Here is a 71,696-nt window from a genome sequence, read left to right on the forward strand (position 1 = left end):
AATGCAGGATACCTGGGTTCAATCCCTGGGTTGGGAAGATACCCTGGAGGAGGGCATGGCAACCCACTCCAATATTCTTGCCTGGAGAATCTCCATGGACAGAGGAGCCTGGTGGGCTACAGTGCGTGGGGTCACAAAGAGTTGGATGTAACTGAATGACTCAGCAACTAAGCACAGCTATTTTTATTTATTATTTTACCTGTGGGTGCCCCCTGCCTCACAGCACACTCCAGCCATGAAGGGCTACTCACCATTCCTGGAATACTTCCAGCTCAATCCAGTCTCAAGTCACTGCCCCCATGAAACTGAAGGTCTGATGACATCTGGAGATGGGCATGGAACAATCATATAACACAAATACATGTAAAAACTGGTCCTAGTGCTGTGAGAGGGCCACAGTGACCCAGGAGCCTGGGACCAGGGGACTTGACACATCAGAGAGCCCAGTGAATGAATTCTTGAACAAATTACTCCAGAACTGAGATCTGATGGATGGGCAGGAGTTAACTCAGTGGGAAAAAAAAGCTGGACGAAGCAATGGCTTGTGCAAATACCCCCAGGCAGTGTAAGCTAGGCCAAGTGGAGAGAGGAGCAGAGGAGTAAGCAGATGGATCTTGCAAGTGCTGTATATCAAGGTAAAGAATTTGAATTTTACTCTGAGCATATTGCAAAACTCTTGTAAGGTCTTAAGCATGAGATTAACTGAGGAAATTTGCAATTTGAGAAGAGAACTCTAGACACAGCATCAATACTTGTAAATAATTTCTCCCAATCTTATAGCAGCCATGAAATTTAGACAGGCCAGGAAGAATTGTGAAGGAGACCCCACAACTATCAATGAGAGAGAGGACATGACTTGGACTAGTGACAAGGGAAATCAGAAACACTGAACAATTTGCCAGTGTGTTAAAATTTGTGTGTGGCTAAGCACAGTTGTATTCCTCTGTTACTCTAAAGTCCTAGGTGTTACTATACCAAAGTAAAGAACCCAGGAAGACCTGTCATCCTGAGTCTGTTTATCAGATTAGTGGGTGAACCAAGCAATATGACAGGTGCAAGTCTGTCTAGTTTTGACAGCATCCTGAGGTAAGGAGGATCAAAACATTAGGGGTTTGGTGGGCTTCCCTTGTGGCTCAGATGGTAAAGAATCTGCCTGCAATGCAGAGACCCAAGTTCAACCCTTGGGTTGGGATGATCCCCTGGAGAAGGGAATGGCATCCCACTCGAATATTCTTGCTTGGAGAATTCCATGGACAGAGTAGCCTGGCAGGCTACGGTCAGTGGGGTCACAAAAAGTCAGACATGACTGAGCGACTCACACACACACACACACAATTATATTGTCTTCTCTTGCTTACTATCAATGTAAAAAATATTTACAACCTAAAAGTTGAGAGTTACGTTTCATTTGGCAGAATTTTTAGGACAGGCAGCATCTCAAGTAGCCCTGAGAGAACTGCTCTGAGGAGGCGAAGGCAGGAACCAAGTTATGTAGAAGTTCTGCAACAAAGGGCAGGTAATGTGAACATCAAAAGATTGTTAATTAAAGGGAGATGCAAGAGTGGTGGCTCACTGGAATCATTCCTTTGACATGCGCCTCACCTGTCTGGGGTCAGTATCCTATGTTTTCACATCCTAAATTTCCTCAGGGCTCACCGTAGGTCTGATGGCTACTAGGTGGCAGGTATTCTTTCCTTCCTGAGTTCCCTCAGGGCTCACCATCAGCGGTGACTGCAATCACTTAAGACTGTGATATCGTTGTTTACTGACATGGCAGGAAATACTTCATTTCTCATTACTTTTGCATAAGGGCAGAAAAGGGGGCCCATTGCACATAAGAGCACTCAGTACAGAGTAAGACTGCCTAGATTCAAATGCCTATTCCTACCACTTCGCTTACCAGCTCTGTGGAACATTCCAGAAGCTCTCCATGCGTCTCTTTCCTCATCTTTAAAATAAGCATGATAAAAATAGCAACCACTGCCGGAGTTTTCGGAAACCAACAAACACTCTTTCTGCCCCTCCTGCGTTCAGAACTGAGAAATAAAAGCAGGTGTCAGACAGGTAGAGATCAAAGTGTCAGCTTTATTACTGACAAAGCTGGAGTGGAGGATGTGGCTGGGGTGACAACACTTCACCCAGTCACTGACATAGTGAGCAACCACAGACAGCAGACACACCCTCTCTGGGAGCAGAGATCCTTCTCGGAAAGTTGGCAATTGGTGGGGTCTGACAAGTTCTGCTCCTGCCCTGGCGGAGTGTGGGCAAGGGGCACGGCACCTGTTCTTCCACAGTCAACTCTGCTGGAGAAAAGAGGAATACCCCCCTCCCCTCCCCATGAAAATGTGACAAAGGGAAAAAAGTAATTCCCTAAACACCCTCTCATTGATTGCTATGGAGCCTAGAGAAAAACTGGTACGGTATCTATAATGTAGAATATAGACTCCATGAAGGTCTCTCCCCTGGTGCCAGTTGTCGTGGGTGATAGAAACCAGCCAGGTAGTCAAGGCTGACCAACAGATGGAAGTTGTGGTTCCGAAACTGCAGGAAGCAAGGGAGTTTCTTAAAAGGGGATTTCTCTCTCTCCTTGTTCCCTATACTCAGGAAACCTTGAGAGTTCCCTGAAGGGAAATGCTGACCAGGGTAGGAACTGGCAAGTCTTCTAACCAGGGGGATAAAAAACCCCAAAGCTGTATCTCTGGTGATACACTAACCCAATGTTTCAGGGTGAGTTTTTGGCGGGGAAAGGGGAAGAAGCTGTAGTATGCTTTTCAAAGCAGTGTCTCTCTCAGTCCTAACAATTAAGCAATTAAGACTCACCAGCAGGGAAGTCGTTGGGAGCAAACAGGAACCACCAGGGGAAAGCCCTGTCCGATCACTGAACAATAGCAACTCCATTTAAGGTGAGGGCACTGAGAAGACAGGAAATAACATGCGGTGCTGACTCCAGCTCTCAGTGCAGTCTATTTGGGAGGCCCCTGCTCTCCACCTGACCGGCCTCAGCCAATCTCAGGTCGTCTACCTGATGGATAAAGGTGGCTGGCTATACGGACACCTAGGGAGAAGCCCAGGGGAGCAGGAAGTTGTCCGTCTGTGAGCCTAGTGGTTCTCTTCCCTGTACTGAGTCATCTTTCGGTGGGGCACCAGGGGACCACACCTGTCTGAACTTCTGAGGCATATGGAAAACCCCAGCAGCCAGGATTCTTGAGAGCTTTTACCTTGGGTAATCCCTTTTACGAAGACCTTTCCCCTTTGGCCTTTCCAGCTGCAACATTTTTAGATCCCCTTCTTTCTCAAGGGGTAATCCATACAGAGCAAGGGGGCCCCCAGGCTCACTAATTCAGTATGGCTGCATAATCCCCACAAAGCTTTTCTGTGAATATAGAGCCCTAAATATATTGCTAATTTAACAATAGCTAATATTGCATGCTCACTTATTGTGTCTAGGTACTATATTGATTTTCACAACAGCAGGAAGTACTGTTGTTATCCACACTGACAGATGAGAAAATGTGGGCTTAGACAAGTAATATGCTCATGGTCCCTAAGTATCTATTATATGACAACATTTAGGACAGAGAAAGGAAACCACTTTATCTTCCACAATCTGTTTTCATGGAGTCAGAGAACACAAAATATGGAAAAGATTTCGGAGATACCTGGGAGCAACCCAGGTATCTAAACCCCAAGAGGGTTTAGAGTGTACTTGCCCACGTCCCGCATTAAAAATCACACAGGAGCCCCTAATCCCCCACGTCTTGTACCTCTCCTATAACACATCCTCCTCCTCCCCTCCCAGAAGAAACACTGTTTCGACTTTTCCTTAATCATTCTTTTGCTTTTCAATTCTCCATACAAATTATTCCCATTTTCTTCTCTTCCTGTTACCATTTTTACTGAAATAACAACGGAAAGAGGGAAAACAAAGGAAGCAGGGAGGAGGGGGTAGGAGAGGAGGAGAAAGGAGAGTGAGAGGAGGAGGGAGGAGGAGAGAGAGAACCATCTATCAACTCAGGAGAAGCTGGATAACTCAATTTGCTAGAGCCCTAGGTTGGGCTTCAAAATGTCTGAAAGCAAGCCAAGTCCCTAGCGTGACACTGGGCCAGTCTCGCCTATTGGCTCGGGGCTTCAATTTCCCCACCGGTGAAACCATTAATTCACCAGCCACCAGGCCACTCAAAAGCCTCAGGGCCCTCACCAAAGGCCACCCGAGGCCCTCTCGAGCGCCATCGTCGTGCCAACAACAAACATGGCGACTGAGCGTGACGTAGACTTCTATCGCCTCCGCCCCTACCCCCACCCCCATCCCCGGGGGGTGGCGACTCTCAATGACGGCGGCGGGCGGGGCGCATGCGCGGCGGCGGGGCCCGGCCCGCGGCTGCGGCGGCGGCGGCGAAGGGGCTATCTGCCCTCAGTTGCCCAGTTGCGGCGGCCGCGGCGGGATGGTGTAGCTGGCCTTTCGGCCAGGCGGCGGGGCGCGGGCCGGGGCGAGGAGGCCGAAACGGCCGACGCCACCTGACGGGGCTCGGGTGCAGCGGCAGCACGCTGAGGGGGCGTCGCCGCCGCCGGCCCCCGGCGCCGCCGCGGGAGGCCGCGCCCGCCATGGCGGCCCGGGCCGTGCTGGACGAGTTCACGGCGCCGGCCGAGAAGGCGGCGCTGCTGGAGAGGAGCCGCGGCCGCATCGAGGGCCTGTTCGGCGTGAGCCTGGCCGTGCTCGGCGCGCTCGGAGCTGAGGAACCGCTGCCCGCGCGCATCTGGCTGCAGCTTCGCGGGGCGCAGGAGGCGGTGCACAGCGCCAAGGTAAGTTCGGCCGCCGCCCCCGCGAGATCGCTTTCTCCGGCCCGGCCCCCTGCCGCGCGCGCGCGGCCTTGGGTTGATCGGGTGTCCCCTGGGCGCCCCCACCCCCTTCCCCGCGCGACCGCAGCCAGGCGCGGTGGTGAGAGCGCCGTTCCGAGCCTCGGCTTTCGAACCATGTGACCTTGGCTAGCGGTTTCATCCCCGGCGCCTCAGTTTCCCCGTGTGTAAAGTGGCGTTGACGAAAGCACCTGTCTCGGAGGGCTGTGGCGAGGATTCGCCTGGGTGTTGTGCAGAGGCTGGCCCGGAGTGAAGGCGTCGAGAGTGTTGCCTGTTGTTCTCTCTCCCCCGCCTCCCAGCCCGCGGGCTGGTGCGTAGGGCCTGCTGGCTGGGCGCGCGACCTCCGGGCCCACCATCTCAGCCACTTTTTTTCCCAGGCCTCCGCTACAGGGATTCTGACCCTTCGAGGGATGTCAGTCTCTCTGAGAATCTGACAGAACATTCGTAGTAGTGCAGTATTCAGAGAACATCAAGCAGAGAAGGGAATGTTTAATAATGGTGCTAAAAATAGCATTATTACTCGTATTGATTTTGTGTATCACTCACGTTTATCGAATGGTTATAGTACATCAGACGTTATGTGCAATACTTCAGGATTATCAGTTTCAATCCTTAAAAAAAAAAATCCAGTGAGGTAGATTTTATTATCTTCCTGTCTGTAACAGCTGGGGAAACTGAAACTTTCGGTGAGGTGACTCACCTTCTCTCTAAATCAGCATTTCAGACTTGTACCTACTTAAGACATCTTCAGCTACTCCCTTCCCTCCGCAAGCCAAAATAACTGCAAGAGTACATCCTCCCCCCACCCCCACCAGCCAAGTTTCTCCAGTTTTTCCCATCAAGTAAGTGGGAGAGTCACAACTCAGACAGAGGCAGTTTGTTTCCAGAGACCTTGTTCTTGATACCTATCTTCGAAATGATGAGCACTGGGGGTGGGGGGATCCTTTGTTGGCCTCCTACTTCAGAAATTTCACAATGCCCTTGAAGAATCTGATTAGCTGTAACTCTTGACTTTTCTTAGCTTAAAAAAAAAAAAACAAAAAAAACCCTGCTTGTTTGCTTTTAATGTGTTTAGAGAAGATAGGACATTTAACTGTATGATTCTTCTCCAAGCTTAAAGCAGTGCAGATGTTGAATCAAGTTTACTTTCCTGTTCTTGATTCTTTTTTTTTAATTTTCTGATTTCAGACAGCTGGTCTTAACTTCTTCCCAGTCCTCTCCTGGTTTTCTCCAGCTACCCAGTTTCTTCCCACTCGCCAGGGCTGAAAAGTTTGACATGACTAAGTCCTATAATGGCTTCTGAAGTTTCTTCCATGCATTCTTTCCTTTCTTTTCCATTACTTTTGCAGCAATTAAGACCCTCTTTCTTGGTATGTGCCCTTTCTATTTCATTGCCATCCCTCTCTCCCCACTATAACTTGCATGAGACGAATATCCTCCCACAGGAAGTCTCCTATTGCCGAGCTCATTCACTCTAAAAACTTTTCTGATTTACAAAACACGTATTAATCCAAGCCCACTTTACTTTTGCAGTTTTCTGCCTTAGCATCTCTCAGCTTAAAACTCAGCTGTAGTTTGACTAGTCTCACTGCTTTTATTGTGTACTCTGCCTGCTCCAAGTTCAGCTTCACTCATGGCTCACTGCAAAGTGTGGAAAGTGCTGCTTTTGCTCTGCAGAAAAACCCTGCCAGACCCTCCCAGCTCCTCCTCCCAGTCCTCTTGCCTGTCCCTGCTGTGCAACTCAGCATAAGCTAATTGGAAAAGGTGTGTCTTATGTTATCTTGGTAGTATGTGTCACCTGCCTGTTTATCTTTGTTATGTGTGTTGTGCATAATCCAACACTCCCACTTGTAAGAAATCCCTTTTTTTTTTCCCCCTTGAGAGTGATGGGTAAGAATTGAATGCCATACTCAAAGGCTTTGTTCTGGTTAATTTGTTTTGGAGTTTGCTTTACCTTTTGAGAAGAGAAAACTTGATTTTTAAAAATTAACTTGATTTCTAAAAACTAAGAACAGGAGGGACTTCCCTGGCGTTTCAGTGGTTGGCACTCTGGGTGTCCACTGCAAACAGGGGGCATGGGTTCATTCCTTGCCAGGGAACTAAGATCCTGCATGTTATGCAGTACAGCCAAAAAAAAATTTAAGAATAGAACAAACTTCAGCATCTACAATATTTTAAGTTAAGCTGTGGAGGAAAAGATTTAGGGGAAGGAAGATTCAGGGGAAGGACTTTTTACAGCTTTTTTAGCTGATATGTGTATGTGCTTAGTTATGTCTGTCTCTTTGTGACCATATAGACTGTAGTCCACCAGGCTCCTCTGTCCATGGGATTCTCAAGGCAGCGTCAGGCGAATGTATGCTCCTCGGTTCTTTGTCTCGTCACAACAAAGATTTGGAGCGACGGATATTAAGGCCCCCTCGGCGAGTCACAGCCCTCGGGTCTTGGACAGACCGTGTTATAGCTCTTAAATAAATCAGTGTTACAGCTCAGTGTTACAGCTTTTTTTCATTTAGATAATAGCAGGAAAATCCATCTTCAAGGCGTGAGGGCACATTGATCCAAAGACTCGAAGAGAAGAGCACCCCATTGCTCAGGGGAGAGAAAGAGAGCAAGGGCCCTTTGGCTCCTCTTTTTATATGTGTCTTCCCCCTGGGCCTGCCTATGCAAATTGGGCTTAGTCAGGAGTGCTGTTCTATCTGAAGTCCTCACTCCGGTCCTGGGGCCTTCCTTTGGTCCTCTGCTTTATTTTTGCGGGCTTTTCCCTTCCTTGTCTTTTAGCCACTGCCACTTTGGACTCCTTTTCCCTATTCTAACTACCTAACAGCAAGAATACTGAAATAGGTTGCCATTTCCTTCTCCAGGGGCTTTTCCCAACCCAGGGATTGAACCCATGTCTCCTGCATCTCCTTGCATTTGCAAGCTAATTTTTCCCCACTGAGCCACCAGAGAAGTAGAGTCTCTGATTTTTTTTTTTTTTTTTTTTTTAAGAGTCTGTGATTAATTGCAATTTTCTGGGTCTCATCAAGTGGTTCGTGTTGTTTTCCTGCTTTAAAAATGTTAAGTCACTAGTCTTAAGCAAATGCTTAGGTAGAGAAGACTGTGAAGGTTTAGTTAGGGCTCCATGGAGAGGTGAGGTGTGGCCTCTGGTAGAAAGTGATAATGTTCTGGGAAGTTTTTTTTATAAAGGCACATGCTCTAGGATTGACCACTTTTGTCAAAGGGGAATTTGTTGGAGGAAGTAGCACTTGAGCTGGTCTTTGAAGAACCAGGACATTCTCAGGTAGAAATGGTTGCGTGCAAGGACCTAGAAGCCAGAAAAACATGGAGTGTTTGGGTAGAAAGTGTCAAGGTGCCCTGTGAGAGGTGAAGCCTCCAGGGACCCAAATGCAGGCCAGTTGGGTCTTATCAGTAGGGAGTCAGTGAGAATTTAGGGAAAGGAAGGATTTGCTTGAAACTCTGTATTTGAAGACAATTAAGACTCAACTGTGGAGGGAACATTGTTCCAATTTAGAACTAGAGGTGAGTAGGTGAGGAGGTTGTCACCAGGACTGGCAACTAAGTGTATATGTCGACTGAGGGAGAGATTTGAAGCCCCAGTGCAAGGAGGATGGGTGGTGGATACATTGTTTGACCTGGAGGTTGGTGGGATCAGCTTTCTCATCCTTAAAAGAAAACTTCTGTGCCAAGAAGTATCTTAGGTTGCCTCTTGACGTCAAGGAACCCACAGCCTAATAAGCCTAATATGGGAGAGAAAGTTGGAAACAGCATTATTAAAGAGTTGATGTGCAGTGTGTTGCATTAATAGGGGAAAGGAACTGTTGCCCTGCCCAAGAGGGTGTACAGCCGTCAGATTTACATTTCTAAACCTTGCCTGCATCGTCATTGTTTATACCACTTGGTTTATGCTGCTTAGTACTATTTGCTGGTTAATGATGATATGATTACAGAAATTGGGGATAAGTGTTTAGCAACTTTTATAGCAATGTGACATTACTATAGGGGCTAGAGAAGCAGTGTCTGAAAGTGAGAGGGAAACTAGAAGGGGGCATTGTGCATAAGGGACCAGTGGGAGGGGACTGAAGTCCTAGGTGGCAGACATGGAAACAAAGGGGATTGACTTTCAGAGAGGAAGTGGAGGCACTGATATGAGCTGCCCAATTTACAAAGAAATCGAAGATGCAAGGCAAGGGTTGGATCCTTGGAGTCTGGCATTGGTGGGGAGATATGAGGCTGAAGAGATCTCAGCTCCTGGGAGTGCAAAGAGTTAGATCCTTACTTTAGATCAAAGAGCCCCTGGGACCAGGTGAGGCGACTGCATGGGGAAGTGGCTGGTTGGTAGGAAGGAACTGGTGAACCAGGGTGCTCGTGCACGGCGTGGGCCTGATGTCTGATCTTCCCACCCAAAGGAAGCCAGAAGTCTGCATTTCATAATGGGAAATCTGTTATAAGAGACAACTAATTTATGTTTTGAAAACCATGCATGCTGTGAATTATAGCTCAATAAAAGTACTACCCCACTATATTTTTAAAGTACATATTCTGAAAAAAATAAAAATCATGCATACTAAATGGAACATGTCAGTGGACGAGGTTCAGCTTTTGGATTACATTTTTAGGACCTCTGCTTTAGATGGTAGGAGACAAGGTGAATGAAGACACACATCTGTTTCCACTTGCGGAAGAGGGCATTTGAAGGCCTATAGTACTGTCTTAGTAAAATAGGATGCCAGTTTACTCCCAGAGAGGGAGGGTAAGAACTTAAAGACAGTGCAGTATGTCAGCATAGATGCAGTGGAACTGTTGGAAGTGCATTGGAAAGGAACAAAAAAATACTGGAACTGAAGTAAGGACCAGGGAAGATTAGATGGTTTGAATTTATTCTATCACTTGATCTAGAAATTCTTAAGTAGTTGATGATTTCCAGCACTCATTATGTTAATGAAGCCAGCACATAAAGACTGCAGGAGTCTAAGGTGCAATTGAGGAAGGCAAAATGGGGCCCAGGAAATGTTTCTGAATGGTCATCTAGGACAGTCCAAGAATATGTAAGACTTACCTTCTACTATCAGTGAACTAATAGCTTGAGAGATTCAGACCAGAGAGGAGGGAGGTGAAGGCAGAAAGGACATATAAAACTGGAAGAGTCAAGGAAGGGACAGGACCTTCGACTGTGTCCCCTCCTAGACTCAGGGCATCCTGCAGGCAGAGGACAAGTTCAGTCAGTGTTGAAGAATTCTAGAGGTGACCGTTAGAGAGGCAGTTCAGAGATCAGAATCTTGGATATGGAAGATTTCTGAGGATGATTCTGAGGACCACGGGGTGGTTCCTCAGTGGTCCTGGGTAAAGTGAAAGCATTCTTTTTAATTTAGAGAAAGAAATGAGAGGCTAAAGGATGATAGAGTGTGACATCTAGAGATAATGTAGTGCTGAGGTCACTGAGGTCCATAGCAGGGAGTTGGGTGCTGGAGTTAGTTCATGAGCTAGGAGCCTGTCCTGGAGGTTAACAAACGAGGACCGATTGGAAGTAACAGCATGGCTGCTTGTTGTATGGCTTCTCCATGAGCATTTACGGTACTGAATTTGCTACCTACAGCTGCCCATCAGTTGGTGTTATTTCAGGCATTACTTCATGGCAATGAATAGCCACCATGAAGCATAGCCAGTGACCTACCAAACCCATCAATCTGGAGGACTTTCAAGGAGGGTAATTTGGAGAACTTAACAATCTTAAACACTGAAATTATTACTCAGTACACCTGAGAAGCTGTGGTAAAGTAAACTTAACATCCAACCTGCTTTTAATTTGGGAGGAAAAAAAGAGAGGGTCTTATGAAGAGTTGGTGATTGTCTTTACTTGAGTTTTTGCTTACATATTTGTGGAGTAAGAGAGGAGAAAGATAGGGGTAAAGAAAATGCAATTCCGGTAGAAGCGGTGTATATTACTTCACTGACTTCAGAGGGTTAAAATGGACCCTGTGTTGTTTAATTTCCTTTTTTGTTAGAAGAATTTGGTATCTGGTTTCATGAACAGATTCTTGAACAGTAGATTTGTTCATGAAGGAAATAATCCATAGATGTAATAGTGGGTAGTGACAGTTTTTGTTTTGATTTTACCAGAAAAGAGGTTGGAGGCCTTTTTGCATTTCCTGTAATGATAATTTTTAACTGACTATGGTTGTGAAAATCATCTTCTTGAGAAAAAGTGATTTGTTCAGTCTCTTTTTAATGGTTAATATTTTGGGGTTATACCAGAATGTTGAAATAAGGGATACTCACACTGGTCGTACTAGGGTCAAAGTGATTGCTTATGCCTGTAGTTTCCTCTTCCCGATTTGTTTACCAGCTAGTATTGTAGGGTTTTAATTAAATCAGGGACATCTTGTTCTGTGTTGACTTTCTACTAAATTAATATAATTGTATGAAGTTAGAAATCTTGCATTTCAAAAACAATCATAGGGGTAAGATCCTTACAGTAATTAATTAAAGATCTGCTTTTTAAAAAATCAGTTATGTCTTATGGAAACAACATAGGAAAATCCTTTTGTTTAAAGAAACCAAATTATTTCTTTACTTTTGGCTGCACTGGGTCTTTGTCCCTTTGTGTGAGCTTTTCTCTAGTTGCAGTGAGCAGTGGCTTATCTTCATTGTTGTGGCGATGTGCCAGCTTCTCGCTGCGGTGGCTTCTCCTGTGGAACACAAACTCTAGGTGCTTGGGCTTCATTATTTGTGACTTGCTGGCTTAGTGGTGCACAGGCTTAGTTGCTTCTTGGCCTGTGGACTCTTCCCAGACCAGGGATCGAACCTGTGTCCTCTGCCTTGGAGAAGATTACTATCCACTGCACCACCAGGGAAGTCCAGAATAATTTCTTTTACTTGTTAATTAAGAGTTTGAGAGTCCCTTGGACTGCAAGGAGATCCAACCAGTCCATCCTAAAGCAGATCAGTCCTGGGTGTTCATTGGAAGGACTGATGCTAAAGCTGAAACTCCCAATGCTTTGGCCACCTCATGCGAAGAGTTGACTCATTGGAAAAGACCCTGATGCTGTGAGGGATTGGGGGCAGGAGGAGAAGGGGACGACAGAGGAGGAGATGGCTGGATGACATCACTGACTCAATGGACATTAGTTTGAGTAAACTCCGGGAGCTGGTGATGGACAGGGAGGCCTGGCGTGCTGCGATTCATGGGGTCGCAAAGAGTCGGACACAACTGAGCGACTGAACTGAACTGAAGAGTTTCCTTTCAACTTAGAGAAAATTTTGTTCAGTTTTAGTGCTGACAGAATTAGTTACATTAATTAGTTACATTAGTGCTGGCAGAATTAGAATTAGTTACATTAGTTACATAATTAATCCACTCAGAGCTGTGTGGATTCAGGTTTGAATTTTCTGTGTAAAAGTCAGTTGTGATTATGGCACCTTTTCTTCGAAACTGCCCGCCAGTCACCTGGGATCTACATGCATTCTCGAACCTACATGTTTAGTTCACCGTGTGTTTCATTATTAACCCTATTTTTAGGGTATTTTTAAAATTAAGACAGTTCAGGTTAATGCTGATGGTATTATCTCTATTAGGCTGATAGATAGATCTAGATTTGGCTGAAGTGACAGAAATCTATACAAAATGGTTTGGTTTTCTTTCAACAAGAAGTCTTAAGATGAACAACAGTTCACAGCTGAGTAGTAGTTAGGCGCTGTCAGGGTCAAGGTCTCTGCAGTTCTTTCAGCCTTTCCCTTATGGTCACAAGATAACTGATGCCGCTCCAGCCACCACATCTCTGTTTCAAGAAGGAAGAAAGAAGACACAGTAGCTTTCAACAATATCCCAGCAGACTTTTCCTTATGTCTTGTTGACCAGGATGATGTCATATGGCCAATATGGAAACGGAGCTAGGAAATGTTCAGTTTTAACTAGATACATTACTGCCCTGAACAAAATCTAGATTCTGTTGTTAAAGAAGCAGAACATGGATATTGGTAGACAATAGGAAGGACTGCTGCATCATGTCATCTACTTCTTAAAATATTCCCTGAATCCCCACTGTTTTTTTAGATTTGTTTTCGTGAATAGAAATTTTTTAAATGAGCACTTTAGTTTCATTTTTTTTAAAAAATGTCATTTCTAAAGATTCAAAGTGAGCACACATCAAACATTTATTTAACTCATCTGTGAGGTAACTAGCTGCATAGGTAAACTGGCTCAAGAAATACATGATCAGAGGTACTGAAAAAAGAATGTTGGAGTAAGACTGCTAGACTGGATAGAAAACTTGTTCATATCATACAAGATAATGAAACCATAATTTTAGAGGTTATCTCAGAAATCATCTGTGTCTTCACTGGACAAAAATCTGCAAGTTAATATGTTCTTGCTTTTTTTCAATATAAAATAGTATGTCAAAAAAAATACATACACCTAGAGCATACATACATGGTCAAACATTTTCCATAAAGAGCCAGATAATAAATTTTCAGACTTTGTGAACCAGACAGGGTCTCTGTCTCATATTTTTTTTTGTTTTTGCTTTTTACAACCCTTTAAAAGGTAGAAACAATTCTTTGGGCCTGTACAAAAAGTTTGAAGTCTGGATTTACACTGTCCAATATGCAGCCATTCCCGCATTTGGCTGTTTAATGAAATTAAATATTCACTTCCTCACTGTATTTCAGGTGCTCAGTGGCCATGACCAATTTGGACAGTGCAGATATAGAACATATGTCATTACAGTAAGTTCTGCTGGATGGTGCTGCTCTAGCTATTAAATAACCCTTGGTTGGACAAAACTGCTAGATCGTTCTCTAGTACGGCATTGAAAGAGCTTGCAGCCATTCTTTTACCATAATTCCAGAGTTTCTGTAATTTGTGTTATTTGTGCCCCTTTTAGTCATAAATAGCCTCAAGGATTAGTTATCACACACATGAATGCATATACTTACAGACTCGCCTGATTGTATGTAGAGTATGGCAGGAAATATTAGCAACAACTAAGACTAGAGAATTATCCTCTCTGGAAATTTCATAAGGAACCTTAGGTTGCCTTTTCAGTAGCTGAGTACTTATCATTTGTTTTTGTTTTTAATTGACTCTTTTGGCACTTCTGTTTTAAAGCTAGGAAGCAAACCTCACCAAAAAAAAAAAGAACAAATCAAGAAAACTATTTCTACGTATTTCACCTGTAGCATTTATACATTTGGATGAATTCTTTCCTCAAGATTCCCAAAATATGCTAGAATTTCTGGCTTGCCAGGAAGGGATTTTTGTTTTTATATTGCATGTGTGCCACAGAGTAGGTATCAGAGCAGTTTTGGTTGGTTCCATACATGAACTACAATCCCTGTGTTTTAATGGTAACCTTGCCATACCTGATTAAATGAAATTTATTCTTAAATATGACCTTGTAGTTATGGCCTGGGTTGCATGATGAATTTGTCTAATTTTGCCCTAATAAAAGGAAGGACAGATTCTTCACAGTCCTATGCAAATAACTACATTGCCATGAAAGGTGAGGAGATTCAGTAAAAGTGGACCAAGTTTCCTTTTTTATTTGACAGAGTTAATAAATGTTCGCAGTTTAAGAAATTCCGAGTACCCCAAAGAAAGGAATAGTTTTAGCATCCTTATGAGGTGAAAGAGAAATCTTTGTGATTGATTGCCTGGTGACCTTTGCAAAACATCAAAGATAGTTTAGGTGTAGAAGACTTTCAGGGTGGTATACTACAAAGTAATAGAAAAGAACAAATTACTCAGACATTCAGTAACATGGTTGAATCTCAGAAATATTATGCCAAGTGAAAACAGTCTTACACAAAACAGTGCATACTAATTCTATATGTGTGACGTACTAGGCAAGGCAAGACTTAATTGTGTAATTATAGTGGGGAAAAAAATCAGACTAATTAGAGCAGAACAACTGGAAAAAGACATTAAATACAGACTGGGTATTAGATGATACTTAGGAATTATTGTTCATTTTGTTGGGTACAATAATGACATTGTGCTTATATTAAAAAGAAAACATGTAGTGTGTGTGTTTAAACTATGCTTGGTTTCTCACTTGGAAATTAGCCATGTATCCAAAGAATGTCCATTAGGGAACCATTTACTGTTAGTCCAACCAGGATCTTTAAGTAAGGATATTGGAAGTTATGCTTAAACTGACAAGTACTGAGCAACATAGAACATCTGATATATTAAAAAAAGTTATAATTCAGTGTAGTTGAAGGTGTACATTTTTCTTCTGCATAATCAGTCTTTTCATGAAAGGAAAACCTTAAAGTAAAAAAAAAAAAAATCTTATGCATGCATTGTACTCTGCACTAGTAAAATCAGAGAAAGGACGTCTGTTTCTAAGTTAGCATTAAAATGATCAAATCAGATAGATTTGTATAAGGGTTTTTTTGGCCATGCCATGTGACCTGGATTGTCTTAGTTTTCTTCCAGGGACTGAACGCAGGCCACGGCAGTGAAAGCGCCCAGTCCTAATCAGTGGACCACCAGGGTTGGTTTTTCTTACATGAATTTATATTCTAAAAACAAATGCCTTTGGAGGGTCAGCTTCTGTGCATTTTAGGTTGTTTTTGTCGTTAAGAACTCATTATAAGTTCAGATATTTAGTTTCTTTATTTTCTAGGAGTAATATAGATTTATGTGAAAGCTTGTTCTCTATAAACCAACTTGAACAGAAGTTCTTTAGGAAACTTTGTTATCTATTTTATTAATAACCCCTGGAAATAGGAATATATTTCACATTCACACCATGAAGAAATAAATGCTTTTTCTCATTTAGAGACACAGAAAATTTTTAGCTTTGGTTCCCTAATCTTAGCCACAGGTCGAAAAGTAATCCAAAAACACAAAACTGGTCCAGGTTTCATAAGGGCTATTCTGTCAATAGGCCTGCAACACGTTCTTGCACAAACAGAAGAACAGAAAAAGCTAAAACCAGATATTCTTACAGTCTCTCAAGACACAAAAAGTGGCTCCCTGTTACCTGCTGACAGGTTGCCACATGATCATATTGTAAAATCAAATTGCTACAGACTGTATTCATGTGTGAAACTGAATAGGTGGAAATGTCCAGGGGATAGTTTGCAGCCTACCAGTATTAAAGGCTGGAGATGGACATTTGGAGTTACTGCCAGAGAAGTAAAAGTTATCTTTGGAACTTAAAAGAGCCTATTAGAGTATAATTGAGGGAGAGGACCAGGACAGAACCTAACAGAATATCTGCATTTAAGGTACAGTAGGGAAAGGCAGCAAAGGATTTGGGGGGATAGTCAAAAAGATAGGCTTTAGTTGTCATTCAGGAAAGTGGTTTCTGTTTGAATGGGGACAGAATCCAGATTTCAAGGGGTTGACAGGGAATGGGGTTTGGGATACTTTTTCAAAACCTGTGAAGAGGAAAAGACGGAGTGGTTCTATGCATACGCAGTTGGGCTGAAGGAAATGTTTTTTTAGGATCAAGGAGACCCACGCCGGTTTGTAGACAGAGGGACAGGGATGGGTGGATGAAGGGGGAGTGATGAATCAAGGCCTGAGAAAATGGCATGGCTTTGAAGGAGAAAAAAGGAGAAGGGTTTGTGAAAGGTAGAATGTTTAGATGAAAGCAGAGAGGCAGTCAAAGGAATTCATACAGTCCTGGCTCATTTATTAAGGGTAAGGAGAGAGACAGAAATGATGTTGGAGACCCAAAGAGCTTACTTGGATAAGAGTGAAGATTAAATTGCTCAGGAGAACTGAAAGTTTTGGAAGCTGTAGGATTTCAGAGACTTGCAGTTGTAATGGGGGTGAAGTCTAGGGTGGAGTGTGGCTCCTAGTACTGTCTCCAGAAGTACACTCAGTGAGCATTTGTGCTCCTCCTGGGGAAGAACTTGTAGGCATTTCAGAAAATAAGATTGAGAAGAAAGATGGAACGGAAAGCAAATGTTGGAAATGCACTGGAAAAATGGTTAAAATTCTCTAGCAATATTATTAATGTTGCTGGTCAGATAGAGACATGTTATCTTAACAGGTTAAAATGTTATGTTAACCTATTACAGATTTGTCAGTCAGTTCAGTTGTTCAGTCGTATCCTACTCTTTGTGACCCCATGGACTGCAGCATACCCGGCTTCCCTGTCCATCACCAATTCGTGGAGCTTGATTAAACTCATGTCCATCGAGCCAGTGATGCCATCCAACTATCTCATCCTCTGTCGTCCCTTTTCCTCCTGCCTTCAATCTTTCCCAGCATCAGGGTCTTTCCAGTGAGTCAGCTCTTCACATCAGGTGGCCAAAGTATTAGAGCCTCAGCTTCAGCATCGGTGCTTCTGATGAATATTCAGGATTGATTTCCTTTAGGATTGACTGGTTTGACCTGAGGGACTCTCAAGTCTCCTCCAACAGACACCACAGTTCAAAAGCATCAGTTCTTCAGTGGTAAGCTTTCTTTATGGTCCAACTCTCACATCCATACATGACTGCTGGAAAAACCATAGCTTTGACTAGATGGAACTTTGTTGGCAAGGGAATGTCTCTGCTTTTTAATATGCTGTCTAGGTTTGTCATAGCTTTTCTTTCAAGGAGCAAATGTCTTTTGATTTCATGGCTGCAGTCACTATCTGCAATGATTTTGGAGCCCAAGAAAATAAAGTCTGTCACTGTTTCCATTATTTCCTGTTATTTGCCATAAAGTAATGGGACTGGATGCCATGATCCTAGTTTTTTGAGTTGAGTTTTAAGGCAACTTTTTCACTCTTCCCTTTTGCTTTCATCAAGAGGCTCTTCAGTTCCTCTTCACTTTCTGCCGTAAAGGTGGTGTCATCTGCATATCTGAGGTTATTGATGTTTCTCCCGGCAATCTTGATTCCAGCTTGTGCTTCATCCAGCCTGGCATTTTGCGTGATGTACTCTGCATATAGGTTGAATAAGCAGGGTGACAGTATACAGTCTTCACATACACCTTTCCCAATTTTGAACCAGTCCATTGTTCCATGTCCAGTTCTAACTGTTGCTTCTGGACCTGCATACAGATTTCTCAGGAGGTAGGTAAAGTAGTCTTGTATTCCTGTCTCTTTAAGAATTTTCCACAGTTTGTTGTGATGCACACAGTCAGAACCTTTGGCGTAGTCAATAAAGCAGAAGTAGATGTTTTTCTGGAACTTTTTTGCTTTTTCAGTGATCCAGCAGATCAGTTTGGTCTCTGGCAATTTGATCTCTGGTTCCTCTGCCTTTTCTAAATCCAGCTTGAACATCTGGAAGTTCTCGGTTAACATACTGTTGAAGCCTCTCTCGGAGAATTGTGAGCATTACTTTGCTAGCGTGTGAGATGAGTGCAGTTGTGTGGTAGTTTGAACATTCTTTGGCATTGACTTTCTTTGGGATTGGAATGAAAACTGACCTTTTCCAGTCCTGTGGCCACTGCTGAGTTTTCCAAATTTGCTGGCATACTGAGTGCAGCACTTTAACAGCATCATCTTCTACGACTTGAAATAGCTCAGTTAGAATTCCATGTAGCTTTGTTCGTAGTGATGCTTCCTAAGGCCCACTTGACTTCGGACTCCGGGATATCTGGCTCTAGATGAGTGATCACACCGTCGTGGTTATCTGGGTCATTAAGATTTTTTTGGTATAGTTCTTCTGTGTATTCTTGCCAGCTTTTCTTAATATCTTCTGCTTCTGTTAGGTCCATACCGTTTCTATCCTTTATTTTGCCCATCTTTGCATGAAATGTTCCCTTGGTATCTCTGCTTTTCCCATTCTATTATTTTCCTCTATTTCTTTGCATTGATCACTCAGGAAGGCTATCTTATCTCTCCTTGCTATTTTTTGGAACTCTGCATTCAGATGGGTATAGCTTTCCTTTTCTCCTTTGCCCTTAGCTTCTCTTCTTTTCTCAGCTATTTGTAAGGCCTCCTCAGACAACCATTTTGCCTCTTTGCATTTCTTTTTCTTGGGGTCTTGATCACTGCCTCCTGTACAGTGTCATGAACCTCTGTCCACAGTTCTTCAGGCACTCTTTCAGATCTAATGCCTTAAATCTATTTGTCACTTCCACTGTATAATCATAAGGAATTTGATTTAGGTCATACCTGGATGGTCTAGTGGTTTTCCCTGTTTTCTTCAGTTTAAGTCTGAATTTTGCAATAAGGAGTTTCTGATCTGAGCCACAGTCAACTCCTGGTCTTGTGTTTGCTGACTGTATAGGGCTTCTCCATCTTCGACTGCCAAGAATATAATCAATCTGATTGTGATATTGACCATCTGGTGGTGTCCATGTGTAGAGTCATCTCTTGTATTGTTGGAAGAAAGTGAAAGTCACTCAGTCGTGTCTGACTGTTTGTGACCCCATGGACTATACAGTTCATGGACTTCTCCAGGCCAGAATGCTGAAATAGTTTGCCATTCCCTTCTCCAGTGGACCACATTTTATCAGAACTCTCCATCATGACCCATTACAGATTTGTAGGTATTTATATTAAATGTTTGTTTTCTGCAAGGCATTGTAATGCTTCTAATTTACGTACATTCTGTAGGACTCATGTGTCAGTGTCTAGAAATATTAATCTTCCTCCTTTCTTTTCTCTTAGAGATATCACACAGCACCATTTATGCAAGAGCATCCTGAGTTACAAGAAATCTTTAGAATCCTTAAGTGTACAGCCAAAGTAGAGAACTAGTGATGGGAACGATTCTAGAGCTCTGCCTGTATATTAAAGCTTCCTTGCCTGCGTAGTTTCTCCCTCCTCATTGATGTGTGGTTGGCTTGTGTATCTTCCGTTACGTTGTGCCAGGGCACAGGTACTCTCCTGGCACGTGCCAGAGTGTGTCGGCTCTGCACTCAGGACAGACGATCCCACGTCGCTGTGCTTCCCAACCACTGTGTCTTCCTTATTCTTGCCCCCGGGCTGGCAGTTACTTGCTGCTGCGTGCTCACAGCAGCACCCTGTGCTGCCTCCTTTATGCTTTTATTCAGCTGCTTCAAACCATGGGATTTGGGAGGCACGCTGATAAAGTCCTTCAAGTGTGTGCCCATAATAAGAGGTGGTAGCTGGTGAGCGTGGTGCTAAGAACCCTTTCCCCAGGGCACACCTACTCTGGAACAGCCACTTCGATCCTTTCTGTTTTTAGCTGTTGTGAGTAGCAGGGTTGCCAGGAGCTTCTCTGATACATGCATTGTAATGCTCGAGTTAAGAAGAACTGACCTTGTAGAAAGTAAAATAATAGAAATCCATTTTGCCATATGCAAGGGAAGTTACTGTTGTATATATTACATACTCTCCTTCCCCCCCTTTTTTCCTTAAAAGCCTGAGTAAAGTAAAACAGTGTTAACACTACAGGATGGAAGAAAGCAGTTTTTGACTAACACTGAAATGTTCAGATGCCAAATAGAGTCAAATGCAAATGATGGCTGCTTGGATCCACAGACTCTTTCTTATCAATACAGCTGATGGCCAAACATCTAGAATGTAATAACACTGTATGCCTGTATACATTATTTCTTACTCCGGAACTGGAGTATAAAAATCAATTGTTGCTACTTAGTAATTTCCCAAGAGTAAATTATTTATGAAAACAAATTGAGTCTGAATCTCAAGGGATAATTACTCATTCCTCTTGGGGAACACTCAAACAAAAAGGAGTTTTGGGTAGATGAAGTTATAACATTGTTAGCTCCTAGCACAGTTCTTTTCCAAACCTGTGCAGTTAGTCTTGCATTAATAGTTTGGTTATTTGGGGATAATGTCAGACAGCTCTACTTGTATTGGGCATGTCTCTGCCAGTCTTCCTAGCACTTACACAACAGGAGTTCTCCTAGGCCCTCTATAATCTTGTCATACAGCATCAGAGCATGTTATACATCCACTTTTCAATTTTTTAAGTAAAATTAGGAAGAAGGGAGGGTAATAAAATAATATTTGCACGTGGGTGAAATAAATCAGATGTTACTGAGTTTTTATGGCAGTCCCTCTGTTTCTTCTCCACCGCCAACTTCCTGAAGGCATGTCTTGTTTTTAGCTATTTGTCCTGATGTTTACCTAAATAGTTATGAATAATATAGTGCTATTTCTTATCAATATTGGACATTATTCACTTCCTTTAAGAAAAATGAGGAGGCAAAAACCAGATCCACTTGCTCAGTTGCTATGGTCTGAATATTTGTGTCTCCTCAAAATTAATGAATGTTGAAATTCTAATGCCCACTGTGATGGTATTTGGAGAACAGGCTTTTGGCGGGTGATTGGGTCTCGAGGACAGAACCCCGTGGATGAGATGAATGCCCTGAGACAGTAGGCCTGAGAGAGCGCCACTGCCCAGTCGCCACGTGAGGACACGAAGTCCCCAGTCTGAGAGGGGGCCCTCACCTGACCATGGCGGCACCCTGATTTTGGACTTCCAGCCTCCTCCAGAGCTGAGAGAAATAGACTTCCGTTGTTTATAAGCCACCCAGTGTGTGGTATTTGTTACAGCAGCTCAAACAGACTAAGACGCCAACTTTTTTTTTCTTTTTTTCACTTAAAGCAAGTTTATATAATTATATGAATACTACTCATTGCAAGGGCAAGTTCTATATATGTTACATAATGTTCTCTTTCTGATTTAGCCTTTTTCCTAGGATTTTTATCTGTCCCTTTCTCGTCTATTTAGGAAATTTGCTTTAAGCGCACCCCTAATAGTTTACAAATGTTCCTTTATATCGACTATTCTTTGCTCTCTTTCCCAGGAGAGCGCCCGAGAGCCCTCTTCGCTCCGCCAGGCAGCCGGGTGCTCACCTTACCTGCTGCCCGGCTGTCATCTGTGGGCTTCTACTCTGCTCTTGGATGGGATTTACTAATTACTTCATCTCCCATATTTTTGGTGGCCTTCATCTTAAAATAGTTTCTCAAGAAAAGAATCTCTGGGAGTAATTTTTTCAGCCTGTAGCATGCTAGAAATGTTTTTATTCTGCTTAATATTTGGTATGTAATGTGGACATTATAGGTTGAAAATCATTTTTCCTTAGAATTTTGAATGCATTGCTAACCTTTTCCCCCTAATTTTCCAGAATTGCTGTTGAGAATTAGACATTCTGATTGTCATTCTCTTATGTGTGTCCTGTTCCCACCCTGCACCCAGGATTTTTCTCTAGTGAACCTTTAAAAACTCATCATGTTTGGATAGACAGTGGACCCTTTCAAAGTGGGATTTGGGTGCATTGGCTTCCAAACAAGACTTAATGTAATTTTTTGACTAATTATGCCTGGGGTCTTCTATATTTTAGTTCAAGGAAATGATTTGTGTTATTTCTTTATTAGGTGTCACTCTGTCTTTTTGGAATGCCAGTTATTCACATTTAGGATATCCTTGATAGACCTTTAAAGTTTGTTTTCTCTCATTTTTTCCTGATACTTTTGGAGGGTTCTCTTCCACTTTGCCTTTCAGTTCTTCTATTGACTCTGTTACTATTTTGACCATTATATTCTCTTTTAAAAACTTTGGCTGTTTAATTGGGCTGCACTGGTCTCTGTGACACACAGGCCCTGGAGCGCACAGCCTCAGTAGTTGCAGCATGTGGGCTCTCCGGTTGTGACACAGGTTTGGTTGCCCCTCAGCATGTGGGGTCCTAGTTCCCCAACCAGGGATCAAACCACGTCCCCTGCTTTGGAAGGTGGATTCTTAACTACTAGGCCATCAGGAAAGTCCCTGACCATCATATTCTTACTTTGCTAATGCTCTTATTCTGATAATTTTTCTTTTTTTTTTTTTAAACATTTGATTCCTGTTTTATGAATTCATTATCATCTTACCTCTGTTTGAAAGCACTAATTAAAATTTTGTTGAGTTTTTCTTTTCTACCCTGAATACCTGGTTTCCATCTATTTTGTGTTCTACTTTATGGGTTTCTGTCTTATATTTGCCATACTTTCTTCTGACAGGTTTTTTTTCCTTTTTTTTGTTAGTATTTCATATTAAATCTGAAAAGCCTATTGGAAGCTTTGTGTCTGGGCAGGATATGTTGATAGGTGACCTTCATTTTAGATCAGTTAGAGAATCAGCCCTTGTTTAAGAGGGTATTTGTTTTAGAAGTCTGTTATCTGGAGAAGAAATTTCTCTCCAGGTTGGTTCACTGTTGCCGAGGGGATGTAACCAACTCTTTCTTATCCAGTAGCTGCATAGTAGTCTCAGCATATTTGACTCCTGTGAATTCAACCTTACTTATGCTAAATAGGCAATATCATTTACGTATTGGCAGGCAGCAGGGAGCAGCTCCAGTTCTGAGTAAGACTCCACCCTGCCACTCATACTGATACAGTGACAAAACTCGGACAAAATGCCCTGAGCAGCTACTTGAGAGCTCTGAAAAGTAAACAGCAGGCAGAGCAGGAAAGAAGGCCGTGGTTCACAGTACAGCCAAACCGGTGCTGAGTTTACCAGTTTTACCCCTCTGTTATCCCTTAGCCTGGACTCAGTACAGCCTAACCTGGAAGCGGAAATAGGCACTAGGGCACAAAAAGAGCACCAGGAGAAGCCCTCCCGTTTTAACTCAAAGGACAGAAAATGGAGTATCTGTGATAGAATGTGAAGACCTGTGTTTGTTTTTCTTCATTCCATTGGATACCAGGTTCTGAACACCCATGATGGTGGCAGTAGCTTGCAGAAGCCAAAATTCTGAGGGAGGAGAACCTTCCCCTCTGATTGGTGGGGTTGTCGTCCTGAAAGGATAGGGCCAATCTTGTTGCTTTCTCTCCCTCTCTGTCCTTTGGCTGGACCCAGGCACGGTTGCAGAAATGCAACAAAATGGGGTAACCAAAGCCCCAGCTTTCTGACTAGAAGACTGAAAAGAGGAGCCCAGGGAACCAGAAAGCACTAGAAAGATGGCAGAGAGGGAGGAGCTCAGAAAAATGACTCCCTAATAGTTGTTTGTGATCGTCCAGGCTCATCCCCAAGCCACATGCATGCATGGATCTACTACTTGTCAGCACAGCAAAGACTTTCGAGTCCTGAACTAATAGGAAAACCACCAGCCAGGTCCCATATTGGCCACTGGGTACCACACCTGTGGGACAGATACAAATAGCACTGCAAAGGCTTTAAAAAATAAACTGATATTGGAACCACAGCTCACAGCAGACTGGGTACATCTTGTAGCCTGAATCTAACTAGATTGAATACCTGCTAGAACAGAAGTGCTGACTTTCATCACAGATTTATTTAAATGAGCCAACTCAGTATTGAAACTGGATGCAATACAAAATTACTTGGCATATGAAGAACCATGAAAATGTCAGCTCTCATGAGAAAAGAGGAGAAGGCAATGGCACCCCACTCGAGTACTCTTGCCTAGAAAATCCCATGGACGGAGGAGCCCAGTAGGCTGCAGTCCTTGGGGTCGCAAAGAGTCGGACACGACTGAGCGACTTCACTTTCATGCATTGGAGAAGGAAACAGCAACCCACTCCAGTATTCTTGCCTGGAATCCCAGGGACGGGGAGCCTGATGGGCTGCCATCTATGGGGTCGCACAAAGTCGGACATGACTGAAGTGACTTAGCAGCAGCAGCAGCATGAGAAAAGACAGAGGACATCAGTGACAAGATAATAGAGGTGTTGAAATTATCTAACAAAGAACTTAAAACATAGGTTATAAAAATGCTTCAACAGGCTAATCACAAGTGCTCTTAAAGCTATTAGAAAAATAGAAAGTTTCAGCAAAGAAGTAGAAGACATAAAGAAGAACCAAATGAAAAGGTTAGAACTAAAGGCTACAATAACCTAAATAGCACGTCTCTGGATGAACTTAGATTTTAAGTGGAGATGACAGAGGAGTTCAGTGAACTTTGTAATCTGAACAAGATGAGTAGGGGACAAAGTGTGGTTGTAAAAAAAATATTTGAAGAAATAATAGCTGAAGACTTCCCAAATTTGGCAGAAGATGTAAACATAATGATTCAAGAAGTTGTGAATGCAAGCACAATAAACTCAAAGAATTCCACACCCAGACATGTCATAACCACACTGCTGAAAACTGAAGACATATTAAAAATCATAAAAGCATCGAGACAAAAAAGTTCAGGGAACAACTATAGTGAGTAAATGATCAGAAACCATGGAGGCCAGAGCAGTAGCACATTATTATTTAAGTGGTGAAAGAAAAGGACCAAGAATTCTTTGTTCAGTGAAATTATTCTTTGAGAATGAAAGTAAAATAAAGCATGATAAAGCTGGCTGATTCTTGGCTGAGGAAAAAACTAAAGAGAAATCATTGCGAGTAGCCTGCTACAAAAGAATTGCTAAAGGAAGCTTTTCAGACAGAAATTATAACACTGCATCTGGTAAATATAATAGATTACCGTCTCCTCTTGAGTTCTTTAAAGTGAGTTAGTGGTTGAAAGTGAAATTTATGACATCGCCTGATAGGATTTCAACTTTATACTTGTGTAATTTATGAGATAGCTATAACATACAAGAGAACAAGGAGGGTAGACCAAGGGTAAAGGAACTCATATGATGAGTTCCTGCAAGAGTTTAAGTTATGGAGGTGACAGAGTGATGGCATGGAGAAGTCAATGCCATTAAAAGAAGATTTTGATATACTTACATTTTCCAAGAAAAGAGAGCAGCCTCCCCTTGCCAGGCCATCAGATTTTTGGTGGTTGTTACTGTTCAGTCACTAAGCCATGTCTGACTCTTTGCGACTCCATGCAACTCCAGCCTGCCAGACTTCCCTGTTCTTCACTATCTCCTGGAGTTTGCTCAAACTCATGTCCATTGAGTCGGTGATGCCATTTAACCATCTCATCCTCTGTCGTCACCTTCTCCTCCTGCCTTCAGTCTTTCCCAGTATCAGGGTTTTTTTTCCTATTGAGTCAGCTCTTCACATCAGGTGGCCAAAGTATTGGAGCTTCAGCTTCAGCATCAGTCTTTGCCGTGAATATTCAGGGTTGATTTTCTTTGGGACTGACTGGTTTGGTCTCCTTGCTGTCCAAGGGACTGTCAAGAGTCTTCTCCAACACCACAGTTCGAAAGCATCAGTTTGTTGGCACTCAGCTTTTATGGTCCATCTCTCATACACATACATGGCTAGAGGAAAAACCAAAGCTTTGGCTATATGGACCTTAGTCAACAAAGTGATGTCTCTGCTTTTTAATACACTGTCTAGGTTGTCATAGCTTTTCTTCCAAGGGGCAAGTATCTTTTAATTTCATTACTGCAGTGACCATTCTCACTGATTTTGGAGCCCAAGAAAATAAAATCCGTCACTGTTTCCACTTTTTCCCCATCTATTTGCCTGGAAATGATGGGACCATATGCCATGATCTTTGTTTTTTTGAATGTTGAGTTTTAAGCCAGCTTTTTCTCCCCTCATCAAGAGGCTCTTTAGTTCCTCTTCACTTTCTGCCGTTAGAGTGGTATCATCTATATCTGAGGTTGTTGATATTTCTCCTGGCAATCTTGATTCCAGCTTGTGAACCATCCAGCCCAGCATTTCACTTGATGTACTCCGCATATAAGTTAAAGAAGCAGGGTGACAATATACAGGAGACAGAATCCCAGGTGCCACAGCGGTAAAGAACCTGCCTAACCAATGTAGGAGATGCAGGTTTGATCCCTGGGTCAAAAAGATCCTCTGGAGAAGGAAATGGCAACCCACTTCTGTGTTCTTGCCTGGGAAGTCCCATGGACAGAGGAGCCTGGCAGGCTACAGCTCATGGAGTCGGCGTCGGGTACGACTGAGCAGCTGAGCGCACGGCAGAAGCAGGAGTAAGGGCAGAGACAGAGCAGGCCAGGCTGTAGCAGTTAGGGTTGGCTAGTTGGGGTAGCTCCTGCTGGCTTTGGGGCACAGGGGCTGCCTTGTTGTTTGGTACCTGACCTTGGATTGTTACGAGGTTTGGTATGTGAATTAGAAAAGGAAAATGGCCTGTGTATGTGAAAGGGAAGCTCTAAGCAGTCTGCCCACAACTCCAAGGAATCAACTAACCCTGGCTGGAGGTGGGGGAATCTCTCCCCATGTCTGAAAGGCCTCCCAAGATGTCAAAACATATAAATATATAGGAAATAAAAAACGCAATAGTATGGGTGGTAAGACTTATACATTCTTCTTGAAATGGTAGAATATTGATTTAAGTGGACTGAAAATTAAGTGTATATTGTAGCTGATAGCATGATTATTATAAAAACTACTTTATAAAGAGATACAGTAAAAAGAGTGCAATAAATTAAACTGTAATACTAAAAAATGCTTGTATAAGGCACAAGAAGTCCAGAGAGGGGAAAAGGAGTTAAAAATAGAGAACAAGCTGAAAACAAACTAATGGTAGGCTTAAATCCAAACTTACCAATAATTTCATTAAAATTAAATAGTCTAAGCATACCAATTTAAAAAGAGATCATCAGAATGGATTTAAAAAACAACCAAACTATATGGTGTCTTTAAGAAACTTGTTTTATTGATATAGGTGAGTTAAAATTAAAAGGAAGGGAAAATATACTGTGTAAACATTAATCAAAAGAAAGCTAGAGTGGCAATATGCAGATAAAATATTCAGGCAAAATACCCTTCAGAGTGAAGAATCAGTTCACTGAGAATACATAGCAATGCTAAATGTGTATATTGCTAATAATATAACTGCAAAATAAAAATGAAAAACTGGTAGAACTGAAAGGAGAAATTGACATATATACAGTTACAGTTGGAGGCTTCAACATGTTTTTCTTAACAAATGATAAAACCATTAGACAGAAAATCAGCAAGAATATAGGAGAACTCAACACCATCAACCAACAAGATTCTAATCGGTGTTTATAGAACATTCTGCCCAGCAACAGCACAGTACACATTCTTTTCAAGGCCTACAGAATGTATATCTAGATAGACCTAACCTGGGCATAAAGCAACCAACAAATTTGAAACAACCAAATCATATGGAGTGTGTTCTCTGATCACAAATGAATCAAACTAGAATAACAGAAAGATAATAAGAAAATATCCAGATACTTAGAAACTCAGTAACAGACTTCTAAATATTGGATAATTTGAAGAGAAATTTTAAAATACATTGAACTGAAGAGAAAATGAAAGTAATATATATCAAAATTTGTGAGATGTAGCTAAAGTGAAAGTCAGTCAGTCATGTCCCAGGCTTTGCAACCCCATGGACTATAGCCTGCCAGGTTCCTCCGTCCATGGAATTCTCCATCCCAGATTACTGGAGTGGGTAGCTGTTCCTTTCTCCAGAGGATCTTCCCAACCCAGGGATCGAACCCAGGTCTCCTGCATTTCAGGCAGATTCTGTACCTTCTGAGCCACCAGGGAAGCCCAAAGAGAAAGTCTGTTTCCACCCGGTTTCAAACCGGGGACCTTTTGCATGTGAGGCAAACATGATAACCACTACACTTCGGAAACAAGGTCTGTATAGCTAAAGCAGAGATGAAAGAAATATAACACATAATTAGATAAGAAGAAAAGTCTCAAATCAATAATGTAAACTTTCACCTCTTGGAACTGGAAAAAGATGAGTAGAATAAACTCAAAGTAAGCAAAAGGAATGAAATAGTGGAGATCAATGAAGTTGAAAATAATAGGTAAACTTAATAACAGGCTTGTTCTTGGGGAAAAAAATCAATGAAACTGACAGACTTCAGCAACACTGAAGAAGACATAAATTACTAATACCAGAATATCAACTACAGTCCCTGCAAACATCAGAAATAAGGAAATCCTATAACTTTACACACATAAATTTGACAACTTAGATGAAATCAGCCAATTCCTGAAAAAGTATAGACTACCATAACTTACCCAATATGAAATAGATCATTTGAATAGACTTACAGCTATTAGGGAAATTGAATTAATAATATAAAAATTCTCATAAAAGAAATTACTGGGCCCAAGTTGTTTTACTAGAGAAGTCTGCAAGGTGTTTTTAAGAGTTAACATCAACTCTATGCAATCTCGTGCAGAAAATACAAGGGGAGTGAAGACTCCTGTATTCATTTGTAATCTGTATTTTCTCAATGCCCAAACCAGACAAAGGTGGTACAAAATAATAGCAAGTAAAATCCATCAGTATACAAAAGAATTATACATCATGACCCAGTGGTGATTATCCCAGGGATGAAAGGCTGGTTCAGTATTGAAAAATCAGTTAATGCAATCTATCATGCAGTACTTGGGTGCAAATCTCAAAAGTGACAGAATAATTTCGGTTCATTTCCAAGGCAAACCATTCATCACAGTAATCCAAGTCTGTTCCCCAACCACTAATGCCAAGGAAGCTGAAGTTGACTAGTTCTATAAATTCCTACAAGACCTCCTAAAACTAACACTAAAAAAAGATGTCCTTTTCATATCATAGGGAATTGGAATGCAAAAGTAGGAAGTCAAGAGATACCAGGCCTTGGAGTACAAAATGCAGCAGGGCAAAAGCTAACAGAGTTTTGTCAAGAGAACACACTGGTTGTAGCAAAAACCCTTTCCCAGCAACATAGGAAATTCCTTTTACAGATGACTTTACCATCATCAAATAGTCAATAAATACTGAAATCAGATTGATTATGTTCTTTTAGCCAAAGATGAAAAAGTTCTATACAGTCAGCTAAAACAAGACATAGAGCTGACTGTGGATCAGATCATTAGCTCCTTACTGCAAGATGCAGACTTAAATTGAAGAAAGTGGGGAAAACTACTAGGCCATTCAGCCTAAAACAAATCCTTTATGATTATACAGTAGTTGGTGTTCAATTGCTAACTGGTGTCTGACTTTTTGTAACCCCGTGAACTGCCGCACACCAGGCTTCCCTGACCTTCACTGTCTCCATGAGTTTGCTCAAACTCATATCCATTGAGTCAGTGATGCCATCCAACCACCTCATCTTCTGTCACTCCCTTCTCCTCTTGCACTCAGTCTTTCCCAGAATCAGGGTCTTTTCCAATGAGTCATCTCTTCGCATCAGGTGTCCAAAGTATTGGAGCTTCAGCTTCAGCATCAGTCTTTGCCGTGAATATTCAGGGTTGATTTTCTTTGGGACTGACTGGTTTGGTCTCCTTGCTGTCCAAGGGACTGTCAAGAGTCTTCTCCAGCACCACAGTTCAAAAGCATCAGTTCTTTAGCACTCAGCCTTCCTTACTGTCCAGCTCTCAAATCTGTACATGACTACCGGAAAAGCCATAGCTTTGACTACACAGATCTTTGTTGGCAAAGTGATGTCTCTGCTTTTTAATATACTGTCTAGGTTTGTCAAGAGAAGTTGCTTGGTCATGTGCAGCTATTTGCAATCCCATGGACTGTAGTTTACCGGGCTCCTCCATCCATGGAATTTTCCAGGCCAGAGTAGCGGAGTGGCTTGCCATTTCCTTCTCCAGGGGAACTTCCCAACCTGGATTGAACTCAGGTCTCTCTCACGTGGCAGGCAGACGCTTTACCCCCTGAGCCACCAGGGAAGCCACCAGGTTTGTCGTAGCTTTTCTTCCAAGGAACAAGTGTCTTTTAATTTCACGGCTGCAGTCACTGTCCGCAGTGATTTTGGAGTCCAAGAAAATGAAATCTGTCGACAATATACAGTCTTGACCTACTCCTCCCAGTTTTGAATGAATTCATTGTATGTCCAATTCTAACAGTTGCTTTTTGACCTGCATACAGGTTTCTCAGGAGGCAGGTAAGGTGGTTTGGTATTCCCATCTCTTTCAGAATTTTCCACAGTTTGTTGCAATCCACAGAGTCAAAGACTTTAGCGTAGTCAGTGAAGCAAAAGTAGATTTTGTTTTGAATTTCCCTGCTTTTTCTGTGATCCAGTGGATATTGGGAGTTTGATCTGCTTACTCTGCCTTTTCTAAGTTGAACTCGTACATCTGGAAGTTCTCGGTTCATGTATTGTTGAAGCCTAGCTTGAAGGATTTTGAGCATTACCTTTCTAGCATGTGAAATGAACACAGTTGTGCGGTAGTTTGAACATTCTTTGCCATTGCCCTTTGGGATTTGACTGAAAGCTGATCTTTTCCAGTCCTCTGACCACTGCGCAATTTTCCAAATTTGCTGATATATTGAGTGCAACACTTTCACAGCATCATCTTTTAGGATTAGAAATAGCTCAGCTGGAATTCCATCATCTCCATGAGCTTTGTTCGTAGTAAGGCTTCCTAAGGCCCACTTGACTTCACATTCCAGGATGTCTGGCTCTACATGAGTGATCACACCATTGTGGTTATCTGGTTCATTAAGACCTTTTTTATACAGTTCTTCTGTGTATTCTTGCCACCTTTTCTTAATGTCTTTTGCTTCTCTAAGGTCCTTGCTGTATTTCTGTCCTTTGCTGTGCTGATCTTTGCATAGACTGTTCCCTGGGTATCTCCAGTTTTCTTGAAGAGATCTCTAGTCTTTCCCATTCTATTGTTTCCCTCTATTTCTTTGCTTTGTTCACAAAAGTCTTTTTTATCTCTTTTTCTATTCTCTGGAACTCTGCATTCAGTTGGGTATATCTTTCCCTTTCTCCTTTGCCTTTCACTTTTCTTCTTTTCTCAACTATTTGTAAGGCCTCCTTAGAAAACCACTTGACCTTCTTGCATTTCTTTTTCTTGGGGATGGTTTTAGTCACCACCTCCTATACAGTGGTACAAACCTCCATCCATAGTTCTTCAGCACTCTGTCTACCAGATCTAGTCCCTTGAATCTATTTGTTACCTCCACTGAATAATCATAAGGGATTTGATTTAGGTCATACCTGAATGACCTAGTGGTTTTCCCTACTTTCTTCTGTTTGAGCCTAAATTTTGCAATAGGGAGCTGATAATCTGAGCCACAGTCAACTCCAGGTCTTGTTTTTGCTGACTGTATAGAGCTTCTCTGTCTTTGGCTGCAAAGAATATAATCAATCTGAGTTTGGTATTGACCATCTGATGATGTCCATGTGTAGAGCCGCTGTCTTGTGTTATTGGAAGAGGGTGTTTGCCATGATCGGTGCATTCTGTTGGCAAAACTGTTAGCCTTTGCCCTGCTTCATTTTGTAACTCCAAGGCCAAAGTTGCCTATTACTCCAGGTATCTCTTGACTTCCTACTTTTTCATACTGGTCCTCCATGATGAAAAGGACATCTTTTTTTTTTTTTTTTTTTTCATTTGGTGTTAGTTCTAGGAGGTCTTGTAGGTCTTTATAGAATTGTTCAACTTCAGCTTCTTTGGCATTACTGGTTGGGGGATAGACTTGGATTACTGTGATGTTGAATGGTTTGCATTGGAAATGAACCGAGATCATTCTGTTGTTTTTGAGATTGCATCCAGGAACTGCATTTTGGACTCTCTTTGTTGACTATAAGGGCTAGTCCATTTCTTCTAAGCAATTCTTGCCCACAGTAGTAGATATAATACTTATCTGAATTAAATTTGCTCATTCCTGTCCATTTTAGTTCACTGCTTCATAAAATGTTGATGTTCACTCTTGCCATATTCTGTTTGATCACTTCCAATTTACCTTGATTCATGGACCTGACATTCCAGGTTCCTATGCAGTATTGTTCTTTACAGCATCAAGCCTTTACTTTCACCACCAAACACATCCACAACTGGACATTGTCATCACTTTGGCTCAGCCTCTTTAATTGTTTTTGGAGCTGTTTCCTTGCTCTTTTCCAGTAGCATATTGAACACCTACCAACCTGGGGAGTTCATCTTTCAGTGTCGTATCTTTTTGCCTTTTCATACCGTTCATAGGGTTCTAAGGCAAGAATACTGAAGTGGTTGCCATTCCCTTCTCCAGGGGACCACGTTTTATCAGACCCTGACTAGCAGGGACGTGCCTTTCAGCTACTCCACGTAGCTAGATGGCATGCCTGGCACACTGGTTGTCCCCCTGCTGGTCCTTATTGAGTGTATAAGCCTTCACTGGCCGTAAAGTGTTGGTCAGCGTGCCACCTAGGGGCCAAGGCAGAGGCCGGTGTTGGAGGACACCCAGGAGCAGAGGGCTCCCGACCCCACAACTGCTGCTGGCTGCCTCGGGCCAATCTGCTGCCCAGGAGTGGAGGGCACCCCAGATCATCCAGTGGACGTGATGAATAGGTTCAAGGGATTAGGTCTATTAGACGGAGTGCCTGAGGAACTAGACAGAGTGCCTGAGAACTATGGACAGAGGTTCGTAGCATTATACAGGAGGTGATGACTAAAACTGTCCCCAAGAAAAAGAAGAGGTGGCAGGATTACACAGAGAAATGATACAAGAAAGGTCTTAATGACTGGGATAACCACGATGGTGTGGTCAATCAGATAGAGCCAGACCTTCTGGAGTATGAAGTCAAGTGGGCCTTAGGAAGCATAATTACAAACAAAGCTAGTGGAGATAATGGAATTCCAGCTGAGCCATTTCTAATCCTAAAAGATGATGCTATTAAAAGTGCTTCACTCAACATGCCAGCAAATTTGGAAAACTCAGCAGTGGCCACAGGACTGGAAAAGGTCAGTTTTCATTCCAATCCCAAAGAAGGGAATGCCAAAGAATGTTGTAACTATTGTACAGTTGTGCTCACTTCGCATGCTAGCAAGGTTATGCTCAGAATCCTTCAAGCTAGTCTTCAACAATATATGAACCGAGAATTTCCAAATGTACAGGCTGGATTTAGAAAAGGCAGAGGAACCAGAGATCAAATTGCCAACATTCGCTGGAACTTAGAGAAAGCAAGGGAATTGCAGAGAAGCATCTACTTCTGCTTCATTGACTCCGCTAAAGTCTTTGACTCTGTGGATCACAACAAACTGGAAAATTCTGAAAGAGATGGAATACTAGATCACTTTACCTGCCTCCTTAGAAACTTGATGCAAGTCAAGAAGCAACAGTTAGAACCCTACATGGAACAACTGATGGTTCCAAATTGGGAAAGATGTACAACAAGGCTGTAATTATTACCCGGCTTATTTAACTTCTATGCAGAGTATATCACACGACATGCTGGGCTGAATGAACCACAAGGTGGAATCACTGTTGCTGGGCGAAATATCAGCAACCTCGCATATGCAGATGGTGCTACTCTAATGGCAGAAAGTGAAGAGAAACTAAAGTGCCTCCTGGTGAGGGCGAAAGAGGAGAGTGAAAAAACTGGTTTAAAACTCAACATTCAGAAAAATAAGATGGTACCGTCTGGTCCCATCACTTCAGGGCAATAGATGGGGTGAAAACTGCAAATAGTGGCAGACTTTATTTTCTTGGGCTCCAAAATCACTGTGGATAGTGACTACAGCCATGGAATTAAAAGGCACTTGCTTGTTGGAAGGAAAGCTATGACAAATGTAGACCGTGTTTTAAAAAGCAGGGACATCACTTTGCCGACACAGGTCCCTCTAGTCAAAGCTGTGGTTTTTCCAGTAGTCATATATGGATGTGAGAGTTGGAGCACCATAAAGAAGGCTGAGTGCCAAAGAATTGACACTTTTGAATTGTGATGCTGAAGAAGACTCTTGAGAGTCCGTTGGACTGCAAGGAGATCAAACCAGTCAATCCTAAAGGAAATCAACCCTGAATTCTCATTGGAAGGACAGATGCTGAAGCTCCATTACTTTGGCCACCTGCTTCAAACAGCTGACATTGGAAAAGGCTGATTATAGGAAAGATTAAAGGCAAAAGGAGAAGAGGACGGCAGAGAATGAAATGGTTAGATGGCATCACCAGCTCAATGGACATGAATTTATGCAAACTGGGAGATAGTGAAGGACAGGGAAGCCTGGTGTGCTGCAGTCCATGGAGGTCAAAGAATATCAGACACAACTTAGCAACTGAACAACAGTCCTTAATGTGATAAAGAATATACACAAAAATCTAACTTAGTGGTGAAAGACTGCATGTTTTCTCTGTAGATTGTGGTCAAAAGAAGCATACCACCTCTCAGTAAGCTCTTTGGCACAGTGCTGCAAGTTCTAGCTAGTACAGCAAGGTAGGAAAGTAAAAGGCATATAGATGAGGGGGGAAAAAAATCTAAATGATGTAATTGTCTACCTGGAAAACCCCAGGGAATATAGAAAACTCCTGGAATTAGAAATCGGATCAGCAGGGTTACAGGATATATGGTCAACATACAAAAATCAGTTGTATTTCTGTTTATTAGCAGTGAACACATAAGAACCAAAATTAAAATGCAGTACCATGTTCAGTTACTCAAAAATATGAAAAACTTGGGTGTAAACCTCACAAAACATCTATAGGACTTGTATGCTCAAAAGTATGAAACAGTGATGAAAGAAAGCAAAGATCTAGAGAAATGAAGAGACAGCCTGTTCATGCAAGAGTCTACAGACATAATTTATCCTCAAATCAAAGTGCAAGTTTAACATAATTGCTAAATAAGATTAAGTTAAAATTTGATATGGAAAGGCCAAGGAAGTAGAATAGCTGAAAATAATTTTTAGAAGAAGAAAAATGTGGGAGCAGTCACTATCCAATTTCAAAATGTTGTATAATTATGGTAGTTGATACTGTGTGGTATTGGTGTGGTGTTGGTGAAGGGATAAATTCATAAGTTGATGGAACAGAATTGGAAACCCAGAAATAGCCCCACACAAGTAGGCCAGCTGTTATTTGACGAACATGCAAAAGCAACATAATAGAGAAAAGATAGTCTTCTCAGGAAATGATGCTAGAGCAGCTAGATATCCACAACCAAAAACATGAACCTTGGCTTAAACCTTGCATTTGATACTAAAACTAACTCAAAATGGATTCTAGCTTTAAACGTAAAACTTTTAGATGCTAACACACAAGAAGTCTTTGGGACCTAAGTCTTGGTAAAGAAAAAAACCAATAAACGGACTTCATTAATATGAAAAATGTTTCCCGTCACAAAAGATCCTGTTAAGAGGATGAAACAAGCTTATAGGAGAAAAAATTGCCAGCCTCTTACTTCACAAAGTATTATGTCTAGAATACATGAAGAACTCTCAAAGCTCAATAGTAAAATCTACAGAGTCCGTTTTTAGAAAATGAACTAAAAGAAATGAGCAACAGCTCACCCAAGAGGGACTATAGATGTAAATAGAATATGCAGAATGTTCAACATCACATGCCGTTAGGGAAATGGCAAAGACCGTGATGAGATACACTGCCCTCTTATTGGTTTGGTTTAGTTGCTAAGTTGTGTCCAACTCTTTGTGACCCCATGGACTGTAGACTGCCAGGCTCCTCTGTCCATGGGATTCTCCAGGTGAGAATACTGGAGTGGGTTGCCATGCCCTCCTCCAGGGGATCTTCCCGATCCAGGGATCGAACCCGGGTCTCCTGCGTTGCAGGCAGATTCTTTACTAACTGAATTATGTGGGAAAAACTCTTACTAGAATTTTTAAAATAAAAGCTAGTGGCAATACCAAATTCTGGGAAGGATGCAGAGAAAGTGGGTCTTTTATACATTGCTAATGGGAACATAAAATGGTTTAGTCATTCTGGAACATATTTTGGCAGTTCTTTGAAAAACTAAACATGTACTTACCATACCACCCAACAGTTGCACTCCTGGGCATTTATTTCAGAGAAATGAAAATGTAGATCCACGTTAAAACCTGTACATGATTGTTCAGAGCATCATTATTTGTAATAGCCCCAAACAGGAGCAACGGAAATGTCCCTCAGTAGAGAGATGATTAGAAAACTAGTTAAGAGGACTTCCCTGGTGGTCTGTTAGTTAAGAACCCGCCTTGCGACGCAGGAGAGGTCCACAGAGCCTCTAAGCCTGCATCCTGCAACTAGAGCGTCCGTGTGCCGCCTGAAGCAAAAGATCCCACAGGACACCTTGGTCCCGTGTCCCACAGCTGAGACCCAGTGCAGCCAAACACATAATCCATGTTGTAGAGTAGTACTCAGTGGTAATAAGAGATGAACTGGTGATGCGTGCACCAACTTGGATGGATTTTAAAGAGTTACGTTGAGTGAAGAAAGCCAGTCTCAAAAGTCACATATGGTATAAGTCTGTTTATATAACATTGTCAAAACCACAGATTGGCAGTTGCCAAGGGTAGGGATAGTAGATGGAAGTGCAGTAAAGTGTGATTATAAAAGGATAACATGAAGGAAATCTTTGTAGTGATAATTCTGTATCTTGATTGAAGTGGTGTTTTCATGAATCTATACTTGTGAATTAAAAGACGCTTGCTCCTTGGAGGAAAAGCTGTGACAAACCTAGACAGTATATTAAAAAGCAGAGGTGTTACTTTGCTGACGAAGGCCCGTATAGTCAAAGCTATGGTTTTTCTAGTAGTCGTGTATGGATATGAGAGTTGGACCGTAAAGAAGGCTGAGTGCCAAAGAATTGATGCTTTCGAACTATGGTGTTGGAGAAGACTCTTGAGTGTCCCTTGGACTGCAAGGAGATCAAACCAGTCAATCCTAAAGGAGATCAATCTCAAATATTCATTGGAAGGACTGATGCTGAAGCTGAAGCTCCAGTACTTTGGCCAGCTGATGTGAAGAGCTGACTCCATAGGGGAAAAAACCCTGATGCTGGGAAAGACTGAAGGCAGGAGGAGAAGGTGACGACAGAGGATGAGATGGTTAAATGGCATCACCGACTGGATGGACGTGAGTTTGCGCAAACTTCAGGAGACAATGGGCAGGGAAGCCTGGCGTGCCGCAGCCCATGGGATCACAAAGAGTCAGACGTGACTGAGTGACTGGACAGCAGCACTTGTGGTAAAATGGCATGAACTGTATGCATCACTGTGTCAGTGCAACTGTCCTGGTTTTGGTTTCGTACTACAGTTATTAATGTGTATTATGTAATGGTTGGAGGGAGCTGCGTAAAGAGCACTCAGAACTTTTATGAACTATCTTTGCAATTTCAGAATAAAAAGCAACTTTACACCACAATCTACATGCAGCATAAGTTCAACCAAGTGATAGTAAAATGTTTCCCATTTGGAAATCTTAAAAAGATGCCCACATTAATATTTAACACTGTTTGTACATCTAGGGAAAAAGGACAGTTGATAACTGTATTTTGTGTTTAACACAATTACCGTGGTACAAAAGTCAGTTCAGTCCAGTCACTCAATTGTGTCCGACTCTTTGCAACCCCATGGACTGCAGCATGCCCGGCTTCCCTGTCCATCACCAACTCCCGGAGTTTACTCAAACTCATGTCCATTGAGTCGGTGATGCCATCCAACCATCTCATCCTCTGTGATGCCATCCAACCTTCTCCTCCCGCCCTCAATCTTTCCCAGCATCAGGATCTTTTCCAAGTAGCCAAAGTATTGGAGTTTCAACTTCAGCATCAATCCTTCCAATGAATATTCAGTACTGATTTCCTTTAGGATGGACTGGCTGGATCTCCTTGCAGTCCAAGGGACTCTCGAGAGTCTTCTCCAACACCACAGTTCAAAAGCATCAATTCTTCAGTGCTCAGTTTTCTTTATAATCCAACTCTCACAAAAGTAGCTCTAATAAATTGTTCTTTTTTTTTTTTTTAAGGCTCCTCTGTCCAGCATCAGTTATCTTTATTCTTTACTAACAAGCCCACAAATATTCCAGGTTTATCCAAAGGAACCTGAGGAAGTAAAGAACTCATGACTGAACATTATACTACTTGGGTCGAGCTTTTCCCATTGTTGTTTTCCTTGTATTCCTTATGTTTCATCTCCTTATCCGGAATTTTGTATTCTAATGGTGTGAACACGGAATATGTACACATTTGTATATAAATTCTAATAGAAGTTATGTGGCCATTGTAATAGGTATACATGGTAGGTGCAGGTTTGTAAAGCCTCATGACTACATAGGTTGAACTTTTAAATAACATCATTTTGGATAACACCATTCTGATTTTAGTTTGAAGTTTAGATTGGGTATCCCCAGGCTGTCTGTCCAGAAAGCTTTCACTGATAATTTAAAGTAACAGTGTTTCTATTATTTGGAAAGCACTTGTGACACCCTGTTGTTAGAACTTTACATTCATTATTTCATTGAATTTCTTCACAGCACCTCTGAAATTGCACTAGCCTGCCTCTCTCTTTCATAGTTGCAGGAACCGGGCTGAGAGGGTTAGGTAACTTGAGCGAGGTCACCAGTTGTATGGCTGCAATTTGAGCCTGGGAACTGACTCCAGTGCCCAAGTTATTAACAACTATGTTCCACTGTGGGTATGAGGGCTCACATGTTTACTTGATTCACACTTCTGCCTCCAGTGGCAACCTAATTGCTCAAGAACCCAGTTCCCTTTCTTAGCTTGTACAGGCCTCTTTCAGTACCAGATTTCACTAGAAACTATAGCTTTTATTTCTGAGAATGGTGGTACTATTCAGCATTCTCTGGTTCTTTATATTTAGATCTACATTTAAGTAGTCTGGTCATTCTTAGAAAACAGACATAAAATTACATAGGATATATACATTGTTCCAGCCAGCTAGAAAAATTTTTGTTGTTAAACTGATCTTGTTTTAAATGCCTTCAAAAATCAGTCTATCTGGAAACAATAGTTGCAGAGAAAAAGCCAAGGTTTGTTTTAGAGTAAATCCTTTGACTTAACTCCTCTCTGAATTATGTCATAGTAATAAATGATGACTGGTAGCAAGCAAAGATGCTTATTCTTTATAGGCATAAATAAATCCAGTCTTGGTCATTATCAATTGTGCAGCTGGGCAAACTCCTAAAGATCGCATTGCAAGATACACTATTGAAAATGTTACAGATACCTGCCTTTTAGACTTAGATGCAGAGTTTTCAGTTCCTCTGACAACAATTAAACAGCTTATATCTTTTATTGTAAACATGATATTTTTTTCAAAGATATTAGCAGGCTTTTGACTTTTGTAAAGTTTGGTATCTGTATTTTGTATGTAACATGATATGTGCTGTAAAGTGCTTTTGTAAATTGATCTAATTCCTTGTCTTATCTTTACAGGAGTATATTAAAGGAATCTGTGAGCCTGAACTAGAAGAAAGAGAATGTTACCCCAAGGCCATGCACTGCATTTTTGTTGGGGCACAGAGCCTATTTCTGAAGAGCTTGATTCAGGACACCTGTGCCGATCTCTGCATTCTTGACATCGGTCTTCTTGGCATCAGAGGAAGTGCTGAAGCTGTGGTCATGGCTCGGAGTCACATTCAACAGTTTGTAAAGCTCTTTGAGAATAATGAGAATCTACCCAACAGCCAGAAAGAGTCAGAGGTAAAAAGGGAATTTAAACAATTTGTTGAAGCTCGTGCAGACAGTTACACAATGGATTTGTTAATTTTACCCACTTCCTTGAAAAAAGAACTCTTGGCACTCACCCAAGGTGAGGAGAATCTATTTGAAACAGGAGATGATGATGTTATTGAAATTAGAGATTCTACACAAGCAGAGTTTATACCGAATGCTGCCACAGGGCTGACTATTTCCAGAGATGAAGTTGTTTTGCAGGAAGATGCAAGAAATAAAGCAGGGACACCCGTTTCTGAGCTTACAAAACAAATGGACACAGTCTTTTCTAGTTCACAAGATGTACTTTTTGTTCCAATAAATGGTGTAACCCCAGATGAAGAGGCACTTTCCAAAGACAGAGTTTGTCACAAGAGGAGGTTTTCTGATTCTGAAGAAAGGCATACCAAGAAACAGTTTTCTTTGGAAAATGTTCAAGAGGGAGAGCTTCTACATGATGGTAAGACATTAGCTGGAAGTGTAATCATTGATGTCTCTGATTCTTCTACTGAGGCCGAAAATTTAAGTCCAGACGTAAAAGAGACTACTGAGGAAATGGAGTACAACATTCTCGTGAACTTTTTTAAAACCATGGGCTATTCCCAAGAAATTGTTGAAAAGGTCATTAGGGAGTATGGGCCATCTACTGAACCATTATTACTCTTGGAGGAAATTGAAAAAGAAAATAAGAGATTCCAAGGAGACAGAGAATTTTCGCCTGGTACTGTGTATCCAGAGACTAACAGAACCAAAAATAAAGGTGTTTGTAGCAGCATAAATGAGCTTACAGCAGATTCCACTCCAAAGAAAACACAAACTCACACACAGCAAAATATGGTGGAAAATTTTTCTCAGTTACCATTCAGAGTTGAATCAAAACCATGTACCTCAAATTGCAAAATTAATACTTTCAGAACCATGCCAATAGAACAGAAACAAGAAATCTGGAGTTCAAATCAGAGCTACATTTGTAACATAGACCTTGAAACGGATGGCCTTTTACCCTCTGTTGTCCCTTCAAGTCCCAAAGAAGTTGTCAGTTTTGTTTCAAGAGGAGCTTCAAGTCACCAGCCCAGAATTCCGGTTTTTCCTGAAAATGGTTTGCAGCCTCAAGCAGAACCTTTGCTTCCAAATAGTATGAAGTCTCCCTGTGAAAACCGCTCGAGGTGTTGTGGCTCTCCTCAGTCTAAGCCCAGCTGTCCACCCCTTTCTCCACCGATGCCGCTCTCCCAGCTGTTACCTTCAGTTACTGATGCTAGGTTGGTGGGACCTTCTGAGCATATTGATTGCTCAGTTACGGGGGTTCAAAGATTTCGAGATACTCTGAAAGTGCCCTACAAGCTGGAATTAAAAAATGAACCAGGGAGGACGGATTTGAAGCACATTGTTATAGATGGAAGCAATGTTGCGATTACGTAAGTCCACTCTCTTCAAATTATAGCTTGCAATAGGGCTCTTAGCCATGTTTCAGAATTGCAGTGTTTATAGGAACTATCCTGTGTGTAGTTGACCCCATTCTCTGGCACTGTAGACTCTTTCTTCACTCTGCTGAACCTATATTTCTGAGGACAAGGAATGATAGAAAACTTGGCTTTTCACATTGCGTTTCCCAGTGATAAGCAGTATAGAGACTTAAATCCTCAGGTTCTTAATGCTGTCTTAACACCACTGGGTTCTGAATACAAGGATGAAGCTTAAGACAAAAACGAGATTTCTTTTTCTTTTTCTGTACAACATGCCAGGTCTTTACCCAAGAATGTGCAGTGATAACAGGTGTGATGTACTTCTGTTTACTTCTGTTGATAAGAGTGACAGCAGTTTCCTCTCTAAGGAATTCTTCAGTTTGAGTTTCTTTATGGGCCTCTGCTCTTACTGAAAGTTTGTATAGTAAAAGAAGTTAAATGATCGTTTCTATTTAGCCTGTCTTAGAACTCTAAGAGGCAGTTTGATAGAAGGAGAGTGTAGGGGTCAGAGTCAGAGTCTCTGCCCACTGGGAACCAGCTGTTTGACCTCAGATGGGTTTCAGCCTGCTTGGTTTCACTTGCTTACAACCTTTTGCCCTGAGCTAAAGGATATCTTTATCATGCTATTTCAACAACTGCTAGGTAAAATCTCTGGTTTTCAAAACCAGTCACTCCACTGATTTTGAAGATATCTTTAGTTCAGTTCAGTTGCTTAGTCGTGTCCGACTCCTTGCGACCCTGTGAACCACAGCACGCCAGGCCTCCCTGTCCATCACCAACTCCCGGAGCTTAGGCAAGCTCATGTCCATCGAGTCGGTGATGCCATCCAGCCATCTCATCCTCTGTTGTCCCCTTCTCCTCCTGCCTTCAATCTCTACCAGCATCAGGGTCTTTTCAAATGAGTCAGCTCTTCGCATCAGGTGGCCAAAGTATTGGAGTTTCAGCTGCAACATCAGTCCTTTGAGTGAACACTCAGGACTGATTTCCTTTAGGATGGACTGGTTGGATCTCCTTGCAGTCCAAGGGATTAGCATTTTAAGTAGCTGCAATTCAAGAAAAGGGGCACCTGGACATGGAATGAAGGAGAAGTTGAAATACAGTTGGTCGTTTAATGATGTGGGGTTAGGGGCCGTCGACCCTCTGCATGGTCAGAATTAACTTTATTGTCAGCCCTCCATAAAGCTGTTCTGCATCTTATAGTACTGTAGTATTTACTGCTGAAAAAAGGTCTGTGTGTAAGTGGGCCCTGTGTTCAAACTTGTGTTGTTTAAGGGTCGTATGTACTTTCCTGAATTGCTTAATGCTTATATGACCTCTTTCCTAGGAGTTCTAAAACATCAATTAATCCCCTGATTTTTCAGGAATACTTGATAAAATTGAAAAATGAATTGAAAACTATTATTAAATTATGCATTTATTACATATTATTTTTTGTTATAATTTTCAGAGAAATTCACAAGAAGATAATATAATGAATTCCATCCGTGTTGGGATTCACATTCGTTTGAGACTCACATGTACCCATCACCTAACTTCAGTAATTATCAACTCATGGCCTGTCTTGTTTCATCATTTCAGACCTTATTTCATCTGTACCCCACCTGCTGCCTTCCACCCATTTTGAAGGAATTATCAGATATCTCATTTCCATCTATAAATATTTTAATATTTTAGTATCTATTTTTTAAATATAAAGATTCTTTTGATTTTTATTTTTTGAATGGTGCTGTTCTTTGCTGTCAAAAATAAGAAAAGAAAATGCCAGCATTTCACATGTAAAAGTGAATATAGGCAGTAAAAATATGTAATATGGTTGTCTTCATTTCCAAATAATGCTGTTTATTGTCATTTCACTTTGTTTTTTGGCAGTTCTTTTGGGGGAAACCCAGCAAATGGCCCACAACTGTATGGCATTATCTAAGTAAAAATGTAAAGTGCAATTTCAGTTACTCACAGTCCAGGCCCCACAGCAGTTCCTCATTGTTACAATTTCTTGAGCCTAATGATGATATAAAATTTAGGTCACGATTATGAGTAATATTAATCCTTTTTCATTTTTCTGTATGTGGAGAGATTTCCCAAATTGGTGTTCAAAGACTAAGAAATGCAAATTAAGATAAAATGAACAGTGATAATGATACTTTTAAAAAACCTTTTTGTAGTAACTAGTGTATTTCTCAGAGGAGTCACTGCTGGAATTTAGAGTTGCACTGGCTGTACAGAACAGGATGTTTTTGCATATCTGGTCCCTCCTACTTTGCCCATAATGCCCCCAAGCCATTGTGACACCCCAAACCCTGTTTCATGCTTCCTAACATCCTTCAGTACAGTACCATTTCTTTTGAAAACCACTGAATTAGTGCGCTAAGGGAAACCACAGGCTGATTGAGAGGGTTTTAATTTTCTTTGAATTCATAGATGTCTCAATTAAAAGCAACTCTTTTACAAAAGATGTATTATCCTAGGCAGACAGACTTATACTTAATTTGATGGAGATTGATCTGAAAATGTCAGTAATTAAAATTAACTCTTATTTTGGGAAGAAACTGCTTAATGGGTACAGGGGGTTTTTTTTGGAGTGATGGAAATGTTTTGGAACAAGATACAAATGGTGGTTGCACAACATTGTGAATATACTAAATTCACTTTAAAATAATTATTTTACATGGTGTCAACTTTTTTGAATCAGAAAAAAATTATCATTCTAAATCAGCTGCTTCAGTTTAAATGTGAACTATAGACTGTAAATTCCATAAAGGAAGTGATTGATGTGTGTTCGGCTCACTGAACTATCCTCAAGGTCCATGGTGCCTGGCACATAGTAACCACTCGGTGACAATGTGTTGAATTAATGAATTAATTAAAGACTTACTGAAGATTAGGATTGTTTAAATGACTTTTCACCACCTAATTGCAGTTACAATTACTGTAGTAAATCAATTTGGATTACATTTCAACAAATATTTGGAATCTTAAAAACTGAAACACTTGTTATATGTCAGGTACTGTACTTTATCTTTTAAAACATAACCTTTACACCAGTTTTGTGAGGTAAAAATAATCTGTAATATACATAACATGAAATGGCTTGAAAATCTTGTCCAAGACTATGCAGCTACAAAATTTGGACCCATGATACAGCTCTCCAGAGCCATCATACACCCCACCTCTTCCCACAGAAGTTGAGATTGAACTTTTAGGCCTTAGCACTATTGGGTACATCACTCCTGAGTTGCTTAGGTAGGCACTGCTGACTAAATCTCACTAGCTTGACCCAGCTAGTTGGGGAAGTAGTTAAAACGGAAACTTGAGTATTTGAGCAATAGGTTTGAACCCTTCCTTAAAGCCACTCAGGCCCATCCATCCCTGGGTTTCTGCAGAGCCTTGTTTATTTGCCAGGCCGGTGTGATGTCTGCAGTTTATAACACACCGTGAGAAATTCCGATATACCCTACTTAATGTTGCTGATTATGCATATCTCTACTTGGTTTTTCCCCTTTGTCACCATGAATGAGTCAAACGATGAGTAAATGGAAATTGTATGTGGTGTATGGCTAGACATCACCGCAGTGGCCAGATAACATTTGGTCTCTGTCAGTCTGAAACTTCAGCAAAGAGCACCTGACTTATCTGAATAGATAATTTTCCATGTAGATGAGGTTTGTCCCTTCACTTGCCTATATATTTTCACCTTTTTTTCATGGTAGTCTTGTATATCAGGGTTCCATGGCTCTTATTATTAAATGGAGGCTATAGAAAAGAATTCTGTTCCCTAGGTAACTCAGAAAGGGTTTTCTCTCTTTCCCCACACTGCCCTGTCTGGTTCTGTGATGGCCCTGAATTTTTATCAGTTTTATCAGGTATTTATCACCCATCTCCTCTCTGCTTTGAATCCTCTTCTTCCTAGTTGACTGTCTGCTACAATACAGAAAAGGAAAACAACACAATGGTATAACTCGTTTCCAAGTATTTGGAAACAGAAGTTTAAATTTCCCTTGAGAGCCTGCACATCTGGCTTCTCAGGCTTAATATCTGTTAATTCTCCATTTGCATCTGGGAGCCCCAGAGCTTTGGCCTTCACCAGGGTAGAGAGGTATTGTATGTGTACCCTTTGTCTCTTCCCACCAAAAGACAAAAAGACCAGAAAGACAGTTGGTCTGTGTTTACCTGTCAGCAAGTTGCTTTTCTGTGATTGCAGAGAAGCTAGGAGATAGCACATTTTTTGTTTGGTCATGATATGAAAATAAAAGTGGGACCTTATTATTTTAAGCTCAGTCATTTGGCTCTACTTGATTTTATTTCTGTTGTTTTGTCTTCTGGATTAGTCCATATGTTCTTTACCAGAAGTTTGAACTGCTATTTATTTGAATCAGCTCTAGAAATTTTTCAGGGTTTTAAAAATGTTTTGCTCTTATCACTGAGGATAACTAACCCTTTGAATTTTTTTTTCATTTATTTTTTTATCTGTGCTGGTTCTTCATTGCTGCTCAGGCTTTTCTCTAGCTGTGGACAGCAGGGGCTACTCTCCAGTTGCAGTGTGCAGGCTTCTCGTTGTGGTAGCTTTCCTTGTTGCGCAGGGCACAGGCTCTTGGGCATGCAGGCTTCAGCACTGTTGGCACATGAGCTCAGTAGCTGCGGCTGCCAGGCCCTAGAGCACAGGGTCAGTAGTTGTGACAGGCGGGCTTAGTTGCCCCAGGCGTGTGGGATCTTCCCAGACCAGGGTTCAAACCCTTGTCTCCTGCGTCGGCAGGGGGATTCTTTACCACTGAGCCACCAGGGAAGCCCCTGGAATTTTGTTTTAGTGCTAATGTTTCTAGAAACTCCACTTTCCCCCTCTAAGCTTGGGAGGGGTTCCAGGGCAGTAGAATTTTATTTACTGTCATTTCCCTCCTTTTCCTTGAAAAGCATTAGTCGCTTGATCGTGTCCAACTCTTCATGACCCTGTGGATTATAGCCCGCCAGACTCCTCTGTCCATGAAATTCTCCACACAAGAACACTGGAGTGGTAGCCATCCCTTCTCCAGGGATCTTGCTGACCCAGGGATTGAACCCAGGTCTCCTGCATTGCAGGCAGATTCTTTACCATCTGAACCACCAGGACCCAAAGGAATGGACTGAGACTTTATTTCCACTTAGTTTCTGCTGTTGCTCTCAACGGAAACATTTAAGGAAAAGAGGAAAAAGAGCTCATATACATTTGTGTCTGATGAATTGGCTAAGGCGGCACTTAATAAGCTTTTTTAGTGCATGTCTCTCAAGACTAAGACCCTCCTTACAAAAACTACCCCCTCAAGCCGATTTTCCAGTAACAAATGTCATATTGCTACATTCCTGCCATATTTAAATGCTTTTAGATAAACAAGCCACTGCTAAGTTATTTCATCAAGAATGGGTTTGTTTACTTGTGTACATTTCCTAGAGTGGAGCTGATGCCTGTGCAGTCTCTGATTTATGATTCACTGAGAAGAGTGGGTTTTAGCCTCTAATAGGCATTTCTGAGCCACTCTTCTGGATGTTAGATGCTTGTTACAGGTCCAGCCCATTCTTGATCCATGAAAACGTAGATTTAGTTGGGGACGATACCACTGGGGAGAGTTGAAAGGGTTAAAACCTCTGCTTTTCCTTAACTGCTGGAGGATAATTTTTCTTCATTTCTTTTGAAATTGGTTTTGGGGTGGGGAACAGTTTTTAATCCTCTGTACCATGAGTTACAAAGTAAGGGCCCGATCTGGCCACCACCTGTTTTTGTAAACATGGAACTTAGCTCCAGTCCATCTCTTAGAGTTGACAGTTCTGTGGTGCGGCAGTGTCTGGTGCTTTGATTCCTTTCCCCTTGCTTTCTGCTTCCTTCAGCAGAATCATATGCCATGGCCCGCAGGTAGTTTCCTGTGAGTCTTGCCATCAGCTTGTTTCCTGGAAGCTGTAAACTGAGTTGGTTTCCCAGTTGTCTAGAGAGGGGACGCAGCCCTCCTGGACGGAGGCAGATGCATTTGAAACCCCTGGAAGTTGCGAACATGTCATGGGATCATTCTGATCATAGCTGCTTCTGCTGCAGCCACAAATGCCTTCTAACATTCACAAAAGATTTTTGGAGGCCAGTGGACTAGGACTCTCTAGAATGGGCTCCTCATCTAAAACCAAATACAAAAGGTGTAGTAAACAAGTATAGCCCCGAAGCTCAAACTGCCCTCTACCACAGAAGCACACTCAAATCAACTGAATAAAATACAACAGAAATCACGAAGTTATGAGTCATATCTCCTATCTTGGTTTCTCTTGGCTTTGCAAAGCAGCAAACTATTAAAGAAATATTGTCCTAATTGTTTATGTTGTTTGTGGATTTTACTTTTTTACTTTATCCTGGTAAAACTTAACATGCTTTAAACATGCTTTTAACTGAAATAAATTTTACTTATTTTCATATAGCCATGGTCTGAAAAAGTTCTTTTCTTGTCGTGGAATTGCAATTGCAGTTGAATATTTTTGGAAGCTCGGCAACAGAAACATCACTGTATTTGTTCCACAGTGGAGAACCAGGCGTGATCCTAATGTCACAGGTGAGACAAACTGATTTTTCCAGGTTACTAATAATCAGGTAATCAGTTGGCTCTTAATTGCAACACACACTACTTAGAATCATGTCATGTGCCATAGGCAGCAGCTTTAAAGCTTTAAAAAGAAAACTGTAAATTTGGTGCACCCAGTTTAAAAAAAAATGAGTTGAAGAGAGTGTTACAGCATAAAACCTGCTTGGGGGAGGGATGGAAAGTTTAATAGATGTTTATATAGAAAGTTATGTTAGTCTTCATTATGTATCACAAAAATTTTCTTTCACTTTCTAAAAAGTTGATTAAATATGTCTTTCTACTAGGCTGGGTTTCTTCCTCTTTAAATAGTATTTTTGAAAATGGTCATTTGATAAATTTGGAACCCTCACATAGGATGTCTTTTTAACAGTTTGTTTAATAACTTAATATAAGTCATTTATGTTCACTGTGTGGTACTGCATGGCTGACCTGCAGGCCACACACGAAAGATTTGAACTTATTATGGATCCTGAAATATCCAGAGAAACTTAAGGTTTTTCTTTTCTTGGGTCTTAATAGGAAGATTGGTGAAAGGGCTGTGCCAAGCAGCTTAATGCATCAGACTACCTAGAAATAAAAGGTAGACTGGGAGGAAGAAGGGTGAGAACAGAACCCACCCAGCACATTCAGCAGGAAGTAATAAAACTTAGCCGCTGTTGAGGTAGAAATGGTAAAAGTACTTTTCCCAGGTATCCCAGCTTCCCTCCCTCAGGGGAAGTGTATTTGTCCTAGCAGAGGGTACTTGGGAATGAGGCAGATCTGCTCATTTCAGTCATTTTTGCAGTAGGATCCCTGAAAGAGTCTTGTAAGCCTTATGTGCTGTGCATGTCTAGAGATATAAAGCACTGTGTTTGGACATTTCAGCCTAAGTCAGTGGTGAGTACCATTGTAGGGAATGCAGGAGTGGTAATCTCAAACCCTGAGCCTGTAGCTGCTCTTTTGCCTATTACTCTTTTGTGGTTTTGGCCCTCTTTTATTCTCTGTCATGACCCACTCCCATGAAAATCAGTAAATATTTGTACCGATAACAGAGAAGAGATTAGATAGGGTAGCAGTCAGAAGGAGATTTGACAGACTCTTGGAATAGGGACCAAGCAGACCTTTCTTGGGATCAGGACAGAACAGTCTGTCTGGCTCTCTGGCATCCCTCTTCTATTCCAGCCCCTGCGCTCTCAGGGACGTGGCCCTCACTCTCTTTGTCCTCTATTGCTTGTAATGTAGCTGAGAAAAAGTTTTTAATAGTAAGATCCTTTATGTATACGTTTATGGTTTATTCTTCTTAAGCAAATAAGTTGAACATTTTTAAGTTTAAAAAATAGCTAAAGTCAATTTTTACATTACATTTGTTTTGGAATATGTCTTCCTTGATTTTTTCCCCCTTCCCCGTAAGTTTATAAAATGCAATCTTTGTGAGTCAATAGAAAAAAAGTTACCCACAACTCTCCAAGTGAAACATTTGGGGGTGCTTTCATTTATTCAAATCTCTGGGAAGATAGCCATTTTCTGAATGTGTATTCAACTTATTCCATAAACAGAACAGCACTTCTTAACCCAGCTCCAGGAGCTTGGAATATTATCTTTAACTCCTGCACGGATGGTCTTTGGAGAAAGAATTGCTTCTCATGATGACAGGTATGAAAGACTGTTTTCCTTTCTAAAGTGGGTGTGGGGTGTTGAGGAGCCAGCCACCTGCTCCACCAGACAGTTCATCAGGCACCTGAATCCACATCTTAAAAGGACATGCTTGACCCGAGTTAGAGAATTTTAACATTCATAGTCTTTAAGGTTATACTAATACATTCAGGGACATTACCAAAGAAGCTATTGAGTTAAAAAACTTTTCTGATAAAACATGGCTGAGGATCTGTAAGTAAAAGCCCGTGTTGAGTTGTAGTCTTTTTAAATACTTCCTAGAAGTAACGTTTGTCTTGTCTTAGTGTGGCAGCCTCAGGAGTGCTTTTCACACTTTCTCTGTCTCCTCCTGGTTATATCTGGCTGGAGACTTAGTCTGTCGTTGTGATGCCTGGGCCCTCAGTATTTCTTCCATATAATAGAAGATGGTCTCGGCTGACCCTCGTGTTGAAGGAATAAACTGCATTTCTTAGGTTGGTACGTTGCTCAGAGAGCAGGTGCTGAGATGAGTGTCTGGGAACTGAAGTGGTGGCCTCCTGTTCTTTCCTCTCCTGCCCTCGCCCTCTCTCACTCTGGCCTCTAGCACTTAAAGCACCCTGGTGGTTTTGCCTCATTGTTCTACCACAGTGCTCCCTCACGTTGAAGACAGTGCTTAGCTTGTGACCCAAGGTAGTGAATGATGGTCAGATGGGTGAGAGATGAAAAGGGGAGCTTGGCAGGGGAAGAGAACTTGGAGTGATAGCAGACATTCGGCAAAAGGTCCAAAGGGCCTTCTCACTGACAACCCCTTGCCCTTCACCAGGCTGGTATGAGAGACCAGATCTGGGGAGAATCCAAGACGGCATGAAAGAAGAGTGCGGGAGGAAGCACCTGGGGGTAGGGGCGTGAGAAAGTGTTGGGAGATTGGGATGGAGGGACTACCCTTGCCCCAGAGGTACTGGGTAGGGACGCTGGGGAGCTCACATGAAAAGGCAGGTTGGACTGCCAGGCTCAGCAAGAGCCTTCAGATGCTTTTAACGCAGCAGCTTCCTTCTCACGCCTACAGAATTTGAATGCATACACAAGTGTGTAAACTAGGTTTTCACTTAATTTATATGGCTCTCTGGGTTTTTAGGGGATGTGAACATGTGTCCTGGTTCACAGTACACGCCCAGAAGCTTTACTGCCTATTTTTGTTAATACTTGTGGACAAACATTACTACTTACTGTTCATGCCAGTTAGAAATAAGATACTCATGCTAAATCATATTTACTTATCAGGGTTTCCTAAGATTTCTGAAACTAATGAGGCTTGTTTTTTGATTTCCTTTTAAGTACCCCCTACTGATAATAAAAGCAGTTGTTTTGCACCTTTAATTCCAGTGATTTCACTTATTTTATTGTTTCATTATCTTTGTCTGCATTGCCTCAGACAAATGTGGTCATCCTGAGTAGGGGATGAAACTCATATTATCCTCACAAATCTCTCATTAAGAGGGTTTGAACATGAATAATCTCGAACAACGAAATAGAATTCTCTGTAATGTTTACTTGTTACACTTTTTGATCACCATATATCTTCTCATAATTTGCATTTGAATGGATCTATAACTTAGACTAAACCTAATGGCAGTTCTGGACATCTCTTCTTAAGTCACAGCAGAAAATGTGAATTTAGGCTTTAAAAAAAAAAATTGCAAGGCTGACTGTGGCAAGGCTAATCTTAGAACCAAAGTACCGTAGCTTAGCAACTGAAAACCGAATAGTGATTTCACAGGCATCAATTCTGATTCGTTCCTCTCTAGTCCTCATGCATTATCATATTACCACTCTTTATTGATAATACAACTTGTCTAGAAAAATGTATAAATTATGGTTAAGATTATTTTTAAAAAGTTAGATTTTTATGAAAACCAGACCTTCATTTATAATCATTCTAGTAATTTCAGATGTTCAGTATTTCAAGTTGATGTTCATTTGACAGGGGCTTAACTTTTCTGCATCCCAGCCTTGGTTAAATTCTTTGATCTTCCTGTGAAGAGGAAATCCTTTTGTTTTTTATAGTAAAGCTACTCTGAGCCAGAGATGCCTGCTTGCCTGTTTTAACCACTTTTATATTACCATAGGTTTCTACTACACTTAGCAGACAAAACTGGTGGCATAATTGTAACAAATGATAACTTCAGAGAATTTGTGACTGAGTCAGTCTCCTGGAGAGAAATAATTACAAAAAGGTAATACTTTTTTCTTTGTCTTTGGTCAGAGATGTTTTTTGTTGTTTACTATTTGTTTTTTGTCCACCTTGGAAGCAGTTTAGGAGACCGAAGATATAAGACTGTGCTTCCAGTCCACAGGGTGGCTGGCCCCTCTCAGTAGGCGGGAGGCCTGGGCACAGAGCAGCACCACCAGCAGGTGATGTGTGAGCATCCTCTGGTGCCCACAGGTGTCTCTGTAGACCAGTTTCGCCTGGCAAGAGGCATATCTTTGTGGCCCAGTTAACTATCTATCAACTGTGTGATGAAGCAGAAATGACCACCTAGCTTGACCTTGGCCTGATGCCGAGGGACACTTGAGCAAGTCATTGCGCCTCCCCTAGACGTTACTCAACAGTGAAATATGAAGGCTAGGTTTGATAACAACTGTGATTTCAGCAAGAGGATAGTACCAAAATCAGTATGCTGACTGGGTTTTCACTTTTGGGAAAGGAAAGACTATTTCTACTTTTTAACATCTGATACTTTTGAGCCATCAAAGTTTACCATCAAAGTTTAGTCATCTGTATTGAAAGCACACTGAATATCCAAAATAACAAAGTAAGTTTTCTGTTTGTGATGACACCCTGAGTGTGTTCAGCTGCATTAAGATCAGTGAACACAGGCTTCCAGGACTTTCTATAAACAAGCATCATCTGACAAGTACTTACCAAAAACCAGTAGTCTTATGGTAGTGCCAGAGATGAGTCATAAATACCGGAAATCTTAAAAACATACCTTGAGATTGTGTATATCTGGTATAACTGGTGTATAACTAGTGTAACTACATACTTACCTGTCTGGGGGGTTTCATGGTTGCCTCATCTGATATTTATATGTTTTTTGAATCATTAGAGGGTTTTAGAAAATGATACCCAGGTGAAAGTTAGTTACTATATGCATTTGACCCATATGCTGTTAAGAAAGTATTGTTGATAGCTAAAGTGAGAATTGGTCTTTGACCTTCTGGGCACAGTTAACAAGCCATTAATCTTCTAGCACATGTTTCTGTTGGATTTGTGCCCTGAGCTCATTGTCAGTATTTATCGGACACTCATCTGTGTGTGCATAGAAGGTTTAAGTGCAGTGAAGACTCACTCACTCACACACCAACCCGTTGCCTTCAGAAGTCATAAAGCAAGGCAGAAACCAAGATCCAGGCAGCAAACCAGGCATTTGGACTTTTAAAAACATTTTTCTAGATTTGATAAATCATGTTCAACTGACCTTCAGTATTTCTTCATAATACTAATTCTCTTTTTTAGAAGAACATCAGTAGGTTTGCTTATGAGCTCATTTATTCAAAAATTAAACCTTGGTTGAGCACCCATTGTATCCTAAGCTGACAGTCTTTCCATCTTGTTTTTCAAAGTTATATTGAACATTTTATTAGGAAAAGAAGCTGCTTCCCAAGCCCAGATAAAAATCTGAAAGTCTTGATAAGAAATAGGAGAGCCAGTAGGTAAAAGTTTCTTACTCTGTTGTATGTGTATCCACAAGAGAAATTGGTTTCACTGGGGTGTGTTTGGTTTGCTTTGCTTTAGCACTTAAGTGAAAGTCGCTCAGTCATGTCCAGCTCTTTGTATCCCCATGGACTCTACAGTCTATGGAATTCTCCAGGCCAGAATACTGGAGTGGGTAGCCTTTCCCTTCTCCAGGGGATCTTCCCAACCCAGGGATCAAACCCGGTGTCCCACGTTGCAGGCAGATGCTTCACCAGCTGAGCCACAAGGGAAGCCCAATACTGATAGAAGGGAATACTGATAGAAGAATACCCCAAGAAGGGATAGGTAGCCTATGCCTTCTCCCGTGGATCTTCCCAACCCAGTAATTGAACCGGGGTCTCTTGCATTGCAGGTGGATTCAATTAAGCAGTCTTTTAATTTACTTTTTTCTCCCACACTGTAATTATTCTCCCTGTTGTAGATTGCTCCAGTATACCTTTGTGGGGGACATATTTATGGTTCCTGATGACCCTCTGGGAAGAAGTGGACCTCGATTAGAAGAATTTCTTCGGAAGGAAGTCTACCTTAGGTATTTATTTCCTTTTCCAGATTGTCTTGTGTTTACAAATTTGTTCCAGTTCTTTGTGCTTCAAGTGCAAGTACACTCTCTCCCTGACTATTATAAATGGTTTTTTATTTTAAAAAAATAGCCTTAGATTTAGTGCTGGTGAAATATAGATGGAATGTCTCCCAGAGACCAAATCTTCATTTGTGGTCCATTTGGTTTTAATCCCAGAAGAGAGGATGGGGAGCCAGACTTTCTGTAGGCCAAAGAAGACAGAGTAGATTTTGCTAGTGGTCGCTTAGTAGTGAATGCTAGTTAGGTTCTTTGTGTGTGTGAGTATCTTTTTAAGTTCATTTTGCCAAGTCATTTACTTTGAGTATTTTATGCTTATATGAATTTATTTACTATTCAGGAAATCACTACCTGGGAAACTGTACTATCTACCTTACTGAGTAGAGAAGCAAGTATTCTATATTTGTCTGAAATTAATTTGATAGCTTAGATTTTCTTTGTTGTAGATTGGGGTTTTTGTTTGTTTATGTTTAAAGACGTGTTTCCATTTTCAGAATTCTCAAGTATGGACGTTGTTAGTCCTGTGCACCTAAGTGGCAGATCATATTCCCCAGTGATAGGCCTTTTGTCTTTTTAAAAAGTGAAATAAGCTACATTTCTTTGTATTTCTCAGCTGAAAGGGGTGTAAGCTGACAGGAGTGAGAGACCGCTCCCCCACCGTTTCAAGACAGTGAGACTTTAGAGCCGATGCTCTCAGTTTATGTCAGGGCCTTTGGGGGATTCTGGGTTTGGATTGGAAAGGGCAGGTGGCTCACGTAGAACTGTCTTCAGCACACAAGACCAGCATGACTTCCACTCCCAGGTCTTGTGAATCATTTCTCTTTTGAGCCTTTGTGCTTTATTACACAGATAAGGACTCAGTTCCCAAAGGTCCTGCTTTTCTACCTACCTGTGCCAAGAGAATGGTAGCCATTTTAAACACCTGCTGAATGGCCATACATCTTATTTTTCTTCCAAAGTCTTAACTTGGAAATTCTCTGCTAGGCTTTAAGACCTGAGGCCTGTGTGCAAGCATCGAGGTCCGTGGGTCAGACTTAACGGAAGGAGAGTTCTGTCTCCTCCAGCCTCAGCAGCCTGGCAGCAGGGTCAGTCCTGCCTGCTCACGTAAGAGCCGTTGACTATGAAGTTAGTCATTGCACCCCCCCACAGAGGGACTAAGCTTTGGAAGTTGGGAAAAGTGTTCAGTCAGCCCCATTTTTCTACTGCAAGGAGAATCAAGTGGGGGGCTTTTTAATGGTAGAGATGCCCTAAACACACTCATGTGCATTCAAGTTGTGGACACCAACATCTCACTCAGACTTGAGGGACTGGAGAGGCAGCCTCTGCCCAAAGGTCCCCATCAGCCTGGCCCCACAGAGAATCTGAGTCTGCAAGAAAGTATGGTCCTGTGTCCAGATCTTTCAAAAGCTTCCTGGTGCACCCTGGTTCAGAGCCAAGCAGCTGGATGGGGTCAGTCCTCACAGCAGCAGGCCAGGAGGTGGAGTGGCTCATGAAGAGCCAGCATTCCCTGTCACGACTGGGCTGGAGTTGGTGTCAGTGGCATCCCCACGGGCCTGTCTGTGGGTGGTTGCCCTCCCTGCCATGGCTGCAGTCTTCTCTTGCCTTCAAAGGCCAGGAAACAGCTCCCAGCATCTTAAGCTTTGGAGTCAGCAGCAGATATTTTTAGACAGATTTCTTGTTTGTCTTGTAACCTAGCTCACCAGGACTTGCTTCCATTCACAGAGATATGCAACCCCTACTCAACGCCCTGCCAAATGTGGGCATGTTTGACCCCAACTTCAGAGTCCCTGGTGCCCAGGCAGCCAGCACCAGCCACCAGCCTCCGACCCGGATTCAGGGCACCCCACCCAGCCACTGGCTTCCTCAGCAACCCCGCTTCCCACTTTTGCCCAACCTTCCCAACATCCAGCAGAATCTGCCCATGCCAGCACAGAGATCTCCTGCAGAAACCAACGAGCTGAGGGAAGCCCTTCTGAAGATCTTTCCTGACTCGGAACAAAAACTGAAAATCGACCAGATCTTAGCGGCTCATCCATACATGAAAGACCTGAATGCACTCTCCGCCATGGTATTGGACTGAAGGCTGTTGGGAGCTGGGGCTGTGGGCTGAAGACACACACACTCAAGCTAGTATCTGCATGTGGCAGCAGGAAGTGACATAATGTGAAGAAACCAATTTCCCAGTGGAAATGCTGTTGTAGTGTATAGGAGAAAAAAAAACACAGATGTTTTGTGTATAAAAAAAAATCTGGGTTTTCAAAACCAGCTTTTTTATATATATACATTATGCTGCTATTACAGATTTAACATTTTCTGTAAAAGGAAAGTCTACATTTTCTGCCTGTTCAGAACTGTTTAATAGCAGTTACTCTTGAGTGCACTTACATTTTTATGTTTTTTAAACTATTTTCCTTAATGCTGAAAATATTGACAAATGGATATGATTAGCCTTTCTAAATAAAAAAAAGAAAAAAAAGAGTTGCTTTCTTAGGGAAAGCAAGACCTCTTAAAGTATATTTTCTTGAGATGACTATGTCACGTCCACTGACATGAAGTGTGCTCACCCTCCCAGCCTCCTGTACCCTCACCCCTGGAATTAGAGTCCGTAGGAGTTAATTTTGCTCCTCTGGGGTCTTTCATTGGAGCCATTTGTGAGAGTGGGCAAGTGGTGCCACTAGATGGCACCTTGTGCCTAGCCATTGTTAATGACCAGGGCAGAGTGAGACGCACAGAACACCCGGCTGGAAGAACCCTGAGAGCCCACGTGGTCCAGCCCTTCCTCCCTTCCCACCCTGCACAAGAGGGACCTGAGGCTCCGGGTGCCCTCTGGGCACGCCCAAGTCCACAGCTCTGAACTGGACCCCTCGTGCATGGCTGGGACACTCACCACTCAGTCCCTGACTGACTCTAGAAGTCACATCTTAGCTTCTGAAGCTACTAGAGGGATGTGAGGAAGTTTAGTGAAGAGCGTCGTCATTAGAGTAGTTTGGTGTCCACAACCTTGGGAGACGTCCCATGTGAAGTTTGTGCAGCTTTGCCAAAAAACTGGTTTTCTATTCTCAAGAATGACCCAAGCCAATAAATAGCATTAGTAGCTTCTGTGGGGGCCCAGAGCCCCATATTTATTTTTCCTGTGTTAGTCTCCTTAATGTTCTCCTAAGCTGCCCTTCCTATGGGTCTTTCTCAGAATTGATATCTTAGTATTGTGTTTTCAGTGTTGCCTAAATTCTGTGTCAGTGAAAATTCTTTTTCTGGATAATTAATTGTTAACATCTTTCTCGTTCTCTGGACCTTCAAAGGGCTTTGTATTTTATATTTGTTCTTCCCCCAGGCTGCTTATGATCAGTTTCACATCTGCCTTGTAGATCACATCTCTTGTGGCCCCCAGAAACAATTCCAGAGGACTCAGTGCAGATTTGTTCTTCATGGTGAAGAGACTTAGTTGGCCATGAGCAGACCTGGGTGGCTCCCCACAGTGCTCCCTCCAGGCCTGTGTGATCCTGCATCCCTCTGGGGGTGAGTCCAGGGTCCTCGGGTAGCCAGATTCGGACTTCAGTCTTGTTTTCTCTTGGATGCCTTTATGATGCAGCCGGTGTGGAGCTGGTTGTCAGCTGGGGGTAGGATACCCGAGGCGTCCAGCTGTGCAGGTGGAGGCCAGCAGGCAGCTTCGGCCACAGCCTCTGTGCCCCAGCTTCACAGCTGGTGGTTTTTAGAAACAACAGCAGAGGTGTGAGGGCTGGGTCCCTCTCACATGACTTTACCTTCCAGGCCAAGTGGCCTTGCCAATCCAGCACTGCTCCTGTTCAGAGAAGGACTCAGGGGGTATGCCTTGCTTGCCAGGACTTAGCCACTGGTCTTCGTGGAAGGGGGGCTGAGGCTCCACTGATGCTAGGTAGAGCTGGCTAAGCCTAGAGGTCAGGAGTTTTCTAGGCTCTAGAAGTGACCTGACCTTTGAATTACATAAGCCTCTGTGATCTCAGTATTGTCTCTGAGAGCTCTACCAGCCCCTTTCCTCTTTCTTGGGTGCAGGAAGGAAGAGTGCAGAAGATAAGTAGGAGGAGTTTCAGAAAAGCATCACTTACCTTGGTAAATTATAACATGAAACAGAATTCACAACTGAAACCTATCGTGTAGTTAAATCTAATATTTTAAAGCTCAATTCTCAAACCGTTATTTTAAGAAGTCATTACTTGTTCTCAGACTCCTCTTAATACTCGGCTCAGTGTTGATACTCCCGGTGTACCTCCCCTGGTAGGTTTTCTGAACCACCTTGGGGAGTGTCTGTAGCAGCGTTTCCTGTGACTCCTGCAGGTGGTTCTGCATCCTGTGTTCCACGGCGTTCCTGTGAAGCAGGTGGCAGGGCACAGGACGCCACCCTCTTTCAGTAGACTCGGAGAAGTTGTCGGGGGTTAAAGAATAAGTAGGCAGTGATGCCGAATGATCCCTGGGCCTGCATTCTTCCCCACGCTCCAGACTGCCACCTGGGAGAAGAAAGACTGGTTTAGTCTTTCTGTCAAGTAGCCAGTGTTTGAGACCCTATAGGCTGGCGGCTAGAAAAGTAGTAGGAAGTCCTCTCAGCCGTCCTGGATGAAGGGTCAGCATTATTCTAGCAGGGCGTGACTGTCACCAGGGACTCCGTTGACCTGTTGTAGCTTTTGGTATCAGTGAGAGGAAGGATAATCTTGCTTTATTGCTTAGGCTTATTGTGGCATTTGTGGAATATGATCCGCACATAGAAACCTTGATGCTCTGAACCCCCACCCCCATGGAGTCTCATGCCCTTCCCCCCACCGTGGCAAATGGCACCGGGCCCCCTGGAGTTGGGCCTTGGCACCACTCCCACCTCAGGCCCAGCCTGCCTCCCACACGTCTCTGAGACACGGCCTTCCTTAAGGAATCTCTCCCCACCTCTACCTCCCCAGCAAACCTTCTACATCCCCACCTGTCCTCCCTTCCATCCTGCCTCCCTCAGCCCACCTCCTCTCATCTTCCAACTGTAGTTTGTTTGGTTAGTTACTCTGACTCACTCCATTTCTTTGTTATCTACCTCTCTCATTATTCCCCACATATTTCAGATCCTGAGATTAAAACAACCTGATTTCCCTAAGGATCTCTGTTCATTCCTACTTTCCTTCCCCTTCCCACTTTTCACTTCTGTGTCTACAAACTTGGCCTCCACCCATCACGTGGGAGGGAGGGAAGCCATTGGAGACCACTCAGTTTCCAAATTCGGAAACCTTTTCCCAATCCTGAATCTCCATGTCCACATTCAGTAACCATAGCATGACATCGTTGACCCTTACTTTCCCTATTTTCTGAGATTTCCCTCACTCCTAAACAGTCTTCATTCCTTTTCCTTCTTTTACCTAAAGGCCAGTTCAACAGAAAGACCAGCTCAACAGGTGGTTTCCAAACTTCGGACCAGCTGTGGGACGCATGATGGGGAGGGCAGTTCTTAATAAAAATGCAGGTGACTGGGCACTGCCCCCAGAGAGGTTTATTCAGTAGCTCTGGCGTCAAGCCTGGAAATCTGCCATTCCAGCAGACTCCCTGGATGGTTCCCACAGGTGGTCCATGGACCACATTTTGAGAAGCGCTCACCCTTAGAGATCAGCACACTTCCTTGACTGGAACCGCCCCTCTTTGCTGGAGTGACTCCCAGCTCCAGCCCTGCCCCTTATGAATGCATATTTAGCTCTACCTAGAAGCCCTGAGACCTCCCGAGACCCTCTGCCTGCATCTTTTGTCTTTTCCCACCCACCCTGCCACAAGGTCCCCTCACCCACCATTGTCCCGTTTTGGCCATTGCCCCCCGCCCCGCAGCTTGTGCTCATGGCCTCCCTGGGTGTCAGCCTCTGACCTGCCAGCCCACCTCTCAGCTTTCCCCCTCTAACTACCCTTCTGAGACTGCACAGCTGCTAGATTTATCTTCTGAAGATACGCTTCTGCACACCCCTCTTCTTGTTCAGTGCCCAGTGGCGCTCTCGACCAGAGTATCCAGTTTAGACCTTCCTGAGCTTAGTATCCTTGGCTGTCTACCTCCCAGTCGTACGTGATGGCCCACTCTGTGTAGTCCATCTGCCCACTCACTGCAGCCGCACAATTTCCTCAGTTACCTGTGGGCTCCCACTCCGAGTGACTCTCTTCTCTGCTAGAAATGCCCTTTCTCCCAGATGGCTTCCCCCTAAGAGGCCCGGCCCTGTGTCCTCTCTACCTTGCCTAAAGCTTCTGACCAGAAGCAGCCTCATGGTGTTCTCTGACCCCCCACAGCACTTGTGTCTTGCTTTCGGCACTTGCCACTCTGGTTGGTGTCACTGCGGCTGATTGTGTACTCTGTCTTACCTCTTTTTCTAGACTGTGAGCTCCTCGTGGGCAGGGCTTTCTGTGTTCACTCTCTGTATTTCCCACAGCACCTAGCACAGTGCCTTGCACTTAATAGGTGCTCAATAAAGTCTGCTCAATTGAACTGGAGGGTGGTGCCTTCTTGACAGCGGCATCTAGCAGCCAGAAAGGCCTTCAAGTATCAGGTGCTCAGCAGTTGCTCCCTGGAACCCACTACTCTCCATTTTTCCTTCTTGTCGAGTCTCTAACACCACCAGGTCCAGGAATGGGCACCTGCCCCCGGCTGAGCCAAGCAGTGTGCTCTGACTTGCTGCCCACAAGGGGGCCGATCTAGGCCAGTCAGAGTACATCTTGTGGTTGCCCCCTCTGGTGGTGGGGGCTACGACGGGTCATGCTCAGATCTGACGGAGGCTGTGTTCTGCCCTGGGTGGGAGGGGGCGTGGAGAGAAGCGGAAGCTTGACAGTGTGATTCCTGTTGTCACGGAAACCCGATGGCACTCACGCTCTTCCCCAGATGCCTGTTACCCTGACACACTCTACTTTTTCTTTATGTTGGGTTTACATCCCTTGAAATCAAAGACTCTTAAGTGAAATACATATCACTGTCCTTAAACTTGGCAGATTAAACAAGGGAGGCTCATCACATCTTTAGGGACATCCCAAAGACCAGTGCTCCCCAGGTGGCTCAGGGGTAAAGAATCCGCCTGCCAAGCAGGAGACCCGGGTTTGATCCCGGGTTGGGAAGATACCCTGGAGTAGGAAATGGCCAGCCACTCCAGTATTCTTGCCTGGAAAATTCCATGGGGGTCACAAAGGGTCAGACACAACTGAGCGACTGACCACACACACAGAGACCAGTGCACCCGTGCTGCAGGAGTGTCCCCCTAGTCAGTTTTTAAGGAGCCTCAGGAGACTCCACGGGCCAGTTCCTCCCCAGCACAGCCGGGCTCTTGAGGTTGTGTCTTACAAATGCCTTCATGTGGATTTCCTTGCTCTGTTCCCTAGCTGGACAGAGGCCAGGCCAGCTTCTTGGGAGTTAGACCTGCCATATTCTGCCACGTCCTCACTGGTAAGACAGCCGTGATGGGGTCAGCCTTGCTAATCCAGGGCTGTCATGAGGAAGAAACAGGCCTAGAGCACTGCCTGGCAGAACGCGCTCGGTGATGGTCATGACCAGCTCTGCCCTGCAGCCCAGCAGACACTTAACGAAACTGTTCACACCCTGTAGGTCATCCCGGAGGCGGAGACCTTGTCTTCTGGATGCTGAATGTTCTCCTCTGTTCCTGCCAACTCACCCTGAGTGTGGTCCAGACCCTCCTCAAGGCCGCAGAGAGGTCCTGCTGTCCCCCAGGCAGGACGTCACTCTTCTGACACGCTCTGTGCCCTTGAAATCCAGTCGGGGTCATGGCAAGGAGGGAACCAGGGGGACGCCAGCAGAGCCACTGCTTGGCCACAGAGTGAGGGAACGCTGATCCCCTGGCTGACACGGCCCCTCCAGGCTGGGTCTTGGCTCATCCGCTCCTCCCACCGCTCCTTTGAAGTCTCCATCTTGGAGGCTCGTGTGTGTGTCTCAAAGCACATGTGTGTGTGTGTGTGTCCAGGATGCAGGACTTGAATTCCTGCAGGCCATTTCACCTCCCCAAGAGGCAGACTCCACCAAGGTGACCTGGCAGCCAGAATGGCACCCGAGATGAACCAACTCCCTCCATCCAGTGAGCAGAATGGAGGGCTTGTGACCTGGGTCGAGGTGGTCAGCCCGCTGGCCAGAGGGAGGCTGTGGAAGGAAGCCGCCTCCCGCGTTCCTGAGGAGTGGGGCCCGTGTCCAGCCCGGTTCCTGTGGGAGGTGCTGGAAGCACATTGTTGTTTTTTGTTTGTGTTTTTTTTAAGTTGACCAGCTCTGTAGAAGCGCCGTCTGGAGGACGCCTCTGCGTGCGTCATACCCTTCTTTCCTTTACGGGGACGCAGAGCAGTAGAATGACCTTTGAGGGTTTTTGAAACTGAAAGCAGCGTCTTTTACAGCTCGGGTTCCAGTCTCGTGTCATATGTGGTTCCAGGGCTGGTGACAGTCATCGGGGAAGCAGAGCCTGGGCAGGCAGGGGTTTGCCCAGAAACTGGTCATCAGCGTGCAGAGTAAGCCCTGGAGCTGCAGCGCCCGAGCCCCGGGGCTTCTGGAATCCGCCCCCTGCCACCTCCTCCCACAAGACTCCGCGCCACAGACGGTGGCCTTTGGGGCTTTCCTTCCCACTCCCTCCACAGGTCCCCAAGGAGCCCGACTTGGCCTCACAGCCTGAAACCCAGTCTGGGGTCAGGCCTGGGCAGGCCCTGCCCTCTCCCCTCGCGGCTCCCAGAGAGAGGAGGAGGGGGCCTCCCCTGAAAAGAATGTGCTTGTCTGCCCGCCTGTCTGGCTCCAGGATCAGTCTAGGGTTTCAGCCACCAAAACAGGCTGCAGGAACGAGAGGGCCTCCTGCAGCTGGCCCGGAGGAGCTGCGGACACTGGCTCACACGACCTCCCGGACCAGAGGGTCGGGTCCCTCGACAGCGACAGCAGTTCCCACCTCCACCCCCTTGCAGCCCCTTCCCACTGAGGTGGTCAGGGCCCTGGTGCTTACTCCCATTTTAAGGCTAAGGAACCTGAGGCCCAATAGTAAGGAGTGGAGGGAGGGCTAGAGCCCCAGCACCCAATCTTCTGTGCTCTGCTTGCCAGCCCCTCTCCCCCGTCTCCCAGCTGTCCTGCGCAGCCGCTGCGTGCCTGGGACAGTGCTGGGGGAGGGGAGAAGGCCAGAAGGGCCCTTTCCAAAGCACCCCGTGCCCCCCCAGCCCTGGCAGTGAAGGTGTGGGCCCTGCTCTGGCCCTTCTTGTGTGTGATCTAGAGGAAGTTGCTCCCTCTCTCAGATGAGGCCAGCCCCCTCGTCTCTGAGTGAGAGTGACGGTGCCACCCTCTCCTGATGGGCATCAGAGCCGCCTGGAGGAAGGGCTGCAAATATGCTGGCGCCCAGGCCTCACCCTGGACTGGGGAGATGGGTGAACGGAAGCCCAGGGATCCCGGCGAGCCCCTGACTGAGAACCAACATCCCCTGGAGAGTTGGTCCCACTGGAATGAAATCCCAAGACAAGGGCCTGGCCCCTGACAGTCCTTCCCCTTCCTGACACCCACCTTCTGTCCCGCATGTGGCTCCAGTAAGTGCTCGTCCTCCATGTCTCATCCAACTTGCAGTATTTTACAAACTCTCGGCCCCGCAGAGACTCAGAGCAGGAGGAGATCAGGGGCGGGAGGACGGGGCCCTCCCTCCTGTGACCAGTGGCTGGAGCTGGCTTGGTCATTCTCCCACCACCAGCCAGCCGCTTCCCAGCTCTACTTCTACCTGGGGACGGTTTTGAACAAGGACAGAGGGAGTGGAGCTCCTGGTGACTGCCTAGCACATCGGCCTCTTTCCCACCAGGCAAGGGCCTTCCTGCCACCCGTTACCCACCCTGTAGAACCCCTGTCACTGCTCCAAGCGTGCTGACAGGGCCTGGGAGCCCAGCGGGTCAGTGCATGCCTTGAAGACAGGAAGAGTCCGCCACATGAAGACCTATTTCAACAGGCAGAGGCCAGCAGGCTTGGGCTCCGGCAGCCCCCAGCCGTTAGGTGAAGCACGCCCTCATCCAGATCTCATCTGCCCGGCTGGGAGAGGTGGTGTCTTCCCTCAGAGTGTTTCTAATCATCTGACACCTGCAGCTTTCTTGGCCCAGAGCCTGAACATGAGCCTTGGGGATCAGCCTGAGCGTCACCCGCAGAGGGAGTTTGTGCTGCGTGGGGACAGTGGAAGGTGACTGGCTGATGGCACAAGCCCGCTGGTGGGAAGAGGCCCTCACCCACCACAGGGCTGGTGGCATCGGGGCTTCCTGCCTCAGAGGTCCCAGCACCCAGCTTGAAGCCATCTGCCGCTGCCACCTGAGAATTACTGTCAGAATTACTGTCCCAGCTTCACCCACCTTTGGGGCCTCCATGACCGCCATCACTGTCAAGGCGACTCCCAGGAAAGTCTGAGGCCTGGGGTTGAGAGCCCTCCCAATAGGATGTGACTTGACGACATGAGCCTCGACCCTCTCCCTTCCCCAGGGCCCCATCCAGACTGAACCCAGACCCCATTTGTCTGGTCTTTCCAGGTGTCCTTCACAGTCCCACCCACAGCTATTCACCCTCTTCCTACTTGGGAGGGTCTCTACAGCTGCCCAGGGGGGCAGGCAAGAATGATTCCCCTGCCCTACAGATGTGAAAACGGAGGCAGGGCTGTTCTGAGGCGAGACCTGCAGGGCCAAGACTTGAACACTTGTGTCCATACTCCTGTGAATGACTGTCCAGTGAATGACTCCAGAAGCCACAGCAGGGCATCCATGCATCCATGCACTGATGTCAGCCTCTAGTCCCTTCTGAGTATGACTCTTCTGCTGGGATGGGCAATGGTAGGGGGCTGACCGCCTACCTGGGCGAGGAGGCCAGAGACAGAAGTATGAGTGCAGTGGATGGGGGTCAGCCTGGTGGAGGGGGTGGGGCTGTGGATGGGAGCACGCTCCGGGCAGAGGAACAGCAGCTGGAAAGGAAGGCCATAGTGGAGGCAGGAGACGTCAGGGAAGAAGGCTTGCTTCCTCCTAAGGGATGTGTTCTGCCTTCTGATTTCTCTGAATTGGGGGCCAGCTGGGGTACATGGTCCACACTTCGGAAAAGCCTTTCCCAAGCCTGTTCCCGTGCCTTGCAGACAGCCGTTGCTCCAAGAGCTCTTGGAAAGGAAAGGCGGCCTAAGTTTCTGGCTAACACAGCTCTGCTCCTGCCGTGGGAAGAGGGGGTGACGGGATGGGCTCCACCCAAGGAATCCCCGCTGGGCTCCCAGGGTGTCTCCTGGGAGCCCCACCTGTTAGCAATATGTGGTGGCCTTTCACCAAATGGTCACGCCTAGATCTTCCCCAAGACGGCTGGGCAGCAACACCTCGGGCCCTCCGTTTGTCGCTTCCCTGAAGAGCCGGGACCGAGGGGTGTTCTGTCCAGTCGCCTGTGACCGCAGAGTTGCAGGGCCTTCCCTGGTATAAGAAAGGCACTTTGGCTTCTCTCTGGGAAAAGGGCAAGTTGGCTTTTCTAGGGGCAGAGATTCGTTCCTAATCACGACAGTGTATAACCTCCCTAACTCCTGCACACCTCAGTTTTGGTTATCCCCGTTTTGCAAAATGATGCCTGTTGTCTGCCTTATATTAATCAAACAGACTTAATTCCTTTGTCCTTTTTTTAAACTTTTTTGTTTTAACCAAATTCATTTGTTTATTAAATTATTGGGTTTTTATTATGTGCCAAGCAGCATGTTTTGCTAAGTTCAATATAATTCATGAGAGAATAAGAAGCTCAAGAAAGAGATCACTCTAATTCATAAAGCAGTTTCATTGCAAAATATGCAAACCAAGTGATTTTGGTTAAGCTATTGTTAATAAAATATTTTAAATCTGATTTTTTTCATATCAAAACTTTATTATTTCTTTTAAATGAAGCTAACATTTATTGATTTAACTCAGGCCTTTTTTTTTTTTTTCCTGTTTTCTTTTTTTAACTGTTTGAAGTGTGGTTGACATATAGAAGAGCACACAAGTCATAAACAGGCAGTTTGCTGAGTGTTCCCAAACCCATCACACCATGCCACCAGCATCCAGACGAAAAACAGAACATGTGAGCTCTCGGGAACCCCCAGCGCCCTCCCCACCCCACCAAGGTAGCCACAACCTTGACTTCCAGTGGGCTTTAAGAAGGCGCCACCCTCTTCCTTCTGTACAGGGTGGACCAGAACCCTTAAGAAGAAGGGGAGAGAAAGCAGAAAGGCAGCTTCCAGGATTCCTGTGCACTTTCGTACCCTGGAGCTGGTTGGGACCCCATGGGCCCCGGGGCTTTTCCAGCCAGCCATGCCCCGGAGTACCCAGGAGTCCCCTCTGGCAAGCGAATCTACAGAAAAACACTTGTCCATTGCTTTCCAAGAAAAAGAGTACTTTTTTCCTTGTCTTTAAAAATTGTATGAGGTCTTCAGAATCACATGCCCAATTGTGTGGACCAGAGAACAGTCGCAAAGTTTCATTTTTTTAAAAGTTGGAACATTCAAGGAAGAGCCGTCCAGCTGGCTTGCATTCCAGGGCATTTTTTCAGCACCCTGCCTTCCTTCACCCTTCTCTGAAGGCAGGGCGCCCCTCGCCTGCCTGTCGTCCCGCACTTGGTAATTGCAACCAGCTGTCCAGAGCGGAAATTCACACTTCCAGGTCCATGCAGGCTGCTCTCTGGGTGACTGAGGGTGGAAGTCCCCTGCCACCCCCAAGCCCATCTCCTCTCAGGTCAAGGAACCCTCCCCCCCCCCCGCCCCAGTTCTGGTTCCAGCTCTTCTGTGAACTTCCTCGGACTTGTCCCTTTCCCGCTTGGAGTATCAATGTCCCCAGATGTAAAACAAGTGAGCCCCCACCCTGCTACTGGACTGGCCCTCTGTGAGACAGACCCACGGAAGTGAGATTGCTGCAAGATTTGGGAGGGATAGTTCAGGCATCAGCTCCACGCCCGCTCTTCCAGGAGGTCTCCCAGGAAGGCCCCCATCCCTCAGCACATCAGCGTTTGGCAGCTAGTCCTGCATATTCTGCAGGTCCTACATGCGCTGCCGGGAGCACGCAACTGCGCACAAGGCAGCATGCCTTCTGTCCTACTGGAGCCGTGGCTTGGGTCTCTTACCTGGCTGGCATCTCCCATCACTCCTTCAGGGTGAGTGCTATGTGAGTAGTAGGCCGGGACTTGAGCTTGCAATTCTCTTTATATATTTCTCCCAAGAAACCTGGTTGCAAGAACAGATGCGCTCAACCTGGCTGAACATAGGAGCAAATTTTTCAGGAGCCACCAGTCCCAGGTGGCGCTAGTGGTAAAGAACCCACATGCCAATGCAGGAGATTAAGGAGACCTGGGTTTGACCCCTGGGTCCAGAAGATCCCCTGGAGGAGGGCATGGCAACCCACTCTAGTATTCTTGCCTAGAGAATCCCATGGACAGAGGAGCCTGGAGGGCTACAGTCCATAGCTTCACAGAGTCAGACACGACTGAAGTGACTTAGCACCAGAGCACCAGTCCAGTTCTGGTTCTTCCAGGTCTCACCAGGCTTCCCTGGACAAACTTCACCCCTCCCCCACTTCAGGGTGAGGGGTGGGGGCTGACCTCCGAAAACTCAGCCAGCTCTGATCTTTGCCGATTCTTGGAATCTCTGTTTCTCATCCAGAGAACAGGAGGCCAAGAGCAGGAAGAATAAACCGAGACTTCCTTAGAAAGCAAGCCGAAGTTTCTTAAAAGTTAGATGGATATCTACCCTATGGCCCAGCAATTCCGCTCCTAGGTATTTACTGCAGAGAATGAACACACATGTCCACAAAAAGACTTGTACAAGAACATCTGTAGCAGCCTTATTGCTAATCGCCCAAACAGGAAGCAGCTCAAGTGTCCAAGAGGTGACTTGACAAGCCAATTGTGGAACATACAGACTATGAAATGTTACTCAGCAGAGACTCAGACAAGACCATTCTGGCTGCACCGATGACGCAACAGGATGTGTGAATCCCATAGTCGATACACGGAATGAGAAAAGCCTGATGGAGCGTACATGCTGCATGAATTATGTATGGAAAGTTCTAGAACAGGCAAAACTGCTCTGTGGGAGTGGCAATCAGAAGGAGGTGGTGAAGGGAAGCCCTGAGGGAACTCTCTGGGCAATGGAACTCTCTTTTTTTAATATTAATATTTATTTATTTGGCTGCACCGGATCTTAGTTGTGGCATGCAGGAACTGGCCAGGGAAGGAACCCGGGCCTCCTGTGTTGGAAGCTCAGAGTCTGAACCACTGGACCACCAGGGAAGTCCCCTGGAACTGTTTTATATCGTGTTTTGAGTGGTGGGTACATGGGTGTATACTGCTGTCAAAACACTGACTAAACAATTAGGATTTTTACATTTTAATGTATGTAAATAATGCCTTAATTTAAAAATTAATTAAAACAGAAAACGAAAAGAAAGAAAAGCAGCTAAAACCTTCAGGTCAAGCAGGGAGGCCGCAGGCTGGGAGTCCAGCTTGTCTTGTTAGAAGTTAACAGTTTGCAGACCGGAGACACGAGGATCCTGGTGGGCCATTTTCAGAGGCACAGCGTCATCAAGTGAGACCAAGAGGGTGGGGGTGCAGGGGAAGCAGGGGCATGAGGAGCAGCTTAAAGTTTCATCAGCTACAGCCCAGGAGAAGGGCTCATCTGTCCTTGAATTGGACGTCCACTGAGCTCTCCCCTGTGCAGACACCATGGCGGGCACTGAAGATGCAGCAGTGACCAGAAGACATGGTCCCTGCCCTCAGGGAGCTCTGTGAGCGAGAGAGACCTTGAACCGCGTGAATCACACCAACAACCCTTCACCCCTGGACCCAGGACTCAGAGAAAGCGCAGGGAGCTCGCGGATCACCAGCCTGGAGTCCTCCCCCTGTTCAGGTACAGAAAAGTCACTCAGGAACCCCGCATTTAGAGCTGAGTTCTGAACGACTGCAAGATAGTAACCAGATGAAGAATACTGAAGAGCGCACCTTTCCCCAAAGCCAGAACCTAACGCAGGAACCACAGACCCCAGGGCCGCGGGGGCCAGGCGGCCAGCAGCACTGCTGGAGGAGCAGAGCATGGGACAAAAGAGCGGCGATCGTTGCCGTGCAGCAGATGATACAGGCCTGGTGTGGTCCCATCTTCCTATTTTTGTTTTTCAAGAAAACCTAGAAATCTGGGGTTTTCTCAGTGTAAACTCAAATCAGTTTTCAACTCTTGTCACATTTTAAAATCACTTTTATAGATTTATCACTTCCATAAATAAATAACTTCAGAGCAGCTCCAATCAAACTTCCAGCAGGGTTTTTTTTTGGTAAAAATTTGCAAACTGAGTTTAAAACTTATGTTGAAAAGCAAAAGAACCTAGAATATCCAAAAACAATCTTGAAAAACAACAAAGTTAGAAGAATCTCACTACCTGATTTCCAGATTTAGTAGAAATCTACAGTCTCAGGATGTTATGTTTCTGGCCAAAGGACAGATGCATTGATCAATGGAATAGAAGAATGTCCAGAAATAGACTCTCACAAATACGATCAACTGATTTTTGAAAAGTGCAAAAGTGCAAACAGAATTCAATGAAGAAAGGATCATCTTCTCATTAAATAATATGACAGTGTATCAGATGGACTCTTAGGTGGCCCCTCGTGATTCCTGCCTTCTCGTGTCCAAACCTTTGTGTAAACCCATCCTCTTGAGTGCAGGTGGGACCTGTGACTTGCTTCTAACCAATGCAATATGTCAAAGTGATGGGATGTCATTCCCATGGCTACATCATGTTGTATGAGGCTCCATCTTGCTGGCTGCTTGCTCCAGAGACTCTCCCTGATGACTTGATGGAGTAGGCAGCTGTGTTTGGAAAGCCCACAAGACCAGCAGGAGAGAGACTTCTAGGAACCAGGTGGCCTCTAGGAGCTGAAAGTCACCAGCAAGAAGCCAAGGCCCTTAGTCCTACAGCTACAAAGAAATTATTCCCCCAACAATTTGGATGAGCTTGGAAGCATATTCTTTCCAGTCAAGCCTCCAGATGAGAACACAGCCCAAAAAGACCCTAAGATGACCCAGCTAAGTTGTGCTCAGACTCCTGAGCCACAGAAACTGTGAGATAATAAATGTGTTTTGTTTTAAACCTCTAAAGTTATGATAATTTGTGATGCAACACAGAAAATCCATAAGCCAAAAAATCAAACCTCTACCTAAATCTCATGTCATATACAAAAGTCAACTCTCAATGCAAAAGCATAAAACTTACAGACAAAAACCCTGAACACAGGTATATTTGGTCAGACAGGGGCCAAGGTAGGAGCCATGGCGCAGGGCAGAGGCAGTGATGGAGGGAAGCGTAGTTGTGACCCACTAGGACTCAGGGTCAGAGCTGCCCCGGCGGCATGTGAACAGCAGCAGCTTCACATGCAGCCCTGGGATCTCTCTGGTGGCATCTCTGGTCTCCTCTTGTTCCCAGCTGCCCAGTCCTTCTGCTTTCTCTAATCTAGTCTAAATCTGATTGGTTTAGCAAACACCACCCCGACGAGTCAGAGCTCTTTGCCGCATCGTAGGTGACTGACCAACCTATGGACGCACAGTCCTGGCTCAGTGCCACCCTAGTTCTTTCAGTTTCCCCCCCTGAGCTCAGCCAACCACTGCCACCTTCCAGTGGGGCCGCGGGAGGGATGCTGGATGATGCAGATGCTGTGACTGTCTCATTAGAAAGACACCTCTCTGTGCCTAAGTCCCTCTGTGCCCTCGTTCGGAGGTTCCCTGGAGAGGGACACAGGCCAGGGAGCCCATGGTCCTCTGGTGCCCCCCCACGCCCTTACTCCCACTGCGCTGCAAGCTCAGGCGAGCTGCAGCTGCCGGGAGCCCCACTGAAAAGGCTGGGAAGCGACCCAGAGACAGGTGTTAGAAGCTGGGGCGGGGGTGGTGCAGAAAGCTACCCGGGAAAGGCAGGGCCATCCCTGTCTAAGAAGATGCTCTGGAGATATAGGCAGTGCCACCCTGAGTCACCGCTGCCAGCTGGCTCCCAGGGACCTCTGGGCGGAGTGAATTCAGCAGCACATGGGTGTGCAAGAGCAATGCAGGGCCCAGGAGATGGGAGGACTCAAGTAACTGAAGAGAACGACTCGTGAGCCAAGCAAGTGTCACCATTTGTGGAGGGAAGAGCAAAAGGGTCCTACAGAACCAAAGTCGGGTAGAGGGTGCGGGGCTCCCCATTTAAGAGGGGCTGAGTTTTACACTGCTTCGGCTAGTCTACCCAGATCAGTCCGTGACACAGTCCCCCAACAAACACCCTCCTGTGTTTTTTCATTCATGGACTAAGCCCCCAGGGCTCTCAGAAAACTCTGCCTCCCTCTCTCCCAGGCTGGTGATTCAGTCAAGTCTGTATAACCACAGCCTTGAAAGAACAGAATAGAAGGATTAGCTGGCTTCCCGATGGGCAGGGGGTGGCAGCAGGGTGGGGTGGGGACCGTGACTCCTCCTCGAATGTCCAAAGGACACAAAAGCTGTCGCAACGATCACAAAAAGTAAATCTCAGTCTGTTTTTTCCTGTGGCCTTCAGCAAGCTAGGAAAATAGAAGAAAGAAAACGGGGACTATGCAGGAGAAAGGGTCACCGTGCTCTCCCTGGTCCTAAACAAGATGTCAAGCAGGCATCCAACCATTTGGAAGACCTTGGAGGTAAGAGACAGGGCAAAAACCTCTGAGGACAGATGGAGGCAAAGGCCTGTGACTCTCAGGCCTCCTTCGATGCCCCTGTTCCTTGTCATAAGATGCAGGTTGCCATGGTGATGGGTGGATGC

The 71,696-nt window shown here is 44.1% G+C and overlaps 1 protein-coding gene and 1 non-coding gene across 2 annotated transcripts; one reads left to right on the forward strand and one right to left on the reverse strand.

Moving 5' to 3' along the window:
• The first annotated feature begins 4,353 nt into the window (after positions 1-4,353).
• Positions 4,354-60,411, forward strand: N4BP1 (NEDD4 binding protein 1). The gene is made up of 7 exons (XM_043435339.1): positions 4,354-4,800; positions 39,672-41,365; positions 47,840-47,970; positions 49,536-49,632; positions 51,738-51,845; positions 53,790-53,897; positions 55,668-60,411. Exons 1-7 carry the CDS (start codon positions 4,603-4,605, stop codon positions 56,023-56,025), a joined length of 2,694 nt encoding a protein of 897 aa, XP_043291274.1. The 5' UTR covers positions 4,354-4,602; the 3' UTR covers positions 56,026-60,411.
• Positions 28,140-28,212, reverse strand: TRNAV-CAC. The gene has a single exon. It is a non-coding gene; the product is annotated as a tRNA-Val (tRNA).
• Positions 60,412-71,696: the final 11,285 nt, after the last annotated feature.

Source organism: Cervus canadensis, chromosome 18 (genome assembly GCF_019320065.1).
Source record: "Cervus canadensis isolate Bull #8, Minnesota chromosome 18, ASM1932006v1, whole genome shotgun sequence".
In the NCBI taxonomy this organism is placed as follows: Eukaryota; Metazoa; Chordata; class Mammalia; order Artiodactyla; family Cervidae; genus Cervus; species Cervus canadensis.

What these genes read in the sequence shown, in the direction of transcription:
- N4BP1 (XM_043435339.1), top strand. Translation starts at nt 4,603, where the DNA reads ATGGCGGCCCGGGCCGTGCTGGACGAGTTCACGGCGCCGGCCGAGAAG. An exon ending in AGGCGGTGCACAGCGCCAAG is followed by an intron (nt 4,801 to 39,671) that starts GTAAGTTCGGCC and finishes TTATCTTTACAG; the next exon opens with GAGTATATTAAAGGAATCTG. An exon ending in ATTGCTTCTCATGATGACAG is followed by an intron (nt 49,633 to 51,737) that starts GTATGAAAGACT and finishes ATATTACCATAG; the next exon opens with GTTTCTACTACACTTAGCAG.